Below are 72,089 nucleotides of genomic sequence, written 5' to 3'. Positions count from 1 at the left end.
AGCCAAATTCCCGCCGATGGAGGATGAATCCTCATTTATTGAGTAACCCCTTATTTATTGAATATATCACTAAAGAGTGGAATGTTTTTATGGCCACTAATAAAACGGAAGATGTAAGCCCATCTTTATTGTGGGAAACTGCTAAAGCCTATCTTAGGGGTAGTATTATCTCATACACTATAGCGCAGAAAAAGGCGTCAATGAAAGAACAACTCGATTTAGAGCACATAATACAAAAACTAGAAGTGCAGTTTAAAATCTCCAGGTCCAAAACTATACTTAAGAAGTTAGAAGCAGCCCGCTTAGCTTTAAATCAATTACTGACTGAAAGAGCAAAGGCAGCAATTTTCTTTGCTAAGCATAAATTATATGAATCTGGGAATAAACCTGGCCGTCTCTTAGCAAAAATAGCAAAAGTAAGTAAGTAAAGTAAACTTTATTTATTAAGCGCTTTTCGCAGACAGGCAATCACAAAGCGCTGTACAAAAATATTAAAATATTAAAATAAACAATAAAATCAATAGACATTATATACAATGTAAAAGATCAAATGTAAATAATGTAAAAAAAATAAAATAAAATATGTAGATCAACAAAAGGCTTGTTTGAACAGAAGAGTTTTTAACTGTTTTTTAAAAGAGGACAAGGCAGGACAGATACAAACTTTATACAATCACTGTTTGATAATAAACATGTTAAGCATTATAAAACAATGGATATTAATCGAATTATGAAGCAGTTTTATATACACTTATACTCATCAGAGTGTAGTAATACAGATGGGAAGATGCGGGAATTTCTAGAGAAGGTGCCTGTTGTATCGTTATCAGAAAGTCACAGAAAAGAGTTAAATAACCCTGTGACAGAGGAGGAAGTGCGCCTTGCTATTAACTCCCTTAAAGGAGGAAAAGCACCAGGGCCTGATGGTTTCTGCCCAGAGTTTTATAAAAAAACTAAGTCACCTTCTTGTAGGACCATTGACTGATATGTTTTTAGACTCTTTTAAGAATGAACAATTGCCCCCAACACTCAGACAGGCTAATATTTTGTTAATTCTAAAGAAAAATAAATCTCCAGATAGGTGTGAATCATACAGACCGATCAGTCTCATCAATGTCGATGCTAAATTACTCTCCAAGCTATTAGTAAGGAGGCTTGAGGGCATTCTCCCACTGCTCATAAACCCTGATCAAACAGGCTTTATCCAAAATCGTTTCTCATCTACAAATATTAGACGACTATTAAATATTATACAATACTCGAATCTGACAAATCATAAAGCCTATGTTATATCTTTAGATGCCGAAAAAGCATTTGACAGAATCGAGTGGACATATCTATTTAATGTATTAGAGAGATTTGGCTTAGGCGAGGGTTTTATTGCATGGATTAAAACTATCTACAAATTTCCACTGTTTTACCATTTGCATGGTATAACAGTGGGTGGAACAAATCATAAGATATCATTGTACGCTGACGATATTCTGCTGTTCTTATCAAAACCAGAACAATCAATACCAGCTATTATGTCTACCATACATGAGTTCAGCTCATTCTCTGGTTACAGAATTAATTTTGGGAAATCAGAAGTTATGCCGCTGGGTGATCAGATTAACTCTTTGCCAGATATCTCTAATCCCTTTCAATGGTCCCCCAGCGGCTTTTCATACCTTGGGCTAAACATTCCACCAGTTCTTAAAGATTTATGGAAACTGAATTTATCACCCGTTATAATAAAAATTAAAAAAGATTTAGATAGATGGCAAAAACTGCCGCTTTCTCTTATGGGGCGTGTGAATTTAATCAAAATGAGTATTCTCCCGCGTTTATTATATCCCCTACAAATGCTACCTTTATTGATCACTCAGAAAGTTTCTTGTGATATAGAAAAAGCCTTTTCAAAATTTATCTGGCGTGGCAAGAAACCTAGATTAAGGATTGGAACTCTACAATTGCCTATAGATAGGGGAGGCTTAGGCTTACCAAATTTAATTTTTTATAATTGGGCATGTCATAGCCGTATCTTATGAGAGTGGCTACATGCTTATCTAAATTCTCACTCTCACCTAGACTCTTGGTCCACTTTACCTTATTCCCTTTGGAGCTTAGCTGTCTGTGACAAAAAAAACAATATTAAAAATGGGGATTAAGAATAACCCAATCATTTATAATACAATAAGGGTCTGGGGGGAAATGCGTAAAAGGTTCGGTAGAGAAGATTGCACTTCATTCTTGACTCCTTTACTGAGAAACAAAGATTTTGTTCCAGGAATGTCTTGTAGCATGTTCGATAAGTGGCACAAAAAGGGATTAAGGGTAATTGGCGATTTGTATCAAAACAACACACTGATGAACTTTGAGCAATTGCAGTCAAATTTTAATATTCCTAGAGACCACTTTTTTGGCTTTCTCCAGGTTTGTAACTTCGTTCATTCTAGAATTCCACAGTCTTCAGAAATAGTTATATATGATGATATTGAGACATTTCTTATTAAGCGAAAAGACAGAACTCATTTTATCTCAGCTTTTTACTCTCTCCTATATACTCTTAGTAGCAACACACTGAGCGCTATTTATAAATGGGAGAGAGATCTTAATAATCAATATACCGAAGAGGAGTGGAAAGGAGCCATTAACATGAGTAGTTCCACTTTTACTTGTAACCGCTTGTGAGAAACCCAATACAAAATCATACATCGCCTTTATATAGCTCCTAATGTCTTGCATAAGATTACACCTCATATTTCCTATCTTTGTAGTAAATGTCAAAAAGAAACTGGCACTTTTTTTCATTACTTTTGGGAATGTAAATTAATCAAAAGATTTTGGAGCTTCATATCTCAAGAACTAAGTAATATTTTTAACAACCTGATTCAAAGGGACCCCGGGTACTTTCTTCTTGGCCTACCCTCAAAAGAATTAACATTGAATCACTTGCAGCGCAAATTATGTCACAAACTATTGCTGGTAGCTAGGAAATGTATTCCCATTAATTGGGTTAAGGATAAACCTCCCTCTGTGACGTTGTGGTACAGAGAATTATTTAAAGTTATTCCTCACGAAAGAACTGCTGCTATTTTAGGAGGAAATGAGGGTCTCTTTCTCAATGTTTGGTCCCCTTTGCTTTCTTATTTGCCAAATGATTTGTCCCAACTGTTGAGGGGGGGTGGTTGCGATTAAGATGTTCTCAGTTAAATAGGAAGCAAGTGTAAAGGACAATTCATTCTTGGAGTTTATCTTTTTCTCTTTCTATATCTGTGGGTAATTGAGTGAAAATATGTTTTTTTGTTTGTCTGTGTGGATGTGGGTTTTTTTTGGGGTGTTTTTTTCTTCTTCTTCTTCTCTGTTTGGTTGTGTTGTTTTATGCTATTCTTGATAAACGAATAAAAATTATATATCAGACCTGGAAAAAAAAAAAAAAAAAAAAGATGGCGCCAGTGTGTACGGCTTGCCGTCTGATTCTGTTTGTACTAGTGTTTTATTTTCACTACTGACCTACTGATCTCCAAAGGCCTGAGCATTTCAAAGGTTACTGTGTCTGATGTGGGCCTGTCTGATCATTACTGTGTTTTCTTTGAAAGTAAAATCTCAGCCCACACAAATATATCAACAACAGTGATCACAAAACGGTGTATAACTGAACACAGTAGTGCAATTTTTAACCAGGTCTTCCCATTAACACCTGACCTGCCCAGAGGGTCAGTCAATGAGCTCGTCAATAGCTTCAATGCTAACATGTTAAATGTAATGGACACTATTGCTCCCATTAAGGTGAAGGTTATCTCTGGAAGGAAAAAGTCTCCATGGAGAAACTCCACACTGGTGAAAAATGAAAAAAGAGAGTGTAGGAAAGCTGAGCGCAGATGGAGAAAAACAAACCTCCAGGTTCATTATGACATTTATAAAGAGAAACTTCACAATTATAATTTACAACTGAGGAATGCAAGGAGGTCCTACTTCTCTGACATCATCACTAAAAACAGCCATAATGCTCGGGTCTTATTTTCTACAGTTGACAGGCTAACAAACCCCCCTGTGTCAGTGGCAGCTGAACTTCATTCGACCATGGCCTGCAATGACTTTGCCAAATTCTTCACTGAAAAAATCCAAAAAATTAGACAAGCAATTGGTACATCAACAGCAGATCCAGGATATGTACTGTGTCCACCAAAAAACTGTTTAAACACCATGAAACAGTTTCAACCTATTAACAGCAAAGACCTGGAGGACATCTTAGGTCAACTGAACTCCTCCTCCTGCTGTTTAGATGTCCTGCCAACAAGTTTTTTCAAAAAGGTCTCAAAGACTTTAGAGTCAGACCTGTTACAGATCGTCAACTTTTCTTTATTATCAGGTGTGTTTCCAGAATCACTAAAAACTGCTGTAATCAAACCTATACTGAAAAAGGACAATCTTGACAAGACACAAATGAACAACTACAGGCCGATCTCAAATCTCCCATTTTTAAGTAAGATCATTGAAAAAGCAGTTTCTCAACAGCTCAGTTACTTCTTAAAACAGAATAATTGCTACGATGCCTTCCAGTCAGGTTTTAGACAGAATCACAGCACTGAAACCGCTCTGACCAAAGTGTTCAATGACATATGTCTGAATACAGACAGTGGAAAAATGTCAGTCTTAGTTTTACTGGATCTCAGTGCAGCATTTGATACAGTTGACCACAACATATTACTCAAACGACTGGAAAACTGGACAGGTCTTTCAGGAACTGTACTAAACTGGTTCAAAACATACGTAGAAAACAGGAAATACTTTGTATCAATAGGTAACTTCACATCCGAGCAGACAAGTATCACATGTGGAGTTCCCCAAGGTTCCATCTTGGGACCCCTTCTGTTTAACATCTACATGCTCCCACTGGCACAGATTATAAACAACAACAAAATAAACTATCACAGCTATGCAGATGACACACAAATATATATCACAATGTCACCAGGAGACCGAGGCCCTGTACAGGCTCTTGGTAAATGCATTGAGGAAATGAATGACTGGTTGTGCCACAATTTTCTCCAGCTAAACAAAAACAAAACTGAGGTAATAGTCTTTGGCGCCAAAGAAAAACGATTACAGGTCACCAGAGAACTTCAATCTATACATCTAAAAACCACAAACCAGGCGAGAAATTTGGGTGTAGTGATGGATGCAGACCTAAACTTAGAAAAACACATTAAGACAATAACAAAGTCAGCTTACTATCACCTCAAGAATATATCAAGGATAAAAGATCTGATGTCTCAACAGGACCTGGAAAAACTAGTCCATGCATTCATCTTTAGTAGGCTTGATTACTGTAACAGCATCTTTACAGGTCTACCTAAAAAATCAGTCAGACAACTACAGCTCATTCAGAACTCTGCTGCTCGAGTCCTCACTAAGACCAAAAAAGTGGACCACATCAGTCCAGCTCTGAGGTCCTTACACTGGCTGCCTGTCCGTCAGAGGATAGACTTTAAAGTTCTGATGCTGGCCTATAAAGCTCTGAATGGTTTAGGACCAAAATACATCAATGACCTCCTGACCCAGTATGAACCATCCAGATCCCTCAGGTCATCTGGATCCGGTCTTTTATCAGTTCCCAGAGTCAGAACCAGACACGGAGAAGCTGCATTCAGCTTTTATGCTCCTTATATCTGGAACAAACTCCCAGAAAGCCTCAGATCAGCTGAAACACTCAGTTTATTTAAATCCAGGTTGAAGACACCTGTTCTCAGCTGCATTTGAATAAAGCACCAAATCCACACTTTAAGCTTAAATTTCAAAACTTACATTTAACTACTGATTTTATCTACTGTTCTGATTTTATCTGTTTTGATTTTATATACTGTTGTTTGTTTGTTTGTTTGTTTGTTAATTAGTTAGTTAGTTAGTTTATTTGCTTGTTTTAATCAATTTTAAATCATGCTTTTTATTTGTTCTTGTTTCTAATGTCTCTGTAAAGCACTTTGAATCACCTTTTTGTTGAATTGTGCTATACAAATAAACTTGCCTTGCCTTGCCTTGCCTTGTTTTAAAACATGCTAACTCTCTGCTTGTATATGATCGTCAAATGCTGCTGGCTATAAGATCCTCTCAGTTTAAAACTCTTTATTGCAATCGTGGATATCAGGGAACCTTCTCCCCACCACTCCTGTCAGGAGTTCCAGCTTGTCTCCGTTGCGTTCCGGCGCTACCTCAACTGAGAGGGCGCCGTAGACGCCGTGGGAAATGCAGTGGCTTATTGGTGAGAATGAAGGCTACCTGGACACGATTTCGAAAAATACCTCACCCTATCCCGACTGGATTTGACCGCGTCAACTACTGGCACTCTCTGGACACGGCTTACACCTGCCTGACACCTGTTGTCGGGCTTACGACAATAACCCCGCGCCAGCATCCCCCCCGTCTTCGCTCAGGTGGAGTAAACCCTCAGAATCTACGGCCGATAGGTCGGGCACCCACATCGGCCGCTGAGCCACCTGTACCACTGAGATTAAGTCTTGTTAATGCACGATCGCTAGCAAATAAAACTTTTATTCTTAAGGAAACTTGGCAGAGAGTCGGTGAGTCCAGTTGTTTTACTGAACTTTTACCGCATGACTGTGAGTATCTTAATGTACCGAGGATGACTGGGTGTGGTGGTGGAGTGGCAGCTGTTTTTAGGAAGAAGCTCTCTTGCAAACAACTCTTAACTGACTCATATTCTAGTTTTGAACTTCTGGCGTTTGAATTGGGGCATCCCCGCCCGACACTCGTTGCAGCTGTATACAGACCTCCAAAATACCACAAGGATTTTATCCAAGACTTTTCAAACTTCTTAGCTGGAACTGTGCCAAACTATGATCAAATCTTAATCGTTGGAGATTTTAATATTCATGTGTGTTGTCCCTCCAATTCGCTGGCCAGAGACTTTTTAAGCTTGATAGACTCCTTCAGTCTTGCTCAACTTGTGTCTGGGCCAACCCAGAAACAGGGTCATACATTGGATCTTGTGCTGTCTCTAGGGTTACCGGTCCTAAACATGGAAATATGTGATGCTTTTTTTTCTGATCACTGCCCTATTGTGTTTGACATACTTTTATCTCTCCGCCATTTTACACCTCTTATTTCAACACGTCGTTGTCGTGTTTTTAACCCATCTACAACAGAACAATTTTCTATTGCTTTTAAAAACGTTTTAAGATCTCCCCTTGGCTTTGGTACCGAGGAAATGACAGTTAATTTCTATGATAAATGCAAAACTGTCCTTGATGAGGTCACTCCTTTTAAAACTATAAACTCGAAACCACGACCAGACCCATGGATAAATAAGGCCACTCGTTCAGCCAGACGAGAGTGCAGGAAGGCTGAACGTAAGTGGAAAAAAGATGGGCTGCAGGTGTCCTTTCTCATGTTGAGAGACGGTCTGTACAGGTATCAGGACATTGTTAAAGCAGAAAAGTCAAGGTTTCTTTCTAATGTTATTGAGAATAGCTCCAATAATTCTCGGGTTCTTTTTTCAATTATTGACTCTGCCCTGAATATTTCCCCAGCTTCTTGTATTAATAGTTCCTCAGACACCTGTGAAAGGTTCTTGCAGTTTTTTATCAATAAGATAAAACAGCTTCGATCTATGATCACCCTGCCTTCACATGACGTGTCTAAAATATTCACCTGCTCTGCTGTTTTTGATCAGTTTGAGCCTGTGTGTCTTGATCAGGTGGAGGAAGTATGTAGTGGCACAAAGACATCATCGTGTCCAAATGACATTATTCCAACACATCTTCTAAAAAAGATTTTTAAGGTTGTCAGTTCTGACATTTTAGCTATTTTTAATAGCAGCCTTAGCTCAGGTGTTGTGCCAGCCTGTCTTAAACATGCTGTTGTACAGCCTGTACTTAAAAAACCTAATCTTGACTCCTCTGTCCTCACTAACTTCAGGCCTATTTCAAAGCTACCCTTCCTGTCGAAAATTTTGGAAAAGATTGTGTTTGTTCAGCTGCAATCTTTTCTAAATGGACACAATATTCTTGAGAGGTTTCAGTCTGGTTTTAAAACTCTTCATAGCACAGAAACTGCACAAGTTCTTAATGATCTTTTATTAGCCACTGACTCAGGTGACTCAGCTGTGCTTCTGCTTTTAGATCTGACCGCTGCCTTCGATACTGTTGACCACAGCATTTTAATCTCACGGTTGGAGCATTGTGGCGTAAAGGGCACCCCATTAGAGTGGTTCAGGTCATACCTGTCTGACAGGACCTTCTCTGTGAGCTTTGGCGATTTTATCTCTTCCTCAGCTCCCCTTACTTGTGGTGTTCCCCAGGGATCTATACTGGGGCCAATATTGTTCTCCATTTATATGCTGCCTTTAGGTCTAATTTTTAGAAAATATCACATTTGTTTTCATTCATATGCCGATGATACTCAGATCTATCTTCAATTGAAGGGAAACAGTCCTGCCTCACTAGAACCCTTACTTGAGTGTCTCGGTGAAGTTAAATCCTGGATGGCCTCTAATTTCCTTAACTTCAATGAGAACAAAACCAAAGTGATAATTTTAGGACCAAGCGGCAATCCCAACACTTCTAATTTTAACCTGCACAGTCTTGAGCCTTTTGTCAAATCACATGCCAAAAATTTGGGGGTTATATTTGACAGCAATTTCACCTTTAAAAAACAAATTAGCTCAGTCTACAGCGGTCTTTCTTCAAACTGAGGCTTTTATCTAAGGTTGATCTGATATCCTCGTGTTGGTGTTGTTCCCAGATCATCATACTAAATGTTGTTCCAGGATCAACATTGCAAGTGACCAATCAGAATGTTGTGACGTCATACTTTTGCGACTTCGGGAAAAACCGGCGTAAAACACAAAACTGTACTTAAGCTGCGTGAAACCGCCTCTGTCCGCCGATCAACGGACCCTGACCCTAACCCTAACCGTAACCCTTTAATAAACAGTAAGCAGAATTGATATTGTCCTTGCAACATTGGAATTTCATAAATGCACGAATGGCTTGGCGCGCAAAGGAATAACGTCACAACAATGTGATTGGTCACTTGCAATGTTGAACTTGACCCAGCGTTTTAAGTTTGAGTTTATTTTGTTCATTAGGTTGTCTAAGTTCATTTGTTTATTAAATTCCCCTTGTGTATCCAAACCCTGTTAAGTCTCCCTTGTCATCTTGTGTTTCATGTCTGTGTTTCTTATGTTGTCATGTTTGCGTTTCATTATATTTCCCATTTTATTTTGAAAGAGGTCCTGTGTTCCTGCATTTTGTTTTACTCTTCCCCTGTGGCGTTGTTATGTTCATGTTGTGTCTACTGTGCCTTCCCCCTCGTTATCCCTCTGTGTATTTAAGCCCTTTGTTTCTCTTTGTCAGTGTTGCGTCCTCCATCATAGCTGTGTTAGTCTCCCTGTGTTTCCATGTATGATTTAGTATTGGTTTTCCCAGTTTAGTTTCATTCTTTGTTTCCCTTCCACTCCAGCAATAAAGCTGTGTTTTTTTAATTTACTTTTTGTCTCTGCGAGTTTGCATTTGAGTCCTACTCTTGCCTGCACACAGCCGTATTGTGACATAGGGAAACCCTGCAGTGACAGCTGGAAGTGTTTGGCTGTCCTTTCAAAGAACTGTGTATCTAGCTGCCAAACTGGACATCAATGTACACGGAGGACAGAATAGCAAACAAAAAAAAAAGCATAATTCTCGTAAAAGCAGAAGCTGCCCGTACCCAGGTCTAATTTACCAAGCAGGAAGCTAACATCCTAAAACAACAGGCAAAACAGCTTAAAAAGAAAGCAGATCTGGATGCAGAGCTACATATACTCAAATCACAGAAAGCAGCTGCAGCAGCACTAGCTGACGCTCAAGCTTGGGAAGCATCTAAGCAAGAAAGTGAGCATCCACAACAGCCCCAGCAAGACAACATGCAGCAATACAGCCCCATAGAACGAGTGCAAGAGTATGCGGCAACAATTAGAATTCAGAGACGATCTGCAGACTCCACGAGTTAATTGTCCAGTTCTCCCATCGTCTCTGGTGCCACAGTCAGCCACGACCATCAATGCAACACCAAAAGCTTGCAAAGAACCAAGTATCTGTCAGGCCAGTATAAACAACAACCAAGAGTTCATACCTTTGCCAGTTTCCTATGCTTTGAGCTCAAAGAGAGAGTTTTGCAACTGGAGCTATGGAGGACAGCCAGAAAATATTGTTCCATTTCACCATCCTCAGTCCAAGGTATGGACACCCACACCAGTAAGGGGTAGTCATCCTGACACTTCTGATCTAACAAAATATCTGAAATGAAAGGAGATGATCAGCTCTGGCATTTGATGATTGACCAGAAAACTACTGGGCTTGGAAGGCTTCCTTTCTAAGTGCAATTCAAGATTTTGAAGTAATGCCTCAAGAAGAGCTAGACTTGCTTTCCAAATGGCTAGGGCCACAATCAGCTGTACAGGCCAAGAGATTCAGGGCTGCATACGTAAACAATAATACTCCAGGGCTTCAGATGGTGTAGCAGAAACCCGAGGAGTATTTTGGTGTACCAGGAGTCATTGAACATGGTCTTTTAGAGAAAATAAAGGACTTTCCTAAATTGGCAAAGAGAGACAACTAGCATTTGAGAGAATTGGGGGAGCTCCTGCTTGAACTCCATGCTGCAAGGACAAGCGGTCATCTCCCAGGCCCTTCACACGCTGATACAGCCCACGGGGTAAATCTATGAGCAAGCACTTTGGTGACAGTGGGAAGGAAAAACATCATTTTAACAGTAGAGATAGTGTCTGTTTCCCAAAACCAAACTGGAAGCTGGTTCCATAGAAGAGGGGCCTGGAAACTGAAGGCTCTACCTCCCATTCTACTTTTAAATACTCTAGAACAACAAGTAAGCCTGCAGTGCCAGAGTGAAGTGCTCTAATGGGGTGATATGGTACTATATAAGGTCATCAAGATAAGATGGGGACTGATTATTTAATACCTTGTATGTGAGGAATAGGATTAGAAGAGGATTAGAATAGAAGTTAAATTCTGGATTTAATAGGGAGTCCGTGAAAGGAAGCCAATATAGGAGAAATATGCACACCGAACAAGCAGGGACACCACTGCATCCTGTAGTCACATGCAATGTTCCCTCTAAGCTGCGCACGTGAGCAATTGCGCACTGCTGGCACGGTCTCTGCGCACAGAAAATCTGCGTTGCGCACAATAAAAAAAAAAAATCTAACCTGAATTGAAATTAAAATTAAAACTTTAAAAATTCTGTTTTGCAGTGTTAGTAAGTGTCTGGCTGCCCCTGTATGGGATTAGAACGATGCCACCTTATCCCATAGTCCATCCAATGATGCAATTCACATTCACAGCTAACCAACGTGGTTGACAGGCTATGACAGCGTCCTTATGTGCCGACATCGGTGTTTCAGCTAGCAAAGCGGCGTGGCTGATGTGGAGTGAAGCCACGTTAATGACAACGTGTTTAACCATTGGAGATGTGAGCAGGACAGACAGAACAATTGATGGAAAAAGTGTGGACTTTATACCAGTTTTTAAATTGGGTTGATAGGCCACGTAAAACCAGAGTTATGATAAAAATATATGCAATGTTTGGTTTTCTTCCTGAATACTATCATTGTTTATATTTACTGCGGGAAGAAATGGTAAAAAGGCCATTTTATAAAGAAAACGCTTGAAAGCACTCTCCGCCTGTGAGCAAAACCAAAACCAAAAAAACCCTGCCCGTTCCTATTGGTTGAAAAATGTACCATGTCGACCAATCAAAAACTGATATGGCAACATGGCATTTGGTTGTTTAGGAAGGGGGAAATTTTAGGAGTGACGGTAGTGTTTTGAGATATGAGAGATTTGCGACGTTTAGCGCAAATCTTGGGTAGTTAGTGTGTATTGTAGTCAATAGTTTTGTTGTGTGTATCAGAACAATGAGGCGACTGCTGAATGTTACAGGTGTTACAGGAGTGATACATCTCCTGTTGTCAGGCCTGTAGGTATCAGGCTGTTGTTCTCCTTTATCTCATAGTGGACAGAAATTTTTTTTTGGAGTGGCACAAATAATTTGTGTGGCATCAAATCTGATTCAGAACACCTGATTGTTCTGCAAATAGTTTGAAATGTTTATTTAAAAAAAAAATGCCTTGGCTGCATTTTTTAGGTAAACAGCTGCAAAAAAACATTGTTGTTTGCACAACTCAGTTACTTTTTGAAGAAGTAACTATATAATTAATTGCCCAATCTTTATGAGCTTTATGTAAAAAAAATTTAAAAAAAGAAAGAAAGAAAGTTTTGTTTTCAAAATTTGAGTTCAAGTTATTTTTACTTCCAATAGTGTTAACATACTACACAGGTCATGAACAAGATTTTTTTTTTAAATTTTCATTGTAAGTGGGCTAAAGCAGTTAATTAATAATAATAATAATAATAATAATAATAATAATAATAATAATGCATTTTATTTGAGGGCGCCTTTCAGAAACCCAAGGTCACCTTACAAAAAACAAAATTAATAAAAGGAACAGTAGTCATAAAATACATAAAATAAATTATAAGTAGTCTAACATAAATGTAAATGCTGTAATTTGATTATTTTAATAAACCATATAACTTGGATGGATTCGATGCTGGCGTGACCACAGTGCACACGTCTGCTGTTGCTCACAGTGGTCCAAGGGACCGCTCAGGGAGTTTGTGTGTTCGCTCAGACATATGAGAAATTAGAGGGAACATTGGTCACATGCCTTCCTATCTGGTTTGCATTTAGTTGGACCATCATTTATTTTTCAACAGGACAGTGACCCCAAACACACCTCCAGGCTGTATAAGGACTATTTGAGCAATAAGGAGAGTGATGGAACTCTGCACCAGATGGCCTGGACTCCCCAAAAAAAATACTAACTGCATATGGCTGGAGGTGAATAATAAAAAAAAGATTTCTTAAGTTTTTCTATTATCATCATCATCTTTTTTTATTGAATGTCCTATAGTATGACATGCATAAAAAAACCAAAAAATATGCTTCAAATTGTAAAATATCTTTGAAAAAGAAATATCAGGTCAGGGGAGATGCATTTATCACTCTTCTTGTGTTAGTAATAATTATAATGATAATGTCATGGAAAGCATTTGCCCTGCAAAACATTTCTTGTCACAGCGTAGGACACATTCAGGTTGCAGCTTAATGAGAATGTTTCAAAGTGTTAACTGGCAAATACAGTCAGCACTAATATTTCATATAATATATCCATTTGTGAGTTAGCAGCACACTTCAGTATGTGGGTTGTAGCCCAAAAAACTTCTCATATATAAGATGAAAATGTTTTTAGTTTATAGAAAAAAATCAAATTTTTAGATTTAGACATCTTTCTTTTCACGGTCCGTTCCTTTCCCATCTGAAGTTTGCTATTTTAGTAGTTGATTCAACAAAAAGATCCTCTTACTCTCTTGACGTGACCTTTGACTTCTTAGCAGTTACTTAATTTTTTAATGACAAGCTTAACTGTTTTCACAAAGGAAATAAATATTCTTAGGGTCATAAAAGTCTGCTCAGACAACATTAAAACATTAATTTTGTTATTTTGTTTCAAAATAAAGCAATTACTTAATTGTTATTGTTACACAGTGTTGCTCACAAAAACTATAAATAATCACTAAAAACTGTCAAAGAATCAATGAGAGAAGATGTTAGTAGTAGTTACTTAATTGTAAACTTGTGGTCTCTGGATTTTAATAAAAACTCAGAAAGTCCCAGAGTGAATTGGAACATTTTGTGTTTCAGAATTTAACTGTGTAAGAAAATTATCTTCAACATTTTTGCATTAAATGTGACTTCTCACCTAAATAGGGTTCAAAAGTTCACAAATCACCAAACAAGATTTAGAAAGTCCATATATGAATATTTTAATATTTCAATGCAATTCAGTTTTGTAAGGTATTTGTGCCCATTATTTTACAAGTAAGTGTATTCACAGTTCACAAGGCTCTAACCAGCTGTGATAACCTTCCTGAATATCTTAATAATCTTACTTTTAATTTCCTTTGTCCTGAGACAATACACAAAAGGATTTACAAGAGATGGGCCGAGGATGGTGCCAATTAACGAACCCTGGCGTTCTTCAAGAGTTAACACCACACCAAATCTGGTCAAGATAACAAGGATAAACTGGGGACAGTATAAACATATTACACAAATCAGGTGACTCACAAGAGTGCTTCCCATTTTCTTTTTGTCATTATTTGATATTTTTTTCACAAAAAACAAGATCCCACAATATGAAAGACAAATGAAAGTGAATGTGAAAAATGACACAAAAAATGATATAATGGCAGTTTGGTTGAAGTATTTCTCTGGGTTAACACAAGTGGTTCGCATAACTGCAGCATAGTCACAGAAAGTGTACCTAAGCCTTGAATTGCAGTGAGGGAGCGGTGTAGCTGTTACAGGTGTAAAAAGCACCAAACTACAGGCAACAATCCACAGAATGTTTGTAAATACTAGTGTACGTGTAATTGTTAAATAACTATGATACTGAAGAGGATAGATTATAGCAATTAACCGATCAAATGCCATAATTGTTAAAGACAACATCTCCATTGTTGCTCCCACCTGGTAAACATACATTTGAATTATACACTCCACATATGATATGGTATTAACACCAGCAAGTAGAACCCCGATCATTGTTGGAGTGGCACTAGAGGTATAAAGTAGGTCAACAACAGCAAGATTGCAAATCAGAAGATACATTGGTTTATGTAACTGCTTGTCAGAAACAATGAAGATGATATTGACCGAACTTGCAAAAACAGCTAATAAATAGGTTATCAGCATAACCACACCAACTGCTACAGGCCTTTTGACTGTGTCAAAACCACCTATAATAAAATGTGTTAGTTTGATTGAAGCATTCTGTAAAGACATATTTAAGAAATATTAAATTACAAAACGTTTCAAGATGTAGTTTAAGAAGTAAAAATATGCTGAAAATGTTAACCGTGTTTAACAGTTGTAAAAAAAAGAAACTGGTATAACCCTTCTAAACCCAAAAAGGTTTGGGTTAACTACACAACAGTGCTTTCTCATTTTAAGTCTCACAACAACAGGAAGTTTTAACTTGGCTGCTCCCTTATCCAATCACACTGGATATCAAGTCTCTGTGTTTACATATCACCAGAGACTGCAGATTACATGATGTATGATGTCACCCCCACCCTCCAAAACCAATGATAGATGAGGATAGATTGGAAATCATCAATTTTAAATTCCACTAATTCTATTTCCATACTTCAGCACAAAATGCCACAGGGCTTTATCAGTACCAGTGAAGCCCAATTTACCTCTGATGCTTCAAATGCTTGAACACCTATATAAAAAAAGAACCCCAACAACAACCAAATGAAAAAAGGAAATAAAAACAAACAACCATTTAGTGAATTCCAACATTATATTATAATTTAGACAGACTTTATGAAGAAAAGAACAATTTTTGGAGCATTTTTTAAGCACAAAATTCATATTGATAAAAAAAACATATGCAGGCCTTTTTACTGAGGAGATGCAGCCTATTATGCGTAAATTCAGCAGATAAATGCATCGGTATAGAACTCTTCTACTCTGAGCATGTTCATATTTACTAACACACTTTCATACAGCACTTAAAGACTTTTTGACAATTGTAAATAAACTGGTCTATCTCTTGAAGTGGTTCTGAGCCACAATTTAACATTTGAACTGGTATTTGTGTAAAAATGCATAAATGTGTTGTGGATGCATCACATACTAACATTATTTCTAAAAAATAAAATATTATTTTTAATTTAAGTAAATAAAAAGATAATTTCATTTCATTTAAAATATATATAAAATATACCAAGAAATAGAGTTAATCTTTTGTCCAAGTAAACTTTCTTACAAAACAAGACACAACTTTCACTGTATTACTTCTTACGTTTGCTCATTAGGTTAATGACTTCATTGTTTACAAAGGGCTGATAGGAAAGATGTGTCATACTCACCCCTCTTGAGTGAATTATAATCAGTACCTAGCTCCACTAATGAACTTCACAGGGTTTGGTGAAACAATACTTGTGTCTTTTATTTCTGTATTTGATAAATAGATATATCAAGATTTGGGCTTGATAAAGTTGAGCCCACATCATTACCAGTGTTGGGCAAATTACTTTGAAAAAGTAATTAATTATTAGGGGTGCAACAATACTCATATCAATATTGAACCCTTCGATACAGTGCTTTCGGTTCGGTACGAATATGTATTGAACAATACAAATTTTTTATTTATTTTATCAACTTTTCTTCTGACGATGCTGTTTGTGTTGAGCGCTCGGTGGATCTGCGTTCGACTACTCCGCCTAGGCTGCACTGTTGAGTGCAGATTCACTGAGCACAGCACAAGCTGGCAAGACAGAAGCTAAGCTCGTTGCTACATGGCAACTGCCTCAACGCTACCCGAAATGGAACCTCCCCCAACCTCATTCAGATCTGGCGTTTGGAAATATCTTGGTTTTCATGTGACGCATGACCCTGATGGTAAGCGCGTGATGGACAAAAGTAAAACAGTGTGTCGGATGTGCCACGCAATGCTCAATTGATGGGAACTAGTGCGTTAGCGCAGTTAGCTTGTTAAGGTGTTGATGCCGTCCAGCCCCACGCATGGGGCGATCCGCGGTAACTTGCTAACGGAGATTTGTCGCGTTATGGTGTTAACGTCATTTTAACGAGATTAATGCTGACAGCACTAGTGTGAACACAACGAATATGACTGCACATTTACACCGACATCATCCTAGTGCAAAGATAAATGGAAGCAGACAAAAACAACAAGCACACATGCTACACCCTTCACCGGAGTCATCTGATTTCTCGATTTATTTTTATTACTATTATTTTGTTGTTTCAGCAACATTAAATTTAAAAAATGTACTTTTGAGTTAAAATCTATATTTATAATTTTAATAAATTAAAAAGGCATGAACATTTTTTTGTATCGAAAAAATATCGAACCGTGACACCAAAGTATCAAACCGAACAAAACCGTGAATTTTGTGTATCGTTGCACCTCTATTAATTATAGTTACAAGTTGCTTCTTCAAAAAAGTAACTGAGTTAATAACTGAGTTACAATATTCTAAAAGTAATTAATTACTTGAAAAGTAACTATTGTGTTTGGTGACACAATACTTTTGTCTTTTATTTCTGTATGGGATATATAGATATGTCAAGATTTTGGCACGATAAAGTTGGGCTCACATCATTACACATCTGAAGTAAAAATCACTAATTTGTTTGTGTTGTGAAGAACAAGATGAGGAGACCAGGATTGCCACCAGGAGATTTACACCCCAGAAAATATTCTATATGTGAACCATTTTGTTGTCCTTTGTGCTATTTGTTAAAGAAGCATAATCTAATGACTGCGCAGTTTATTTTTCTCTTTTTGCTCTCAGTGACTATCAAGACGGACTCAATTTACTGTGAACTTTTCTTTTGAATTTTTATACTGAACTGTTTTGGCCATTTCCTCGCTCACCTGACTGCCTCCCCGCCCAGCTGCTCCACTGCCATCTGGACCACCCCTCTATGGCTTAGCCTCCATTCCTGCTTAAGAAAGATTTTGGCATTACCCTGTGAGTCTTTAGTTATTATTTTGGACAAGCCGTTAATCAGTATTGTTCCCCTACTCTTCACAGTGATGCTCCCTCAACTATATTTCTCATCCCCAGAGTTCCTACACTGGAAAATGCCCAGTGTTGTGTTCTCTTCCCCGTCCATGACAGGCCCAAGCCTCATGGACACCTTGCAGTATTCAATAAATTCGGTTGTTTCTCCTGTTTCAGACTGTTTAGTTTTAGTGTGTTTTGGCTCGCAACACGCAGGGCATCATTCTCTTAGTGTTGCTCAGACAATTAGTGTTCATAACGTTAACCGTGGTGAGAGATGTTAGTGTTTATTGTGCTTAGGAAATTCTGCATTTTGAGTCAAGGGTTCATGTGCTAGGTTATGCCTGAATATTTAGATAATCATTTAAGTTTCTGAGTGAATCCTTGGTTTTGTAATTTCCTCAAAAGAGCTCTAAACTGAGACAGTTGTTTAGCGTGTGTGGAAGGCACGCTCACTTTAAGTTCCCGATTATTCATCGTGTTAGTCTTTCATCTTGTGTACATTAAGTAACTTTCACTTCATACCTGCTTCTCCACATGCTTTCTGCATTAGAATCCTCCCTTATCTTTTTGCCAGTAAACACTTTTACAGCGTTGCTATGTGCTGGAAATGTTACAGATGCAGAAGTTGGAGAGACAATTTTATGAAGGAAAATAACTTGTGCCACATTGACATGGCTATCAAAAAATGTACTGAGGGCCACTGTGCCTGTGTCCCAATTCAGCGGTACCATTGGTAGGCTGGGTAATTTGAAAGCAGCAAGAACATAAAGGTCAAAAGTGAATGGCTGTTAAATGCAACCTGACCTCCATCATCCAATCATGTCTCCCTTTTTATGGATTTCTTGAGAGTGGAAAGAGTGCTGTGACGACAGGAATGCTGCTCATACTGAGTGTGTAAAAGCCTGTATCAATAAAAATGCATAGCAAGGTGCAATGCCGTGTGTGTGCGGGTCCTCATTCATGTCATACTCAAGAAGTACCAAAGCCTGAGAGAAGCGCTTGAGAAGATGTGGAGGGTGAAGGCAACAGTGGTCCTAGTGGTAAAGGGAGCAATTGTGCAATGACCTCCAAGCTAGGTGAGTGGCTCCAGCAGATCCCAGGAACAACATCCAAGACTCCTATCCAGAAGAATTGTAGGAATAGCAAAGATATTGTGCAGGACTCTCAAGCATTTGATGTGTGATTGTGTCATAAAGTTGCTTGTGTAACCGATCATATGCAACTTCATGAAACAATCATTATTGCACAATTTGTTAAAGAGCAGCTACCTAAAACTGCAAAGAAGTCTATGATCTTTTTAATATTGTTACATCCTCACTTTGTATGACTCTGGATTCTCTGAAAAACAAAGTCTTAAACCAGAAGGACTCCCCTCACCACACTCCCTGCCGGTGGCTGATGCCCTCAGACGTTGGTGTGTTGGTGGTCCTTGTCGTCTGGGGCTGGCATGGTTCCCCCACCCCCCCTTTGGTGGTCCTCCTCGGGTCCTTGTACTCTGGGGCCTCTGGATATCTGGGGCCTGGATCTCCTCCATACCTGCTTCATACCCTGGTGGACGGGGCTATGGCTCCCCACACTCCCTAGCTGTCACGGGTAATGGGAAAGTACGGACTCAGTCGCGGAGCTCAGGATGCAAAGTACACAGTGCATTTATTTACAGTGCCCAAAAACAGTTTCAAAACATAAAGTGAAGTGCAAAGTCCAACAGTGATCTTCTCCAAACTCCCAGTGGTGCGCAGGTGAGGTTCCAAAGTGATTCTCAGAGTGTGTGTTCTCCTCCAATAGCTTAATCCACGGGCTCCTTCTTTCCAACCTCCAGCTCTGTATCTCTTCCTCCTTTTTTTTTTTTTTTTTTTTTGCGCCTGTTCCGTTTGGCTCTTTTGCCATCAGAATTGTTGTCTAAAGGCAAAGAAAGATGCCCAACGGATTTACTTTACCAAATTGACCATCCCAGCCTTGCCGTAATGGTCCATTTGATTCACCTTTTATTGTTTATTTTATTTTCACTTACTGAATACGGGACAGACTTAACTGGGGGAAAGAAGGGGAGAAAGAAAGAGGGAAAGAGAAACAGCTATCTCTGTATCTCTTCCTCCTATAAACGAGCAAAAACAACAAGTGAGGAAACTAGCCGGCTAAACCTAAGCTGCAAGTCACAAAATACTCTTTACTACCGAGCTTCAAGTACAATCCAGCGTTGACTGCCATCTGGACACAGTTAAATACCTCAGCCCACAACGAAGGATGATCAGTGACAGCTGGGTGGCAAATTAGGTGCAGGTGTGTCAGCCACTGGGTGGAGGAGGAGAGAGAGAGAAGCACACACATACACACACAGGCAGGTCGCCCCGGGAAGGACCGTCCGACCATGACACTAGCAGATCGTTACATGGAGAAACCTTTGGAATACAAGCATGCTGATCCACACAGGTGTGCACACGGGTGTACACACGGGTGTTCACAGACGCGGACTACACCTTTCTTGGCTGCTGCCTCAAAGCACATTGTGCGCTGTTTATCTTGCGTGCTGCACAATATCGTTTATTATTTAGTATCTACTGTTATCTACTGCTAGCTAGTTGATTGTGATGGTGCCGTTTTTTTTAATTATGTTGCTCTTTGTTGTTTGCTTTCTCTTCTGTTTTTTGTTCTCAATACAGGTGATCCAGGTGTTTTGTTTGTTTTTTTGTTTTTCTTTCTTCCCCCCTTTCTCACCGTCTCTTCTCCCCTTTGGTTTTCTTTCTCTCCCTCTCTTTCTTTCATTCTTTCTCCCTGTCCTATCCCCCAGTCATGTCTGTCCCGTTTGTAGCAACCGAAAATAAAATAAATTCATAATTATAATAAAGGTCAATCAAATGGACCAATATGGCAAGGCCATGATGATCCACTTTGTAAAATAAATCCGCTTGGCATCTTTCTTGGCCTTAAGACAACAATTCTGATGGCTAAAGATCCAAACAGGACACAAAAACCCCCCCCCAAAAAAACCCAGAAGGACTTGATTCTCTCATATAACTCTGAAATGCATACCTTAGCAGATAACCCTAAAACTTGAAATGTAATATCATCTCACTACTTAAGAACTGTATTTAGCTAGTAAATAGCTTGTTGTTCTATAACAAAGCCCAATGTAAAGCTAAGGCATCAGAACCACCCTTGTGCGGCTACTGTTGGGGTGCAGTAGCTCCACCACCCTACTATGGGGAGGAAGTGGGTTTGTGTACTCAAGTTTATATAGTGAGAATTATAAAAGTTAATGGACTCTGACTAAACTGATACCAGCACACAAATTGCTAGGCCCAAAGCTGTTATACTGGAGCATGAAAAAATATATTGTGGCGTGTTGGGAGTGGATAGTTATTTCCCATCATGCCTTGGGAACATGTGTTGCTGTTGAAGATGAGGAAACTGTTATTTACATCTGCTATTGTTACGTGACTCTTAATTGTTCCTGTTAATGCTACAGTGTAAATTCACTGGGAGAAGTTGTTTGATGAAAAGAGATGTGATACCATTAGTGAGTTCATGTGCTGTGTTATTGACCATCTGAAGCACAGTGTAGCAAACTGTCCAATAAAAAGAAAAACCTCCATGTTGAGTCTGTGTTTCCACATGCCCCGCTAGTTTAGAGACTTATTCCTCATGAAGAATGAAATCAAGAAAGAATATCTTCAACTGGTCTTTAACTCGCCAATGAGGGAAGTCTTGGTCAGAATCAGCTCTTGGAGCTCACGCTCCTCACCTGTCTCCAAACCAACTCTTTCAAAGAGTAGCTCCACTCATAACTATTTATTCAAGCTGTTACAGTTCACACAATACAACACAACACAAGCACCTCCTACTGTAAACCCCCCGGTTACAAAGACAAGGCACTGTGTGTGTGTATGTGTGTGCACCTGTATGCATGTGCAAGAATGTGTGTGAGTGTGGGAATGTGTGTGTGTGTCACGGGGGTTCGTTTGTGTGACCTCCTGCTCACCAAAAGGATCATAAAAGCAGGAAGCTTACCAAACATCAAACAGAATCTTCACAAGGGATGTTCCTCCCAGAACCTCGAGAGGCTGGGGAGGGGAACAAAGGAATGTCTTCATCCTATAGTTTGAATTAAAACGTTACAGATTTAACAAACACAATGACAAAATTGGCTCAACCTTTTTGGTTGTCCCTTGTTGGAAAGATTCCTCAGCTCACCACAATATACTTGTAATTATGAGTATATTCTGAGTTTATGTTAAGCAAGTGATGTGAAAGGGTTCTGTATTCTGTAATTTGAGTTACTAAGGCTTCCGTCTGTACCATGTAATATGAGAAATATATTATGTTTTAAATGTATGTTGCCATTTGTTTTGTTTTTAATGTTTGTAGTTTAAAGTGCTTTCATTAGGGTGTCATGATCCTGGGTCTTTTGACCCAGCGTTTTAATTTTGAGTTTATTTTGTTCATTAGGTTATCTAAGTTCATTTGTTTATTAAATTCCCCCTTGTGTAGCCAACCCCTGTTAAGTCTCCCTTGTCCTCTTGTGTTTCATGTCTGTGTTTCTTATGTTGTCATGTTTGCGTTTCATTATATTTCCCATTTTATTTTGAAAGAGGTCCTGTGTTCCTGCATTTTGTTTTACTCTTCCCCTGTGGCGTTGTTATGTTCATATTGTGTCTACTGTGCCTTCCCCCTCATTATCCCTCTGTGTATTTAAGCCCTTTGTTTCTCTTTGTCAGTGTTGCGTCCTCCATCTTAGCTGTGTTAGTCTCCCTGTGTTTCCATGTATGATTTAGTATTGGTTTTCTCAGTTTAGTTTCATTCTTTGTTTCTCTTCCACTCCAGCAATAAAGCTGTGTTTTTTTAGTTTACTTTTTGTCTCTGCGAGTTTGCATTTGGGTCCTACTCTTGCCTGCACACAGCCGTATTGTGACATAGGGAAACCCTGCAGTGACGTGTTAGGCTGTCCTTTCGAAGAACTGTGTATCTAGCTGCCAAACTGGACATCAATGTACACGGAGGACAGAATAGCAAACAAAAAAAAAAAAGCATAATTCTCGTAAAAGCAGAAGCTGCCCGTACCCAGGTCTAATTTACCAAGCATGAAGCTAACATCCTAAAACAACAGGCAAAACAGCTTAAAAAGAAAGCAGATCTGGATGCAGAGCTACATATACTCAAATCACAGAAAGCAGCTGCAGCAGCACTAGCTGATGCTCAAGCTTGGGAAGCATCTAAGCAAGAAAGTGAGCATCCACAACAGCCCCAGCAAGACAACATGCAGCAAACAACCTAATAGAACGAGTGCAAGAGTATGTGCGGCAACAATTAGAATTCAGAGACGATCTGCAGACTCCACGAGTTAATTGTCCAGTTCTCCCATCGTCTCTGGTGCCACAGTCAGCCACGACCATCAATGCAACACCAAAAGCTTGCAAAGAACCAAGTATCTGTCAGGCCAGTATAAACAACAACCAAGAGTTCATACCTTTGCCAGTTTCCTATGCTTTGAGCTCAAAGAGAGAGTTTTGCAACTGGAGCTATGGAGGACAGCCAGCAAATATTGATCCATTTCACCATCCTCAGTCCAAGGTATGGACACCCACACCTGTAAGGGGTAGTCATCCTGACACTTCTGATCTAACAAAATATCTGAAATGAAAGGAGATGATCAGCTCTGGCATTCTGAGATTTGATGATTGACCAGAAAACTACTGGGCTTGGAAGGCTTCCTTTCTAAGTGCAATTCAAGATTTTGAAGTAATGCCTCAAGAAGAGCTAGACTTGCTTTCCAAATGGCTAGGGCCACAATCAGCTGCACAGGCCAAGAGATTCAGGGCTGCATACGTAAACAATAATACTCCAGGCTTCAGATGGTGTAGCAGAAACCCGAGGAGTATTTTGGTGTACCAGGAGTCATTGAACATGGTCTTTTAAAGAAAATAAAGGACTTTCCTAAATTGGCAAAGAGAGACAACTAGCATTTGAGAGAATTGGGGGAGCTCCTGCTTGAACTCCATGCTGCAAGGACAAGCGGTCATCTCCCAGGCCCTTCACACGCTGATACAGCCCACGGGGTAAATCTATGAGTAAGCACTTTGGTGACAGTGGGAAGGAAAAACATCATTTTAACAGTAGAGATAGTGTCTGTTTCCCAAAACCAAACTGGAAGCTGGTTCCATAGAAGAGGGGCCTGGAAACTGAAGGCTCTACCTCCCATTCTACTTTTAAATACTCTAGAACAACAAGTAAGCCTGCAGTGCCAGAGTGAAGTGCTCTAATGGGGTGATATGGTACTATATAAGGTCATCAAGATAAGATGGGGACTGATTATTTAATACCTTGTATGTGAGGAATAGGATTAGAAGAGGATTAGAATAGAAGTTAAATTCTGGATTTAATAGGGAGTCCGTGAAAGGAAGCCAATATAGGAGAAATATGCACACCGAACAAGCAGGGACACCACTGCATCCTGTAGTCACATGCAATGTTCCCTCTAAGCTGCGCACGTGAGCAATTGCGTACTGCTGGCACGGTCTCTGCGCACAGAAAATCTGCGTTGTGCACAAAAAAAAAAAAAAAAATCAAACCTGAATTGAAATTAAAATTAAAACTTTAAAAATTCTGTTTTGCAGTGTTAGTAAGTGTCTGGCTGCTCCTGTATGGGATTAGAACAATGCCACCTTATCCCGTAGTCCATCCAATGATGCAATTCACATTCGTATATGCAGCTAACCAACGTGGTTGACAGGCTATGACAGCGTCCTTATGTGCCGACATCGGTATTTTAGCTAGCAAAGCGGCGTGGCTGATGTGGAGTGAAGCCACGTTAATGACAACGTGTTTAACCATTGGAGATGTGAGGAGGACAGACGGAACAATTGATGGAAAAAGTGTGGACTTTATACCAGTTTTTAAATTGGGTTGATAGGCCACGTAACACCAGAGTTACATGTGTTGTTTGTCTCTCTCTCTGCCTGGGCGGAGCTCACTGTGGGCTCCTGCCCTTGGCCCACACACCTGTCAACAATCAGCTGTCATCACCCATGAGCACTATTTGAGGCTGGAACACAGATCCTCTCGTCGCTGGATGATTGTGCTACAGACGTTAGTGTTTCTCTCAGCTCTTGTGAACATGTGACTCGTGATTTGTGTGTGACTTCCCTCTCTTCTGCGACAGACTTTCCTCCCCGGACCTGTGACCTCCCAGTTGTGTGAACGTGTGTGAGTTTGGGCAAGAAGACGTGAGCGGGTGTGATTCCCTGGAGTTTGGGTTTCCCCTCACTGAATATATCGTGCAATGGTGCTGTAAATAAACTGTTTTGGAGACATCTAACCACTCTGCGCTTGAGTTCCTACTACCAGATTTTGACAGTTATGATAAAAATATATGCAATGTTTGGTTTTCTTCCTGAATAATATCGTGGGAAGAAACGGTAAAAACACCGTTTTATAAGGAAAACGCTTGAAAGAAATCTCCGCCTGTGAGCAAAACCAAAACTAAAAAAAACTCCGCCCGTTCCTATTGGTCGAAAAATGTACCATGTCGACCAATCAAAAGATGATATGGCAACATGTTACAGGAGTGATACATCTCCTGCTGTCAGGCCTGCAGGTATCAGGCTGTTGTTCTCCTTTACCTCATAGTGGACAGAAATGATTTTTTTGGAGTGGCACAAATAATTTGTGTGGCATCAAATCTGATGCAGAACACCTGATTGTTCTGCAAATAGTTTGAAATGTTTATTTAAAAAAACGCCTTGGCTGCACGTTTAGGTAAAGAGCTGCAAAAAACATTGTTGTTTGCATAATTCAGTTACTTTTTTGAAGAAGTAACTATATAATTAATGGCCCAACATTGGTCATTATACACTGAACAAAAATATAAACGCAACACTTTTGTTTTTGCTCCCATTCCCCATGGGATGGACGTAGAGACCTAAAATTCATTCCAGATACACAATATAACCATCCCTCCCAAACAGTGGTCACAAATCAGTCCAAATGTGTGGTAGTGGGCACATCTGCTATATTGAGATAATCCATCCCACCTCACAGGTGTGCCACATCAGGATGCTGATCTGACATCATGAGTAGTGCACAGGTGTACCTCAGACTGCCCACAACAAAAGGCCACCCTGGAATGTGCAGTTTTTTGCGCTATTGGGGGTCTGGGGACCCAGAACCGGTCAGTATCTGGTGTGACCACCATTTGCCTCATGCAGTGCAACACATCGTCGCATGGAGTCTATCAGATTGTCAATTGTGGCCTGTGGAATGTTGGTCCACTCCACTTCAATGGCTGTGCGAGGTTGTTGGATATTCGTGGGAACTGGTACACGCTGTCGTATACGCCGGTCAAGCACATCCCGAACATGCTCAATGGGTGACATGTCCGGTGAGTATGCTGGCCATGCAAGAACTGGGACATTCTCAGCTGCCATCTGCCCTGAACAATGTGAACCATGATTCATCCGTGAAGCGCACACCTCTCCAACGTGCCAGACGCCATCGAATGTGAGCATTTGCCCACACAAGTCTGTTACGGCGACGAGCTGGAGTCAGGTCAAGACCCCAATGAGGACGACGGGCATGCAGTTGAGCGTCCCTGAGACGGTTTCTGACAGTTTGTGCAGAAATTGTTTGGTTGTGCAAACCAATTGTTCCAGCAGCTGTCTGGGTGGCTGGTCTCAGACGATCTTGGAGGTGAACCTGCTGGATGTGGAGGTCCTGGGCTGGTGTGGTTACACGAGGTCTGCGGTTGTGAGGCCGGTTGGATGTGCTGCCACATTCTCTGAAACGCCTGTGGAGACGGCTTATGGTTGAGAAATGAACATTCAATGCACGGGCGACAGATCTGGTTGACATTCCTGCTGTCAGCATGCCAATTGCACGCTCCCTCATTGCTTGTGGCATCTGTGGCATTTTGCTGTGAGACAAAACTGCACATTCCAGGGTGGCCTTTTGTTGTGGGCAGTCTGAGGTACACCTGTGCACTACTCATGATGTCAGAAGAGCATCCTGATGTGGCACACCTGTGAGGTGGGATGGATTATCTCAATATAGCAGATGTGCCCACTACCACACATTTGGACTGATTTGTGACCACTGTTTGGGAGGGATGGTTATATTGTGTATCTGGAATGAATTTTAGGTCTCTACGTCCATCCCATGGGGAATGGGAGCAAAAACAAAAGTGTTGCGTTTACATTTTTGTTCAGTGTATTCTGTATTTTGCAGACAGAGTTACAGGACTCTCTCCCAGACCACAGACTCATGATACAAGTCAGAGCTTTATATAAAATAATAAAAAAATAAAAAAATAAAAAGAGAGAAAGAAAGAAAGTTTTGTTTTCAAAATTGGAGTTCAAGTTATTTTTACTTCCAATAGTGTTAACATACTACACAGGTCATGAACAAGATTTTTTTAACTTTTCATTGTAAGTGGGCTAAAGCAGTTAATTAAAAGTAGTCTAACATAAATGTAAATGCTGTAATTTGATTATTTTAATAAACCATGTAACTTGGATGGATTCGATGCTGGCGTGACCAGTGCACAAGTCTGCTGTTGCTCACAGTGGTCCAAGGGATCGCTCAGGGAGTTTGTGCGTTCGCTCAGACACATGAGAAATTAGAGGGAACATTGGTCACATGCCTTCCTATCTGGTTTGCATTTAGTTGGACCATCATTTATTTTTCAACAGGACAGTGACCCCAAACACACCTAGGCTGTATAAGGACTATTTGAGCAATAAGGAGAGTGATGGAGCTCTGCACCAGATGGCCTGGACTCCACCGTCACCTGCCCTAAACCCAACTGAGGTGGTTTGGGATGAGACGTATTGCAGAGCAAAGGCAAAAGGGCCAACAAGTGCTCAGCTCCCCTGGGAAGTCCTTGAAGACTATTAGAAAACCATTTCAGGTGGCTGTCTCATGAATCTCATAGAGAGAAGCTTCAGAGGATACAGTTGTCATACAACTGGGCCAAATATCATTAAAAAAGGATTTAAAACCAGTGTATGAAATTAGTTTGAGTGATTTTAGTCCAGTTTTGCCATTTGGAGTTTGCTATCATATATTTTCAATTTAATTTGCAATTTTACCCACCATAGGTGTACTGTTATGCAGCCCTCCCAAAAAATACAAACTGCAAATGGCTGGAGGTGAATAAAAAAACAAACAAAAAAAAAACAAAAACCCAAAGATTTAAGTTTTTCAATTATCATCATCATGTTTTCCATCTTTTTATGAAATAACCAAAAAATATGATTCAAATTGTAAAATATCTTTGAAAAAGAAATATCAGGTCAGGGGAGATGCATTTATCACTCTTCTTGTGTTAGTAATAATTATAATGATAATGTCATGGACAGTATTTGCCCTGCAAAACATTTCTTGTCACAACATAGGATACATTCAGGTTGCAGCTTAATGAGAATGTTTCAAAGTGTTAACTGACAAATACAGTCAGCACTAATATTTCATATAATATATCCATTTGTGAGTTAGCAGCACACTTCAGTATGTGGGTTGTAGCCCAAAAAACTTCTCATATATAAGATGAAAATGTTTTTAGTTTATAGAAAAAAATCTAATTTTTAGATTTAGACATCTTTCTTTTCACGGTCCGTTCCTATCCCATCTGAAGTTTGCTATTTTAGTAGTTGATTCAACAAAAAGATCCTCTTACTCTCTTGATGTGACCTTTGACTTCTTAGCAGTTGCTTAATTTTTTAATGACCTCAACTGTTTTCACAAAGGAAATAAATATTCTTAGGGTCATAAAAGTCTGCTCAGACAACATTAAAACATTAATTTTGTTATTTTGTTTCAAAATAAAGCAATTACTTAATTGTTATTGTTACACAGTGTTGCTCACAAAAACTATAAATAATCACTAAAGAAACTGTCAAAGAATCAATGAGAGAAGATGTTAGTTCAGTAATTAAATTGTAAACTTGTGGTCTCTGAATTTTAATAAAAACTCAGAAAGTCCCAGAGTGAATTGGAACATTTTGTGTTTCAGAATTTAACTGTGTAAGAAAGTTATCTTCAACATTTTTGCATTAAATGTGACTTCTCACCTAAATAGCGTTTAAAAGTTCACAAATCACCAAACAAGATTTAGAAAGTCCATATATGAATATTTTAATATTTCAATGCAATTATGTTTTATTTATATAGCGCCAAATCACAATAACAGTCGCCTCAAGGCACTTCATATTGTAAGGTATTTGTGGCCAGTACGTAAGTGTATTCACAGTTCACAAGGCTCTAACCAGCTCTGTTAATCTTCCTGAATATCTTAATAATCTTACTTTTAATTTCCTTTGTCCTGAGACAATACACAAAAGGATTTACAAGAGATGGGCCGAGGATGGTGCCAATTAACGATCCCTGGCGTTCTTCAAGAGTTAACACCACACCAAATCTGGTCAAGATAACAATGACAAACAGAGGACAGTATAAACATGATACACAAATCAGGTGACTCACAAGAGTGCTTCCCATCTTCTTTTTGTCATTATTTGATATTTTTTTCACAAAAAACAAGATCCCACAATATGAAAGACAAATGAAAGTGAATGTGAAAAATGACACAAAAAATGATATAATGGCAACTTGGTTGAAATATTTCTCTGGGTTAACACAAGTGGTTCGCATAACTGCAGCATAGTCACAGAAAGTGTACCTAAGCCTTGAATTGCAGTGAGGGAGCGGTGTAGCTGTTACAAGTGTAAAAAGCACCAAACTACAGGCAACAATCCACAGAATGTATGTAAATACTAGTGTACGTGTAATTGTTAAATAACTATGATACTGAAGAGGATAGATTATAGCAATTAACCGATCAAATGCCATAATTGTTAAAGACAACATCTCCATTGTTGCTCCCACCTGGTAAACATACATTTGAATTATACACTCCACATATGATATGGTATTAACACCAGCAAGCAGAACCCTGATCATTGTTGGAGTGGCACTAGAGGTATAAAGTAGGTCAACAACAGCAAGATTGCAAATCAGAAGATACATTGGTTTGTGTAACTGCTTGTCAGAAACAATGAAGATGATATTGACCAAACTTGCAAAAACAGCTAGTAAATAGATTATCAGCATAACCACACCAACTGCTACAGGCCTTTTGACTGTGTCAAAACCACCTATAATAAAATGTGTTAGTTTGATTGAAGCATTCTGTGAAGACATATTTAAGAAATATTAAATTACAAAACGTTTCAAGATGTAGCTGAAGATATGCTGAAAAAATGCTGAAAATGTTAACCGTGTTTAACAGTTGTAAAAAAAAGAAACTGGTATAACCCTTCTAATGTCACGGCGAGTGAGATGAGCAGTGTGGAAAATAAAGGAGGATCCAAACGCAGGCACTTGTACAGGTGTGAGGGTGGTTTATTAAACACAAAAAGGAAATGGACAAACGGCGAACGGAGCAATGACTAAACTAAACTGGGAACAAACTAACTACAGAACACGAACCTGGACATGGACATGAATGAGAGCGGGCGGAACCAGATGATGGTTGACTGCAGGGAAACACACAGATGAAGCAGGGTGGAAACACAGACGGTCCAGCAAGTACAAACACAGAAGACACGCCTTAAATACACTCAGAGAATCACAGGGAGATTACACACAGGTGGGAGACACAGCTGGGAGTCATTACCGAGACGCGAGGTAAAACTGAACACACTCACATGAGACGCAGACCTTCACAATAAAACAGGAACAAGAAACCATCACAGTAAGACACAGACTCGACATTGAGAGACAGACAGAAAATGACACATGGAACTAGACATATACTAAGCAGACCCAACCGAAGAACAAATCCTAAACACAAACAGAAACATGAAACTCTAATAATAAACATCATAATCATCACACAACAAGAGAACAAGAAAGCAATCCCTGATGCAAAAGTTAACCAAAACATAATAACATCAAAATACTGGGTGGAAACTGACCCAGAACCGTGACATCTAAACCCAAACAGGTTTGGGTTAACTACACAACAGTGCTTTCTCATTTTAAGTCTCACAACAACAGGAAGTTTTAACTTGGCAGCTCCCTTATCCAATCACACTGGATGTCATCAATGATATGTTATCAATTCTGTGATAACATATCACCAGATCCTGCAGATTACATGATGTATGATGTCACCCCCACCCTCCAAAACCAATGATAGATGAGGATAGATTGGAAATCATCAATTTTAAATTCCACTAATTCTATTTCCATACTTCAGCACAAAATGCCACAGGGCTTTATCAGTACCAGTGAAGCCCAATTTACCTCTGATGCTTCAAATGCTTGAACACCTATATAAAAAAAGAACCCCAACAATAACCCAATTAAAAAAGGAAATAAAAACAAACAACCATTTAGTGAATTCCAACATTATATTATAATTTGAACAGACTTTATGAAGAAAAGAACAATTTTTGGAGCAGTTTTTAAGCACAAAATTCATATTGATAAAAAAACATATGCAGGCCTTTTTACTGAGGAGAAGCAGCCTATTATGCGTAAATTCAGCAGATAAATGCATCGGTATAGAACTCTTCTACTCTGAGCATGTTCATATTTACTAACACACTTTCATACAGCACTTAAAGACTTTTTGACAATTGTAAATAAACTGGTCTATCTCTTGAAGTGGTTCTGAGCCACAATTTAACATTTGAACTGGTATTTGTGTAAAAATGCATAAATGTGTTGTGGATGTGTAACATGGTAGACTAATGTGCCTGTGTTAATTCAGCTCCATATTATTGTGTGAAGTTGCACTGGGTTGGGAGTGGTTTTGTGTGTGTGTGTGTGTGTCACATTTTTGGTGAGCCAATGGCTGGAATGGGGTTGGACTAATTAGAGGCAGGTGTACTTGATTTCACTGATACACTGGTCTACTTATAGCCCACACTACAAACACTGCTGTGTCGTTTTGGCTCTCTGTGCAGGTATGTAATGTGATGAAATCAGATATGTTTGGGATGGCTGGATTTTGTGCTATGAATTCTATATTGAAAGTGTCGTTTTGTCTCTCTGTGCAGGCCAGGGCCTATTATATGCCACAGCCTAAAGGTAGCAGAGTTGCAGAGGCTGGAGTGACCACTGGCTATATGCTTGCAGGGTGGTGGGTCTCCAAGGACAACTTCTAACCCTGTTACAGGCAACACGTGGAGTGCAACTGGCCATGTGGCATAGCTGGCTCTGGCCTTGGGATTGTGTGTTTTTTATATAATTCATAAATGGGACACTGGACTGTTTTATCTTTTATCTCTTGATATATTTTTTTGTCAAATTATCTTTTAGAATTTTATTGACTGTCATCTTTTTGCCCACGACAGAGACGGTTGGCCGTCAGACCTACAATCTTTCTTTGGGTGTGTTACAGATGCATCGCATAATATTTTATTTTTTTAGAAATAATGTTAGTATTTTTAATTTAAGTAAATAAAAAGTTCATTTCATTTAAAATATATATAAAATATACCAAGAAATTGTCACGGTTTGGCATGGCAGACCATGGAGGTTGTAGGGAAGGAGGACTCGGGCGTGGTGCTCTGTGTGCGAACAGTGCGTTTATTTACAGTGTGTGGTACAAAACAACAATAAGTCCCCATGTTTTCCCCAGACTCCCGTGTCGTGTCCTCCTAGTGCTCTCTGCTCCCGTGTCTGCACTCCCGGTGCTCGCTGCTCTTCAGGCCTTCCACGCTCCTCCTGCGGGAAACAATAGCGGCAGCTGTCAGGACACTAAACAATGGCAGGCATGCACTTAACGACGAAACCTAAACTGGGTGACTAACGTAGAGTCTCAAGCAATGATCCCGCACCGGTGGGAGCTCCAAGACTCTTAAGTAGCTCTCCCGACGAGGCCTGATCAGCAGCAGGTGTGTGGCTTCGGGTGTGGCCAGTCCCCTAGCAGGGCCACACCCACCAGGCCTGACGGCGCCTATAAACGAGTGCTCCGACACACAGCCACCCAAACACATGTACAAGCATAGAGAAGAAGGGGGAGCAACACCAAAAATACATAATAATATAACAGGTTCATGACTGCCCAGGGGTCCTGGGTCGCCCAGTCCCAGGACCCTGACAGTACCACCCCCCCCCCCCCCCCCCCCCCCTAAGGGTCGGCTCCTGACGACCCTAAAACATAAACACAAACCAAAAAGTACAGTACAACCAACCCAGGGCGGGCGGCGGGCCAGAACCGAAACAAGCAAAAACCACAAAAGAACAACCCCCCCCAAGGTCACAGTCCCAAAGTCCGACTGCGCATCCCGCAGCGGAGCAAAAAAGAAAAATGCCACAAAACAGTCTCAGGCGGCCCATCATTACAACAAAAGAGTTCAGGAGGCCTACCTCGAGTCCAATGGCGGCGCTGCTGCTCCTCCGGCGGCGGGCCCCGGGTCCAGTGGCGGCGGCGACGCTGCTGCTCCGATGGCCTGCCACAGGTCCGGTGGCGGCGGCGCTGCTCCTCCGGCGGATTGCCCCGGGTCCGACGGCAACAGCGCGGCTCCGGTGAGCAATATCGAGGAGTGGCACATGGCCTATGAAGCGCCGGTCGCTGACGTGGACGCGCTAGACGTGGGCGGCGTGGAGGGCGCGCTAGACGTGGGGGTCCTTCTGACTCGCTGACCTCCAGTTCTGGCTGAGCGGGTCCCTTCAAAAGTTCACAGTAAATTGAGTCAGTCTTGATAGTCACTGAGAGCAAAAAGAGAAAAATAAACTGTGCAATCATTAGATTATGCCTCTTTAACAAATAGGCAAGGCAAGGCAAGTTTATTTGTATAGCACAATTCTACAACAATGTGATTCAAATAGCACAAAGGACAACAAAATGGTTCTCATACAGAATATTTTCTGGGGTGTAAATCTCCTGGTGGCAATCCTGGTCTCCTCATCTTGTTCTTCACAACACAAACAAATGATTGATTTTTACTTCAGATGTGTAATGATGTGAGCCCAACTTTATCGTGCCAAAATCTTGACATATCTATATATCCCATACAGAAATAAAAGACAAAAGTATTGTGTCACCAAACACAATAGTTACTTTTCAAGTAATTAATTACTTTTAGAATATTGTAACTCAGTTATTAACTCAGTTACTTTTTTGAAGAAGTAACTTGTAACTATAATTAATAGGGGTGCAACGATACAAAAAATTCTCGGTATGGTTCGATTCGATACTTTGGTGTCACGGTTTGATATTTTTTCGATACAAAAAAATGTTCATGCCTTTTTAGTTTGTCATTTATTAAAATTATAAATATAGATTTTAACTCAATAAATTTTTTTAAATTTAGAGAAATAGAGAGTTTATTACACACAGCAAATCACTGGAGTTAAATATTCTGGAGTTAGGCATAAAAGTGCGCAAGAGTTACATTCCGGGAGTTTATTTTTCACCTTATACTACAGTCAGTGTTGGGGAGTACTCTAAAGCGGTGTAATATTTAGGTGTTCATTCACTGGGTGCTAAGGAGTCTAATTCAACACATTGCTGGTGTTGTTTGTCTGTCGACCGTTACAGCGCCTATCTGTGTTTCTTTCTTGGACTCCGACATGTAGGAGGTAAAAATACTTTATTTACTTTGGAATTTTCTGTGAGTGTAGTGATGTTATTTATATATATATATTCAGTTACATGGATGCACAAGTAAAATATAAAGTTAACTAACTAGCACTACATGTGTTTTCTGTATGTTATGCTGATTTGGAGATAGCAGCTAGGCTAATGCTAGTCAAAAGTTAGCTAACTTACTTATCTTACTGTATTTTAAGATACACATTTCACGTTGTCAATGAAAACGTTTATTTCTATTTCTTAATTTTAACACCAACGTTTAATTTAACGTTAGCTAACTACAGTAATATTCTGTTTAGACTCATGGTAATGCCCGTATTTAACCAAAGAGAGGTGCAGCCTGCACTGATGAGATGTTGAGGTACCATTAACATCAGTTAGTTAGTCCTGCTGCACACTGAGACATGCACACAACCCTGTCTCCAGAACTGTAAAGACAAGGACACAGCAAACATCCAGTCACATTGTCTGCTAAACCAGCCTAGCTAAATAGATTTTAAGCAATATTTAGTGTGGACAGGCTAACTCAATGTAAGACAGTGTTCGTTGATTAAGTTATACACAGTTTACATAGAGTTACCATAAACAACCTCTTCTTCTTGTGTTGTGTTTCATAGTAGTAAAGGTATTTTTTTCCGTAGGTGGCCAAGATGTTGATAAAAGTAAAACACAGAGAGACAAAGAAATATGCAAAATTGGAAGAAGTCAGCTTCACAGATTTTGTGAGAGCAGGTAAGTTATGGTTTGTACTAAGTCATTAAAGAAGAAATGATAATGTTGTTATTAACTAAGTGATGATTTTACTTCAGTGCAGCAGAAGTTTCTCATACCAGAAAATGCAGCACTGAAAGTCACGGATGAGCAGGGTATAGAGGTGGATGAGGATATCTTTCCTGAACTTGCAGCAGTCAAAGAGGTGTGTTTTGTCATCTATACAGCTGAAGGTAAGTAAATATATGCTCTGATAGATTTTGAAGGATTTGATTTGTACAGTTACTCTTAAATAAACATTTTTAATTTGTCTAATATCCTGTGGTAACAATCACAAAATGCTGTTTTCATGGCTCAACAGTAAGTTGGATTTATCACATGCATTTCAGACATCCTGGAAACACAATCATCCAAGAAGCTGCGTGACTGCTCAGACCTGACACACTATGTGACACTCACACCTTGTGGTATGTAAATTGTATATTACCATAATAAAATACAAAATAACCATCTGTTCTCCTGGGAGAAAGTATAATTTAATCAAACCGTGCAATTTACTGGCCCTGTGTGCATAAATGGTATCTTTGTTGTGTTGTGTTTTTGATTGTATATACCTTGTATTCTAATATTTTTATTTGTCACCCTCAGATTTGACTGTCCTGAAGCAACATGTGGAAGAGCCCTCCTCTCCAAGTCTAACAGATACATTGTCTGTCTCAACCACCAGCAGTCAGAGCAGTGACAAATGGTTCAGCCTCTATTGGACAGCATACATGAAAGAAATGTAGATACAGTACTTAATTGACTTATACTTGACTCTTTAGTTGCCATTACTTGAAAAAGCTTAAACACGAAGATAAAACAGATTAGAGAAAAATAATTTAATATAGTATTTCATGTAGTTTGCTCTGCAACTGTAGTGTGTAATAAGACTTGCTCTCTCTCTCTCGCTCTCTCTCTGTTTTTGTTATGCATGTTAACCATGAAACGTGTTTCCATGATCAGTGTCCTGCTTTTCAGGTAAATGAAACCATTTTTAAGAAGATACTGGTCCTAGAAAGGGAGAAAGTAAGACATTTCAAATGTTTTGATGCCCAAATGTCATATGGGTGTGATTCACAATTTTATGTTCTGTGAGAGAGTTGCATTACTTAATTTGTTGGCTTGATGGAGACTTTACAGAGTCTTCCTCACGTTAACACTGCATTACAAGAAGTGCTTATTCTGTAGTCATTTTTTTCCTTTAATTCTGGTTTTTTTTTTTCTTTTCGCCCAATGTTAGGCCTTTCTGACCTCAACTGTTTAGCTGCCAATAATGGTGGATATTATGCTATTACAGTACTGTTACACAGAATGTATGTTAATCCATGCAGCATTCATATTTGAATATGTTATTTTTGATAAATAAAATCCATACATTCATAATAATCACTGTGTTTTTGTAGTAATTTGCACCAAAAACCTAAAACTTTTTTCAATTGATGAGTAACACTACAAAAGAGTTAATATCAAACTTAACTCTAGTTATGAGTTAAATTTTACTCTATATGGTAGTAGAAATTTCACTCCGTGAGAGTTTAGTTTTAACTCCTATAAAGAGTTGAAAAATCAACTCCCGGAAAAGAGTTACTCTAACTCTGCACTAGAGTTCATTCGATGGTCACGCATGTACACTCAAATGTAGTTAATCTGAACTCCCTGAGAGTTTATTCCAAAGTCCAGAATTTGCTGTGCAGAGAAATGGCTCTTTCCAAAATAAAAACTATACTATACGCTTCTTCTGGGCTATATTCTCAGCAGCATATTAAACATATCAGGTCCCCATAAGGAGACTCATGTGCTAACGGCTGTCTAAATGACTCGGGTGAAGGGTGTAGCATGCGTGGTTGTTGTTTTTGTCTGCTTCCATTTATCTTTGCACTAGGATGATGTCGGCGTAAATGTGCAGTCATATTCGTTGTGTTCACACTAGTGCTGTCAGCGTTAATCTCGTTAAAATGACGTTAACGCCATAACGCGACAAATCTCCGTTAACAAGTTACCACGGATCGCCCCCATGCGTTGGGCTGGACGGCATCAACACCTTAACAAGCTAACTGCGCTAACGCATTGGTTCCCATCAATTGAGCATTGCGTGGCACATCCGACACACTGTTTTACTTTTGTCCATGACGCGCTTACCATCAGGGTCATGCTTCACATGAAAACCAAGATAGTTCCAAACGCCAGATCTGAATGAGGTTGGGGGAGGTTCCATTTCGGGTAGCGTTGAGGCAGTTGCCATGTTGCAACGAGCTTAGCTTCTATATTCTGTATTTTGCAGACAGAGTTACAGGACTCTCTCCCAGACCACAGACTCATGGTACAAGTCAGATCTTTATATAAAATAATAAAGAAATTTAAAAAAAAAGAAAGAAAGAAAGAAAGTTTTGTTTTCAAAATTGGAGTTCAAGTTATTTTTACTTCCAGTAGTGTTAACATACTACACAGGTCATGAACAAGATTTTTTTAACTTTTCATTGTAAGTGGGCTAAAACAGTTAATTAAAAGTAGTCTAACATAAATGTAAATGCTGTAATTTGATTATTTTAATAAACCATGTAACTTGGATGGATTCGATGCTGGCGTGACCACAGTGCACAAGTCTGCTGTTGCTCACAGTGGTCCAAGGGATTGCTCAGGGAGTTTGTGCGTTCGCTCAGACACATGAGACTCGTATGTTCGAATGCTGTTCATAGATTTCAGTTCAGCATTCAACACTATAATCCCCTAACAGCTCACTCAAAAACTGGTCCAGCTGGGGCTCAACACCTCACTGTGCAACTGGCTGTTGGATTTCCTCACCGGAAGACCTCAAGCAGTACGGGTCGGCAGTAATACATCCAGCACCATCATTTTAAACACGGGGGCCCCGCAGGGATGTGTGCTGAGCCCCCTCCTCTTCACTCTGCTGACCCATGACTGCACTCCATCATATAGCTCCAACCTCTTCATCAAGTTTGCGGACGACACAACGGTGGTGGGTCTCATTAGCAACAGGGATGAGACCGACTACAGAAGTGAGGTGAGACGCCTGGCCACGTGGTGTGTTGACAACAATCTCTCTCTGAATGTGGAGAAGACGAAGGAGATTGTTGTGGACTTCAGGAGAATGCACACCCAACATGCTCCTCTGACCATTGACGGAGCGTCTGTGGAGAGAGTGAGCAGCACCAAGTTCTTGGGTGTGCACATCACAGAGGATCTCTCCTGGACGTACAACACCACAGCACTGGCCAAGAAATCACAGCAGCGTCTCTTCTTTCTCCGCAAACTAAGAAGAGCAGGAGCACCAGCCCCCATCATGTACACTTTCTACAGAGGCACCATCGAGAGCATCCTGTCGAGCTGCATCACTGTGTGGTTTGGAGCCTGCAATGCGTCCTGTCATAGAACCCTCCAACGCATAGTGAGAGCTGCAGAGAGGATCATTGGTGTCTCTCTCCCCTCCCTCCAGGACATTTACAGCACCCGTCTCACTAAAAAAGCCCTTTGCATAGCGGCTGATCCCACGCACCCAATGCAAAGCTTCTTCAAGCTGCTGCCGTCAGGGAGGAGACTGCGGAGTCTCCAGGCCAGGACCAGCAGACTGAAGGACAGCTTCATCCATCAGGCTGTCAGGAAGCTTAACTCCCTCCCGATTCTGCCCCCTCTCCCCTCTTCTCCTCCATGGTCTCACTGAACTCTGTCACACACACACACACACACACACACACACACACACACACACACACACACACACACACACACATACACTCTGACTCACTCACTGGCCTGCACCAGTTACCAGTCACTTTGTGGAGCATTGGACTGCCACTACCTCATAAGACTTTGTTGTTATACTATCTCTTACTGTACATTACTAAATCTCCATTTGCACTATTTGCCTATTTGCACTACTCTGCCTGGTTTACACTTAATGTCATTTACCCTTACCTGAATATTGTATATTGTATATTGTATAGCTTTCTTGTTAATTTGTATTGTATTTATTTAAATTTTTACTTTTAAATTATTTTATTTGCATTTTTTAATCACTCTCTTATATTTAAATGTTCATTGCTATTTCATCTAGGGTTTGAGAGTAACGAAATTTCTATTCTCTGTATGTCCTGTACATGTGGCAGAATTGACAAATAAAGTTGACTTTGACTTTGATGAGAAATTAGAGGGAACATTGGTCACATGCCTTCCTATCTGGTTTGCATTTAGTTGGACCATCATTTATTTTTCAACAGGACAGTGAAAAACACACCTAGGCTGTATAAGGACTATTTGAGCAATAAGGAGAGTGATGGAGCTCTGCACCAGATAGCCTGGACTCCACCGTCATCTGCCCTAAACCCAACTGAGGTGGTTTGGGATGAGATGGATTGCAGAGCAAAGGCAAAAGGGCCAACAAGTACTCAGCTCCCCTGGGAAGTCCTTGAAGACTATTAGAAAACCATTTCAGGTGGCTGTCTCATGAATCTCATAGAGAGAAGCTTCAGAGGATACAGTTGTCATACAACTGGGCCAAATATCGTTAAAAAAGGTTTTAAAACCAGTGTATGAAATTAGTTTGAGTGATTTTAGTCCAGGTTTGCCATTTGGAGTTTGCCATCATATATTTTCAATTTAATTTGCAATTTTACCCACCATAGGTGTACTGTTATGCAGCCCTCCCAAAAAAATACTAACTGTATATGGCTGGAGGTGAATTAAAAAAAAAACCCCAAAAAAACCCCCCAAAGATTTCTTAAGTTTTTCTATTATCATCATCATTTTTTCTATCTTTTTATAAAATAACCAAAAAATATCAGGTCAGGGGAGATGCATTTATCACTCTTCTTGTGTTAGTAATAATTATAATGATAATGTCATGGACAGTATTTGCCCTGCAAAACATTTCTTGTCACAGCATACATTCAGATTGCAGCTTAATGAGAATGTTTCAAAGTGTTAACTGACAAATACAGTCAGCACTAATATTTCATATAATATATCCATTTGTGAGTTAGCAGCACACTTCAGTATGTGGGTTGTAGCCCAAAAAACTTCTCATATATAAGATGAAAATGTTTTTAGTTTATAGAAAAAAATCTAATTTTTAAATTTAGACATCTTTCTTTTCACGGTCCGTTCCTATCCCATCTGAAGTTTGCTATTTTAGTAGTTGATTCAACAAAAAGATCCTCTTACTCTCTTGATGTGACCCTTGACTTCTTAGCAGTTGCTTAATTGTTTAATGACCTCAACTGTTTTCACAAAGGAAATAAATATTCTTAGGGTCATAAAAGTCTGCTCAGACAACATTAAAACATTAATTTTGTTATTTTGTTTCAAAATAAAGTAATTACTTAATTGTTATTGTTACACAGTGTTGCTCACAAAAACTATAAATAATCACTAAAGAAACTGTCAAAGAATCAATGAGAGAAGATGTTAGTTCAGTAATTAAATTGTAAACTTGTGGTCTCTGAATTTTAATAAAAACTCAGAAAGTCCCAGAGTGAATTGGAACATTTTGTGTTTCAGAACTTAACTGTGTAAGAAAGTTATCTTCAACATTTTTGCATTAAATGTGACTTCTCACCTAAATAGCGTTTAAAAGTTCACAAATCACCTAACAAGATTTAGAAAGTCCATATATGAATATTTTAATATTTCAATGCAATTATGTTTTATTTATATAGCGCCAAATCACAACAACAGTCACCTCAAGGCACTTCATATTGTAAGGTATTTGTGCCCATTATTTTACAAGTAAGTGTATTCACAGTTCACAAGGCTCTAACCAGCTGTGTTAATCTTCCTGAATATCTTAATAATCTTACTTTTAATTTCCTTTGTCCTGAGACAATACACAAAAGGATTTACAAGAGATGGACCGAGGATGGTGCCAATTAACGAACCCTGGCGTTCTTCAAGAGTTAACACCACACCAAATCTGGTCAAGATAACAAGGATAAACTGGGGACAGTATAAACATGATACACAAATCAGGTGACTCACAAGAGTGCTTCCCATTTTCTTTTTGTCATTATTTGATAATATTTTCACAAAAAATAAGATCCCACAATATGAAAGACAAATGAAAGTGAATGTGAAAAATGACACAAAAAAGTATATACTGGCAACTTGGTTGAAATATTTCTCTGGGTTAACACAAGTGGTTCGCATAACTGCAGCATAGTCACAGAAAGTGTACCTAAGCCTTGAATTGCAGTGAGGGAGCGGTGTAGCTGTTACAGGTGGAAAAAGTGCAAAACTACAGGCAACAATCCACACAATGTATGTAAATACTAGTGTACGTGTAATTGTTAAATAACTATGATACTGAAGAGGATAGATTATAGCAATTAACCGATCAAATGCCATAATTGTTAAAGAAAACATCTCCATTGTTGCTCCCACCTGGTAAACATACATTTGAATTATACACTCCACATATGATATGGTATTAACACCAGCAAGCAGAACCCTGATCATTGTTGGAGTGGCACTAGAGGTATAAAGTATGTCAACAACAGCAAGATTGCAAATCAGAAGATACATTGGTTTGTGTAACTGCTTGTCAGAAACAATGAAGATGATATTGACCAAACTTGCAAAAACAGCTAGTAAATAGGTTATTAGCATAACCACACCAACTGCTACAGGCCTTTTGACTGTGTCAAAACCACCTATAATAAAATGTGTTAGTTTGATTGAAGCATTCTGTAAAGACATATTTAACAAATATTAAGTTACAAAACGTTTCAAGATGTAGTTGGAGAAGTAAAAATATGCTGAAAATGTTAACCGTGTTTAACAGTTGTAAAAAAGAAACTGGTATAACCCTTCTAAACTGAAACAGGTTTGGGTTAACTACAAAACAGTGCTTTCTCATTTTAAGTCTCACAACAACAGGAAGTTTTAACTTGGCAGCTCCCTTATCCAATCACACTGGATGTCAATTCTTTGTGTTTACATATCACAAGGGACTGCAGACTACAAGTCTAGTATGATGTCACCCCCACCCTCCAAAACCAATGATAGATGAGGATAGATTGGAAATCATCAATTTTAAATTCCACTAATTCTATTTCCATACTTCAGCACAAAATGCCACAGGGCTTTATCAGTACCAGTGAAGCCCAATTTACCTCTGATGCTTCAAATGCTTGAACACCTATATAAAAAAAGAACCCCAACAACAACCAAATGAAAAAAGGAAATAAAAACAAACAACCATTTAGTGAATTCCAACATTATATTATAATTTGAACAGACTTTATGAAGAAAAGAACATTTTTTGGAGCATTTTTTAAGCACAAAATTCATATTGATAAAAAAAACATATGCAGGCCTTTTTACTGAGGAGATGCAGCCTATTATGCGTAAATTCAGCAGATAAATGCATCGGTATAGAACTCTTCTACTCTGAGCATGTTCATATTTACTAACACACTTTCATACAGCACTTAAAGACTTTTTGACAATTGTAAATAAACTGGTCTATCTCTTGAAGTGGTTCTGAGCCACAATTTAACCTTTGAACTGGTATTTGTGTAGAAACGAATAAATGTGTTGTGGATGCATCACACAATATTTTATTTTTTAGAAATAATGTTAGTATTTTTAATTTAAGTGAATAAAAAAAAAAAACACAATAATTTCATTTCATTTGAAATATATATAAAATATACCAAGCAATAGAGTTAATCTTTTTTCCAACTAAATTTTCTTTGAAAACAAGACACAACTTTCACCGTGTTCCCTCTTAAGTTTGCTCATTAGGTTAATGACTTCTTTGTTTAAAAAGGGCTGATAGGAAAGATGTGTCATACTCACCCCTCTTGAGTGAATTATAATCAGTACCTAGCTCCAGTAATGAACCTCAGGGTTTGGTGACACAATACTTGTGTCTTTTATTTCTGTATGTGATTTATAGATATGTCAATTTTTTTGGCTTGATAAAGTTGGGCTCACATCATTACACATCTGAAATAAAAATCACTCAAAAATAAATAAATAAAATAAAATAATAATAATAATAACAGTTCACGCTGCTCACGGACCCCAAGACCCCAGAGCCGGGTCTGTGACAATGTTAGTGTTTAGTGTTAGTGTTGTACTTAGGAAATTCTGCATTTTGAGTCAAGGCTACGCCTGAATATTTAGATAATCATTTAAGTTTCTGAGTGGTTTTGTAATTTCCTCAGAAGAGCTAGAAACTGAGACAGTTGTTTAGCATGTGTGGAAGGCACGCTCACTTTAAGTTCCCGATTATTCATCGTGTTAGTCTTTCATCTTGTGTACATTAAGTAACTTTCACTTCACACCTGCTTCTCCACATGCTTTCTGCATTAGAGTCCTCCCTTATCTTTTTGCCAATAAACACTTTTACAGCATTGCTATGTGCTGGAAATGTTACAGACGCAGAGGTTGGGGAGCCAGCTTTATGAAGGAAAGCAACTTGTGTCACATTGACATGGCTATCAAAAAATCTACTGAGGGCTACTATGCATGTGTCCTAATTCAGCGGTACCATTGGTAGGCCGGGCCATTTGAAAGCAGCAAGAACATAAACGTCAAAAGTGAATGGCTGTTAAATGTAACCTGACCTCCATCATCAAATCATGTCTCCCCTTTTAAAGATTTTGCTGAGACCAGAGGAAAGAGTGGTGTGACTGGAAAGCTGCTCATACACAGTGTGTAAAAGCCTGTATCAATAAAATGCATAGCAAGGTGCAATGCCGTGTGTGTGGGTCCTCATTCTTGTCATACTCAAGAACACTGTTGGTCAAGTTACTTGAAAAAAGTAATCAGTAACTAATTAATGATTAGTATTTAGTTTTACCAGTTTTCTATGCTTTGAACACAAAGAGAGACTCTTGCAACTGGAGCTATGGAGGACAGCCAGCAAATAATGATCCATTTCAGCATCCTCAGTCCAAGGTATGGACACCCACTGTCACGGCGGGGTGCGCCGATGTGTGCGGAAACAGGACCCAAAAGCAGATGATGACGAGGAATAGTAATGATTAACAGAAAAGTGAACCTTTATTGCGATGACGGCAGGAAATGAACCAAGAGACCAAAGCAAACAGGCAAAACACTAAGAAATAAAACACTAAGCTGGCAAAACACTAAGAAACAAAACACTAAAGGTACTAAGACCAAAAACTATAACTATGACTGAGGTGGAAAATAAACAGGCTAAGACTATGACTATGACTGTAACTCTGGTGAGATAAACAGACGAACTGACAATGGCATGAAGAAAACAAAAGGCTTAAATACAGACATGAGGTGATCAGGGGAAGTGGCGACACATGGGGGAAAACAGCTGACAGACATAAACCTAATGACAGGACCAGGAGAGGAAAGCTAAATACAATGAACAAAGAACACATGACATTGTCAGAATAAAACAGGAAATGACAACACAACTTAACAGACCTAATACGTGATGAAATAAGTAGAAAACACCAAAACATAGAAAACCCAGGAACAATAACTGCCTAAACTAAAGGCAAATAGGAAATAACACAAACTAATAACATATCAAAAAATACAAAGAAAACTCAGAGTGCTGGGTCGGAGACCCAGCCTGTGACACCCACACCTGTAAGGGGTAGTCATCCTGACACTTGAGATCTAACAAAATATCTAAAACGAAAGGAGATGATCAGCTGTGGCCTGCTGAGATTTGATGATTGACCAGAAAACTACTGGGCATACAACCTTCAGACGAGACGGGTAACAGCTACCTCGAGGTTCAAAAGAAAGAATGCAGTGCCTTTTCCTCCATTTTTCAGTTTTTGTCAAACTTGTGAATGAGGAAGCCAAAATTCGTAATGACCCCAATTTTAACTGTGTCACTGCTGCCAACACCAGCAATCCTAAAATTGAAAGGATGATACAACAGAAGTATCGTTCACCTGTTTCTGCTATGAGCACGGAAATATCAAGTGATGTGGGAGCCACCCCTAACAACTTGGACCCCGATAAACAATCTCAACAATAATATATACAGAGAAAACCCAACAATCATATGACCCCCTATGAGCAAGCACTTTGGTGAGTGGGAAGGAAAAACATCCTTTTAACAGTAGAGATAGTGTCCATTTCCCGAAACCTAACTGGAAGCTGATTTCATAGAAGAGGGGCCTGGAAACTAAAGGCTCTCCCTCCCATTCTACTTTTAAATACTCTAGGAACAACAAGTAAGCCTGCAGTGCGACAGTGAAGTGCTCTAATGGGGTGATATGGTAATATAAGGTCATTAAGATAAGACGGGGACTGATTAATTAAGACCTTGTATGTGAGGAATAGGATTTTTAAGTTAAATTCTGGATTTTGTGAGTTAGCAGCACACTTCAGTATGTGGGTTGTATCTCTTTAAGATGGCGGCGCACAGTGTTGCAGTGGCTCACAGCACTCCTTCTCAGTACTCCTTTCTTTTATTTAGTTTGTATGTCCTTCTTATTTCTTTGTATTACGTGCATGGACGCTGGTGCAACAACAGGACAATTATAAACAATCACTGCTCCCCGAACCTAGAGTACATGTCAGTAAGATGCCAGCCTTTTTTTTTTCTACTGAGAGAGCTAATGGTAGTGATCATCACGGCTGTGTATATTCCACCTGATGCCAACGTAAACACAGGGCTCTCTATCCTGCTGAACACCATTAACAAACAGCTGCGGGCCCACCCGGACGGTGTTCACGTAATTGCAGGTGACTTTAATAAGGCCAACATAAAGACTGTACTCCCAAAGTTCTATCGGCATGTCAAATGTCCCACTAGAGGAGAGAACACTCTAGACCAGGGGTAGGCAACGCCAGGCCTTGAGTGCCAGTGTCCTGCAGGTTTTAGATGTGTCCTTGATCCAACACAGCTGATTCAAATGGCTAAATTACCTCCTCAACATGTCTTGAAGTTCTCCAGGGGGCTGGTAATGAACTAATCATTTGATTCAGGTGTGTTGACCCAGGGTGAGATCTAAAACCTGCAGGACACCGGCACTCGAGGCCTGGCGTTGCCTACCCCTGCTCTAGACCATGTTTACTCCAACATCAAGCATGCATATAGAGCCATACCCCTCCTCCACCTCAGTCAGTCCGACCACCTCTCCCTCCTGCTCTCCCCCGCCTACACCCAGTGTTGCCAACTTAGCGACTTTGTCGCTATATTTAGCGAGTTTTCAGACCCCCCCCCTAGCGACTTTTTTTTCCCAAAAAGCAACTAGCGACTAATCTGGCGACTTTTTCTGGTGCTATTGGAGACTTATGATGACTTTTTGACATGAAAGCACGTATCTGTCTTACTCTCATCAAGCAGCGGGTGCTGCCGTGGGCACCTCGCCCATGCCAATGTGCTCACAGGCGGCAGGTAGTCCACGCGCAGCAGTCCCCCCTAGCTGATGTCAGAGCAGGAGATATTCGCCCCTATGCGATTGTGGCAGGATGAATGTTATGTCTCGGTTCAACCCACTTTCGGCCTGGCACATTAGGGGGGCGCTAGCATAAATAGTGGCGATTTGAGCATTACTGGATCGCTAACCTGTGATCTCCTGTTTGGTCACCTGACTTCACTTGGTGTTGCAGAGATCATCTGTGGGTCAGCCTTCTGAAGCCTCCATCGCAGCTGGTAGGTGTTTACTCAGTGTAGTGCATACATTACCTTACTTGGTGGTAAACAGATATTGTTTTTAGGTCGTAGCTGTAGAAGCCTCCTATGAGCCACTCTGCTCATGATTCGTGACGCTGTTTACTCGGTACGTAATTCAGTTTGTTACGATCTCTGCCTTTCATTGTTCTTATAGTAAATACTTATTATGCTTTGCAGGGAGTGTGGGCCTTAGTTTTACACAACGCTACGCTAACTGAAGTGCTGCTGCTTTGCTTTTACCATCTGTTCCTGTTGCGAGGTTTATTTTCCTGCTGCTGCCAGCCTTTTAAAGTGGTGCCAAAAAGTGATTGTCTGCCAAAAACTGATTTCCAATGTTTCTCTGTGTTTTTTATGTGCAATATCTTTACGCATGTTCGTAAATAGACTTCGGTGAACAGGGTTTACAAAGGGGTTATATAGAGAATTAAAAAATTATCAGTTTTTCAAGTATTTTTACAACTCTGTGTTATTGTACTTACATTATAACCAATCCGGTCCTTTATCCCCACTTAAAATATTTTTACAGAACTATTATAATATTTGCTGACATTTCTGCTGTCCTCTTGGCTAACTTACTCTTACAAAACACATTTTTAATGTTAATGAGATTTTTTTAACTGCATAAATAAAGGTTATATAAAAGTCACTGCCAAAAACTGATTGCGGCTTCTACCTTGTTACACGAATGTTGTTTGTGGCTCAAGATGACTTTATGTCATCCATAAGGGATGCATTTGACATATGTTTCACATATTACAGCCCAACAAGTTACTTATAGCAGTTTAAATACGAGCAATAACTTTTTGGGAAATCCCGGAAATCAGTTTTTGGCAGACAATCACTTTTTGGCACAACACCGGCTACGGGAGTCGGCTGGCGTACAGTTGGGTTATCCCCCAGCGCTGCATATTAGTTTTGTTGTAATATATTATAATATTCTTTTTTTTCTTTTATTCAGATGCGGAGGGCTGACGTGGAGGAGACTGGGGGCGCCTTGGTGGTGGGAACTTTTGAGTGTTACACACCTGTCTTCTTTTAGTTTATTAGCGTCAGTGGGTGATAGTTTGCTGCACCGGTGTATTGGTGAGTTTTCTTTTTTTTGAGTTGGTGCGTGGCATCCCGGCCCCTCCACTGGTAAACCTCGGCTCTGAATACCTTTTTTTAAGCACATTTGTACATTGATATTTATGATTGTGCTTTATATGTTGTTTTAAATAATTATTAATAAATTGTCAAACTGTTTTATCATTGAATCTCATCTCTGTACTGAGTATAGCAAACCTAAGTGCCTTCTTGGTGATTAGTGTTACTTCCAGTATTTCCTGGGTGAAATTCCCAGGGTGTCGTTGTCTTATAAAACTGTGAAGAGTATTTACTTTATTCCCACCTCGTGCTGCCACACATACAAACTGCAAAATCAATCGCACATGAGCGAAGCCACTGCTGACTTTGTCTGAAGCTGTCTGATGAGGCTTGCTATGTCCATTTTGATGGTTTATGGTTAAAAATGTTCTTCTTTCTTTACTGTTCTTTTACTCATCTGCTTTAGCCCCGCTCCCATCCGTATCCTCACCTGGTTCCTGCACCGCTCCATTCACTGTAACGGAACACGATGTCAGACGTGTGCTCCTAGCAGTGAACCCCAGGTGCTAAGAGCATATGCCCACCAGCTCACCCTCATCTTCAATCTCTCACTGGACCAGGCAGCCATCCCATCCTGTCTAAAATCATCCACAATCATCCCAGTACCGAAGAGGTCTCCCATCACCAGCCTGATTGATTACCACCCTGTGGCCCTCACGCCGGTAATCATGAAATGCTTTGAGAGACTAGTCCTTCAGCAAATCAAGGATTACCTCCCCCCAGAATTCGACCCCCACCAGTTTGAATACCGTGCAAACAGATCCACAGAAGACGCCATCGCCATAGCCCTCCACTCTATGCTGAGTCACCTAGAAAAGCGGCAAAGCTACGTCCGAATGCTCTTTGTGGACTACAGCTCAGCCTTTAATACAATCATCCCACATATCCTCATCACCAAACTGGTTACTCTTGGCCTCCCCCCTTTCACATGTGCCTGGATAAAGGACTTTCTCACAAACCAGCCCCAGACTGTAAGACTCAGCACTCATCTCTCATCCATTCGCACACTGAGCACCGGCTCCCCACAGGGTTATGTGCTGAGCCCCCTCCTGTATTCTCTCTACACCCACGACTGCAGTTCGACCCACAACAACAATCTCATCATGAAGTTTGCTGATGACACCATGGTAGTCAGACTCATCTCAAAGGGAGACGAGGCAGACTACAGAGAGGAAGTCCTGAAGTTGGCAGTCGGCTGCCCTCTCCCCTCCCTGATGGACATTTATTCCTCCCACTGCCTCAGCAGAGCAGTAAACATCATCAAGGATAGTTCCCACCTCTCCTCCATACCTTCTTCATCTCCTCCATACCTGCTTCATGCCCTGGGGGACGGGGCTATGGCTCCCCACACTCCCTAGCAGATCGTTACATGGAGAAACCTTTGGAATACAAGCATGTTGATCCACACAGGTGTACACACGGGTGTTCACAGACGCGGACTACACCTTTCTTGGCTGCTGCCTCAAAGAACTTTGTGCGCTGTCTATCTTGCATGCTGCACAATAGCGTTTAATATTTAGTATCTACTGTTATCTACTGTTAGCTAGTTGATTGTGATGGTGCTGTATTCATTATGTTGCTCTTTTTTTGTTTGCTTTCTCTTCTGTTTTTTTTCCTCCATACAAGTGATCCAGGTGTTTTGTTTTTTCCTTTCTTTCTTCCCCATTTCTCACCGTCTCTTCTCCCCTCTGTTTTTCTTTCTCTCCCTCTCTTTCTTTCATTCTTTCTCCCCGTCCTATCCCCCAGTCATGTCTGTCCCGTTTGTAGCAACCGAAAATAAAATAAATTCATAATTATAATAAAGGTCAATCAAATGGACCAATATGGCAAGGCCATGATGATCCACTTGGTAAAATAAATCCGCTTGGCATCTTTCTTGGCCTTAAGACAACAATTCTGATGGCTAAAGATCCAAACAGGACAACAAAAAGGATAGTTCCCACCCTGGTTTCAACATGTTCAGCCTGCTTCCCTCAGGGAAGCACTACAGGTGCATCAGCAAAAAAAACCCCACAGACTGAAAAACAGTTTATTCCCAAAGGCCATAACCACCCTGAACTCACACATGCATCGATAACACAGCCCCCAACCCACCCCCCCCCCCAATTTTTCCCATTTCCTCTATGAACAACCACTGTGCAATAACAAATTCTATGTGCAATAACCCAACTGTATATACATAACACTATTTATTACATATTAGTTTTAAAAAGTGGTTTGTATATTTGTACATTTTATATATTTTTCTCTGTTAATACTGTTCATATGTATATAGTGCTGCAGAACTGTGCCCCCTTGCATGTTTGCACTGAGTAGGAGATGCTCTGTATCTCCTTGTACAACTGTATAGTAACAATAAAGACATTCTGTCACAGTCCTGGGTCGGTGACCCAGTGTTTTTGTACTTTTACTTTTGATACTTTTATGCAAGTATGGAACATTTTGTGTTTCAGAATTTAATTGTGTACGAAAGTTATCTTCAAGATTTTTGCATTAAATGTGACTTCTCACCTAAATAGCGTTTAAAAGTTCACAAATCACCTAACAAGATTTAGAAAGTCCATATATGAATATTTTAATATTTCAATGCAATTCAGTTTTATTTATATAGTGCCAAATCACAACAACAGTCACCTCAAGGCACTTCATATTGTAAGGTATTTGTGCCCATTATTTTACAAGTAAGTGTATTCACAGTTCACAAGGCTCTAACCAGCTGTGTTAATCTTCCTGAATATCTTAATAATCTTACTTTTAATTTCCTTTGTCCTGAGACAATACACAAAAGGATTTACAAGAGATGGACCGAGGATGGTGCCAATCAATAAACCCTGGCGTTCTTCAAGAGTTAATACCACACCAAACCTGGTCAAGATAACAATGATAAACTGTGGACAGTATAAACATGATACACAAATCAGGTGACTCACAAGAGTGCTTCCCATTTTCTTTTTGTCATTATTTGATAATATTTTCACAAAAAATAAGATCCCACAATATGAAAGACAAATGAAAGTGAATGTGAAAAATGACACAAAAAATGATAGAATGGCAACTTGGTTGAAATATTTCTCTGGGTTAACACAAGTGGTTCGCATAACTGCACCATAGTCACAGAAAGTGTACCTAAGCCTCAAAAAGCAGTGAGGGAGCGGTGTAGCTGTTACAGGTGGAAAAAGTGCAAAACTACAGGCAACAATCCACACAATGTATGTAAATACTAGTGTACGTGTATTTGTTAAATAACTATGATACTGAAGAGGATAGATTATAGCAATTAATCGATCAAATGCCATAATTGTTAAAGAAAACATCTCCATTGTTGCTCCCACCTGGTAAACATACATTTGAATTATACACTCCACGTATGATATGGTATTAACACCAGCAAGCAGAACCCCGATCATTGTTGGAGTGGAACTAGAGGTATAAAGTATGTCAACAACGGCAAGATTGCAAATCAGAAGATACATTGGTTTGTGTAACTGCTTGTCAGAAACAATGAAGATGATATTGACCGAACTTGCAAAAACAGCTAATAAATAGGTTATCAGCATAACCACACCAACTGCTACAGGCCTTTTGACTGTGTCAAAACCACCTATAATAAAATAAGTTAGTTTGATTGAAGCATTCTGTAAAGACATATTTAACAAAAATAATTAAATTACAAAAAGGTTTCAAGATGTAGTTGAAGAAGTAAAAATATGCCGAAAATCGTTAACAGTGATAAACAGTTGTAAAAAAACAAAACAAAACTGTTATAAGCCTTCTAAACCCAAACCTGTTTGGGTTAACTACACAACAGTGCTTTCTCATTTTAAGTCTCACAACAACAGGAAGTCTTAACTTGGCAGCTCCCTCATCCAATCACGCTGGATATCAAGTCTCTGTGTTTACATATCACCAGAGACTGCAGATTACATGATGTCACCCCCACCCTCCAAAACCAATGATAGATGAGGATAGATTGGAAATCATCAGTTTTAAATTCCACTTCAAATGCTAGAACTCCTATGTAAAAAAAGAACCCCAACAATAAACAAATGAAAAAAGGAAATAAAAACAAACCACCATTTAGTGTATTCCAATATTATATCATAATCTGGACAGACTTTATGAAGAACAGAACAATTTTTGGAGCAATTTTAAGCATAAAATGCATATTGATTAAATAAAACATATGCAGGCCTTTTTACTTAGGAGATGCAGCCTATTATGCGTAAATAAAGCAGATAAAGGCATTGGTATAGCACTCTTCTACTACAGCACTTAAAGACTTTGACAATTGTAAATAAACTGGTCTATCTCTTGAAGTGGTTCTGAGCCACAATTTAACATTTGAACTGGTATTTGTGTAGAAATGTATAAATGTGTTGTGGATAATTTTATGCATCACACAATACTTTTTTTTAGAAATAATGTTAGTATTTTCATCTAATTAAATTTAAAAAATCATTTAAGTTAAAATATACAACTATACAAATAGATAGAGTTAATCTTTTGTCCAAATAAACTTTCTTAGAAAAAAAAGACACAACTTTCACTGTGTTACTTCTTAAGTTTGCTCATTAGTGTCATGAACCGAAGTTCCGTGCGCAAGCTGGACCCAGAAGCAGAACACACACACACACACACACCAGGGTAGGGGAGAATAAAGAAACCAAATTTTATTATAACTAAAGGTGTCCCGTGAGAAGAAACAGATTACTCGGGTGCAGAAAAATGGCAGCATACGAGGGAAGGTGGAGTATGCGTCTTACGGTGATAGCCGGGCTGAGTGAACCAGAGGGGGGGGGGGGCTCCAAAAGGGGTCGAGGCGGCAGGGCTGATCGTGATCCAAATCTCAGGCGGGCAGGTGGACGGGCAGGTGGCTCAAAAACGCCGAGTTGTGATCTGAGCACACAGGGCAAAACAGTGTTAGTTCAGATGGATAATTCTTTCATAAGGGCTTTCCCGCAGGTGTACGTTACCACTGAGAGACGACTACGGACTGGCGAGGAGCAGCAGGTAGGGCAGGATTAAATAGTCCACCTGGTGATCGCCTGGGATGGGATGCAGGTGTGGGGTTGGCAGCCACGCCCGTGGGCGTGGGCATCCCATCAGCACCCCGGACGCCGGGCCGCGGACCATGACAATTAGGTTAATGACTTCTTTGTTTACAAAGGGCTGATAGGAAAGATGTGTCATACTCACCCCTCTTGAGTGAATTATAATCAGCACCTAGCTCCAGTAATGAACAGAGATGGGCAGTAACGCATTACTTGTAACGTGTTACTATAATCCGATTACTTTTTTCAAGTAACGAGGAAAGTAAGGGATTACCATTGCAAAAACGCTAATTAGCTCACCGTTACTTTCCCATAAGAACGCTGCGTTACTGCGTTACTAAAACCGTGATTTTTTTTGCGAGAATGTCTCATGACAATGACATAAGGGAGTGCGACATTCGTTGCAATAGCTGTGTGTAGATCAACAATGGATAATATATCGTATGCGGGAGAGAGTATGACTGTGCAGTGCTTAAAGCGTGGAAGTATTGACGTTACTCTGAGTTTGATTCCATAAAAAGTGACAAAAACATTAGCGTCCGCTGTTCACTGCGTGGGAAGAAAATGTCGTTTTACAGTGAAAAAAAACCCCCTTAACTTCCGAGCAAGGACCAAATGCGCTACCATGGAATGGGAAATTCACAGACAAACTTGCGGATTCTTCCACTGACCGCTGCGGCACATCTGCACCAGGGCAAACATCCGCCTGCTATACAGGTAAAAATAGAGCAACAGGACCGCTGAGTCTTTGATTTTATTTATTTTCTGCTATGTTTCACTTGCATTTATTTGAAAGACTGAGAGTAAACACAAAAAAAAAATTGTTTTATGTGCTGGAATCTGCAGAAAATAGGCTTAAGTGTTAAACAAATTTCTTCCAGTCAGAGAATGTTGCATATAATTTAATTTTTGCTTGATGCATAAAGTTAAAAGATTAAAACTAATAAAACAAGTTTTAAAAAAAAAAGACACTTTTCCATTTGATTACATTTTCTATGATGGATTATGCAGAAAAAAATAGAACTGGGCTGAAAGATGTATTGCTTTATTACCTATTCGGGTTGTAAATCTTGTTTTTAAAAAGTAACTAAGTAACTACATAGTTACTTTTGAAAAGTAGTAATCAGTAAAGTAACGGGATTACTTTTTTGGTGAAGTAATCAATTAGTTACTGATTAGCTGTATTTTAAATACGTAACGGCGGTACATGTATTCCGTTACGTATTTAAAATACAAAATATGAGTAACTGTATTCCGTTACAGTTACCGTTTAAAAAGGTGGTATTCAGAATACAGTTACTTTGTTGAAATAAATGGATTACACTGCGGTACTTTCCTGTTTCATATCGTCGCGGGTCAGGACTGTTTGGGTTTTGTTTGACAGCTATATTCTTTTGTTCCAGGCGGCAGCGTATGGTTGCCATGGTTACAGGGCGACGCTCTCTCTCTCTCTCTGCGACTGTGTGTTTCCTGGGTGAGAGAGCGCCTTTTCGTTGTTGTTGTTGTGCTAAGCTAACAGGCAGAATGCTACAAGCATAGCTCTAAAGAATGTAGCATCATGGGCAGTGTAGTCTGTTGCAGGGAGAATGGACTGCCATACACGTTATGGTTCTGTGAGCGCGAGGAGGGAGAAAAAGGGGAGTGGAAAGGTACGAGTTGTCATCGAGGAAAAACGGGAGCTGGAAGAACCAAATTACACCTTTCTTGGCTGCTACTTCGAAGCACATCTGTCCTGCATGCTGCACAACAACATTGAATATTTAGTATTTACTGCTGTTTACACTTAGCTAGATTAATGCGATGGTGTTGTGTTTAGTATGTTGCTTTGTTTTTTGTTTTTTTTGTCTTTTTTTGCTTGTTTTCTATTCTTCTCTCAACAGGTGATCCAGGACATTTTTATTTTTTTTCTCCCCCCCTTTCTCACTGTCCCTCTCCCCTTCTGTTTTTCCTTTCCTTCCTCAGACTCATGTCTGTCCCATCTGTAACATCTGAAAATAAAATATAATAAATAATAAAAACAAAGATCGACCAAATGGACCAATACGGCAATGCCACGATGATCCATTTGGCAAAGTAAATCCATTGGGTATCCTTGTTGGTCTTCAGACAACAATTCTGATGGCTAAAGAGCCAAATGGGACAGGCAGAAAAAAAAAAAAAAAAAAAAAAAAAAAAAAAGTGTAACGTAATGGAATACGTTACAGAATACATTTTGGGGCATGTATTCTGTAATGGAATACATTTTAAAAGTAACCTTCCCAACACTGCTGATTAGTTTTTTCAAGTAAATTGACCAACACTGCTCAGGACTGACTTAGCCCCTCCCTCCTGGCTCACAGCTTCTTGGTTGGTGTGATGGCATGCCCAGATAGAGAATGTCATTTTGCAAGATGTACTCACTGTTAACCTGCTCCACTCCAGGTTCCTCTTCTTTGGCCTTCCGGAAAAGAGATATTAAAGATTGATCAGATTTTTGGAGTTCAGCAATTTCAGTTGGAATATTAAACCCTAGGGGTGACGGTGTTGGCTCAGCGTCTGTTAGTGTATCCACAGGTGAAAATTTGAATTTCTCCTGCCTTCTTTGTCTGCGGGTCTTCCGTGGCTTCACCACAGTTGTCTCAAACTCCTCATTAAAAAAAAGGCAGGGCACTCAGGGTCTCAGAGTGGGTACTGACTTGCTTAGCCTGAGCTCTGGTAACAGCTACATTGCACTCCTCAGTCTGCTCAGACTCCAACAAATCAAAAAGCACAGGAAGGTCACGCCCTAACACGGCAGAGTAAGGCAAACTGTTCACAACACCCACATTCGAAAGATACATCTGTTCCTGAACTTTAATGTAGATGTCAGCTGTCGGATATCTTTTCTCATCTCCATGGACACAACAGATTGAAATTGTATCACTGGTGCGAACAATATTAGGTGGGGCAAAATCTGAGTGAATAAGAGACCGAGAACTGCCAGAGTCAAGAAGGGCATTGAGTAGAACCCCATTCACTTCAATCTGGCTCATTTTGATGGATTTGTCACTCTCCTGCTCAGGATCAGCATTAGAACGAGGAGCAAAACACATTTGCACCATTTTAGCAGAATTTCTTGGGCACATAGGTTTTGTATGGCCCTATAATCCACAAAGATAACAAATGAGCTTCTTACCAGAGGCCTTTGGTGGTCTAGTGGTAGACTGAGAGCTCTTACTGGTGCTTGTATTTGCTGAATCCAGATGGTTTTGCTGAGGTATCTTCCGGGTGTCCCTCGATACCTTCCATGCATTATGGCTCCATGCTTGCCCCTTCTTTCTGGCAGCAACAAAAACATCAGCTAACCGAGCCGCTTCCATTGCTGAACCAGGGTTGTGTTCTCTGATCCAAACCTGAAGCTCAGGAGATAACATTCTGAGAAACTGCTCCAAGATTATAGTTTCACCAATGTCATGAATAGTTTTACCCTTTGGCTGGCTCCATTTCCCATAAAGCTCCTTCAGTCTCGCATATAGCTCACGAGGGCTTTCATCTGGTTGAACGTCCAGGGATCTGAATCTTTGCCTATATGTTTCAGGGTTAATGTCATATTTTGACAGAATAGCTGATTTCACTTTATCATAGTCTAATGAATGTCCATGTGAACATAGGCACCTCTAGCTTTACCAGTAAGCAAGGGTATCAAATGAAAAACCCAATCTGACTTCTGCCATCGATAAGCTGTAGCCATACGTTCAAATGTGATCAGGAAATGTTCAATATCATCAGCTTCAGTTAATCTTTCCAATCTGCCCTCTATTTGTAGGGGAAACTGAAATGCTGGTGAAATGGCTGGATTGGAATTAGTCATAACTGGTTCAGCCTGGGCCTGCTGAACAGAGGAAGAAGGATGAATATCAAACTCTAATGATTCAGAGCGAGCTTCTGCAGAATCTGATGGTGATGTTCTGACTTGGATTTCTGACTGCAAAAGTCTAAACTGATGTTGAAAGGCTTTAAATCGCTGTTCTTGTCGTGCATTTAACTCACTCTGTTTTGCATCCCGGATGTCCTGTTGTTCCATGTGAGCATGTAGCATATTGACTAGATCAGACAAAGTAGGCTCCTTTTCAACTCTCTCCACAACTTCAGTGACTCCTGAGGCTCCATTTTCCTCCTCTTTGCAGGTTTGCTGAGCAGATCCCTTTTTCTTTTCATTCTTGCCACCACGATGCATTCTTCCTCCTCATGGGGAAAAACAGAAGAAAGAAAAAAAGAAAAAGAAAAAAGACCTGTGTCCAATACTGGATGATCCCACCGCTGCCACCAATTGTCAGGGACCAAGCAGTAAAGCATAAAGGACACCGGTGGTTTTAATTCAAAAAACGGGTTTTATTGACCCAAAAATATGAAAATATATTTAACAAAGCCAAAACTTAAACAGGCAGACCAATAAAAGAGGTCAACTCAGACTAAACTCAAGATAATAATTAACAAAACCTCAAACAAACATATGGTAAACTGACCTGCTGAAATGACACACACACAGGGGGACTTAAATACTGGTTTAGCTAAACCAAATGACACACACGGGGGAAAACAAGATGGCTGCCATATAACCAACTAATACAAAACATTTAAACAAACATGAAACACCCCCCAGGCAATGAAGCATGTGGTGCAATCCAATTAGGCTGTCAGCAGTACTTCAGGTCTCCCAGCCCTTTGCCACACCTTTTGCCAGACAGGAGGAGACACCAACCCCCAGGTAACTCAAACAAAGAAAGATGTATTAATATAACAAAACAGAACTTTGACCTTGCAAGGTTAATATGTGTGCACGCCATATAAACATTGGAAGGTGTGATGGAAAAATGAATACATTTAATAAAGAAACGATATTGAACAATAAATAGAATATTTTAAAGTAGTGACTGTAAATTAAACTAAAGTGAATCAACGGGTGATGAGGTGTGGAGCTTACCATGTGTGGCATGCCATCACAGTTGGCAACCAATGTCAAGGCGCATTACTGCCCCCTGGCTCACAGCTCAGTTGACATTTAGATGAGAAAACATATATTTGACACATTTAAGGAAAATAAATAAATAAAATAAAAATGAAAAGAAATAAATGTTCTCTTTAGAATTTTTTTTGCTCTTTTTTGCTCTATAAAATAGTTATTTTCTTTTACAATCACTCATCTTAGCAGTAAGATATACATGACAAGAGAAACAAATTAAGTTTGAGTGAAAATGTACATTTTTGCACTCTCTGGTCAACTGACTCAATGACTCAAACAACCTGATTCACTCTGGTGAGTGACTCATTAAAACTCGATTCAGTAAAAAGAATCGAATTTGCCATCACTACCTGCCTGGTTAGTTTCATGTACATTCCAAGTTTAGTTAGTTTTGTATTTCCTGATGTTCAGCAATAAAGCTGCCTTTTGAATTTATATTCACCTCTGTGAGTCTGTGTTTGGGTCCTCTCCTGCCTACTTCACATGGCTAGCACATGACAGAAAGGGCGTTAAGAATAGTGATGTTGCGAACGAAATGGCTCTTAGGCTACGTTCACACTGCAGGCGAAAGCGCATCAAATCGGATTTTTTTGACCCTATGCAACCCATATCTGATCATGGTATGACAGTGTGAATGGCACAAATCCAATATTTTCAAATCCGATCTGGGTCACTTTCGTATGTGGTACTGAATCCAATACATATCCATTGTTTTAGAAAGCGACTGCTGTTTGAATGGTCAGGTCGCATTAAATCCATCTTTTACGTCACTGACAAAAGTCAGACACCAATTATCAGCTCCGGAGAAGAACCCGAGAAGACATCGCGAAGGCTTACTGGCCATCGAGTGTAGATGTTAGTGAAACTGTTGGGAAGACAACGTTGGAGAAACGTGAACATTTTATTTATACTGTATAATCTGCAGATTCTGACAGAAATCTGCAACTATCCTTTGAAGCACCGCTCCTCTCTAAAACAGCAATAAGGATAATTATTAGGTTATTTACATTGTTATGTAAATAACAAAATAACTTAAAGCAAAAATTGGGAACCGTAAAGTCCGAAGTCTTAATATTAAGGGCCACCAGTCAAACAATATTGTTTGGTCTGGGTCTAAACAGAGTGCATTGTGTGTGACGTCTTCTTTTGCGCATCCGGGCCGCTTTGAGGGTTCACACTAGAGCGTGTTTGCAGTCGCATTTTATTTGTAGTGTGAACAAGCAGATGAAAAAAATCAGATTTGATCAAAGAATCTGAATTGAGCATTAAGACCTGCAGTATGAATGTAGCCTTAGAGCCGGATCTTCGAAGTGAAAGACGCGAACTGGCTCCTTATTGGGAGCCGTGTTTTTTTTTCTTCTTTCTCTCACCCTCCCTCTCGCACTTTTTTTCAGCTTCACTCCGCACGCAAGCCTTGTGCGCTGGGGGGAGGGATGGTAGTTACACTCGCAGTAGCACAGGAACAGAGCTGGAGGGAGAGACAGAGAAAGAGAGCCAGGGACAACAACGTCAGAAAGGTATGGTAAGCATCCACAACTATTTTCAGTTGCAGATGATAAAGGATTCAGAAAGTTTATTCATGCAGGCTCATATGACAGAGAATATGCATGTTCTTTTAGTTTTCACATTTTAATTTATATGTATTGTGTTTTGGTTCTCAGTGTTTTGTGTTGTTTCACTTTAAATTAGTTTACTATGTGAATAGTTGGTTTTTGTATTATATGATTTATTTATTACATTTTATGTGGAGTGAATAAATAAAAGTATGTTTGTGTATAAATACACAAACAATACACTTATGCTTTCAATTGTGTAATTTAAGCGATCTAGGTAGCTCTATTTTGGAAGTTCAGTTAACGCTTGAAATGTGTTTTGGAGTTTGTATGTGCTTTGTCTGTAGGGGCCACTGCATATATTTATATAAAAACATATATAAATAAAACCACTTTTATTAAATTCCTTTTGTGCATAATTTTATATTATTGTTAATAATAAATTAATTAAAGCAACAAAACAACCTAAAGAGCCGGTTGGGAGCCAAAAGAGCCGGTTCTCTAAAAAGAGCCGGAAATCCCATCACTACTTAAGAATGACATTACATGCAAAATACCTCTGTACTCTGTACTGTTGTGTGACTACTACAAAGGTAAACAAAACTCACAAAGACAGCTTGATTATGTGCACCTTAATTTACATCAGAATATCCCCATCCATCCATCCATCCATCCATCCATCTATTTCCATCCATAAAAGAGGCTGTGCTCTAAAACTCTGTCACAAAGGTGACTTTGAGTCTGACCATATTGCATATCTATGTGTAGACGTTTCCTTTTCAAAGTGCAAAATTATAGGTGGAGACTGTATAGAAACATGATTTCTATATGTAGTAGGCAATTTACTGCACATTAGGCTGAATTTAGAACTGTAGCTGTAAGAGTTGCAGCTAGCAATGCTCAGATATTTGGAATGAGAGGGGGATGATACCAATACAAGCAAGCATTTTCTTTTTCAAGGCGCCAAGTTAGTTGTGTCACTTTTTCCAGGTTTGCCCACACAGCAACTTTTTTTGTTTGTTTTATGTCTCTCTGATATAGGATATCTTAACAAACCAAACTGAAAAGTCAAAATATAGCAGTCCACTTTCTTAGCTGAACCTTGTTAGGCTGGTGTTGGAGCCATTTATTCATTTTTATCACTTTTTAAATTGAATGAAAACCTCTTGCTGCTTTCAGGTATTGAATACTATCCTTGGTTTCCAAACACCTGATCAGACACAACTGAAGGTCTGGAAGAAATCAAAACAGTTATTGAGACAGTTCAAATGAATAATTGTTAAAGTTGATTTTTTTGTTTTTGTTGATTAAATTATGATTATTTACAGCATAGCAGGAAATCACATTCTGTTACTCACAAACACAGTTTCACTAAATAAAAAAACAAAAACTTTTGTTTTACATTTTCTTACAAATTGAATTGAATAGTTAAGGTGCAAATATCTTGTGGAAGTCCACAAAGTGGACTTCTGTGCCAGTCAAAGTGAATGGTTAGTGTTTCAAACATTTTGTGACAAAACATTCAGAAAACTTGCACTGACATCAATTAAGGCTATTTCAATATTTTTCTAAAAAAATAAAAAGCACACTCAGTTCACAAGATTTTAGTCATATGTGTTAACCATTTTCAAAATCTTATAGAACTTTTTTTGTGACTATCTTAAAGATCGTATTTTTAATTTCTTTTGTCCTAAGAGAGTACACAAAAGGATTTACAAGACATGGACCGAGGACTGCACCAATTAATAAACCTTGGCGTTCCTCAAGAGTTAATACAACGCCAAACCTGGTGAAGATAATGCGCACAAACGCAGGACAGTAATGAACAGTTACACAAATTAAGTGACTCACAAGAGTGCTCCCTATTTTCTTTTTTTCATTATTTGAAGATAATTTTACAAAAAGTAAGATTCCACAATATGAAAGACAAATGAAAATGAAAGTGAAAAATAAAACAAAAAATGCTACAATGGCAACTTCATTGAAATATTTGTCTGGGTTAACAGAGGTTGTTCTTAATACAGCAGCAAAGTCACAGAAAGTGTACCTGAGCCTGGAGCTGCAGTGTGGGAGGGGGACAACTGTTGCAGGTATGTAACACATGAAAAACCAGTTAACGAACCACACGATAAATGTAAGAACAAGAACACGTGTGTTCGTTAAATAACTGTGATACTGGAAAGGATAAATTATTGCAATGAATCTATCCAATGCCATAACTGCTAAAACAAATGACTCCATTGATGTTCCCAAATGGAAAACAGGATATAGTATTAACACCTGCGAGTAGAACCCCAATCATTGTTGGACTGCAACTGGAGGTGTACATTATATCAACAACAGCAAGGTTGCAAATCAGAAGATACATTGGTTTATGTAATCTCTTGTCAGAAATAATAAACATGATATTTGCCATATTGGCAAGAACAGCAAGAAGATAGGTTATTAGGATAACCACACCAACAGCAATAGGTCTACTGAGTGTGTCAAAACCACCTATAATAAAGTGTGTTACATTGATTGAAGTATTCTGTGAAGACATATTCTGTTTGGAAGTTGAAGAGGAGAAGAAAAAAGGCAAAGCAAATATTGATAAAATACGTAGTAAATCTTCTTTATCAGACTTCACAAAATCCTCTGAGCTCAGTCAAACAACTTTGCTTTTACTGGGAAGTATCTGAACCTCTCATTTTAAGGCTTATAAGAACAGTACGTTTTGATTGGACAGCTCCCTGTTCCAATCAAATTAGACGTAAGAACGTGAAATGTCTATATTGGATCAGATATTGCAAAAAGATGATGTCATTCCCTTAATGACAGGATAAAGGTTGATTGGAAGCTACAATAACCTGTATTTGTTTTCAATGGATTTTGTCACACCATTTGCATCAAATAACAAAACAAAAGCTCAAAATGAAAGAAAGCTTGATCTATGTTACATTTTTCTCGCTACATCTCTTTAACACTACACCCTATTAATGGCTAGGAAGGGACTAATATTAGCAGGAGGTTCAAATATTGTATTCCATTTTCTTGAGAAGAAAAATCTTAGAAAACTTTTAGATAGCTTTTATAGTGAAACTTGGGTCTGGAAATGTTACAAATGGAGAAGATGGTGAGCCAACTTTATGAAGGAAAGTAACTTTGTGTCATGTTAACATGGCTGTCAAAACAATGTACTGAGGGCTACTGTGCCTTTGTGCCAGTTCAGCGGTAGCATACATAGGCCAGGTAATTTGAAAGCAGTAAGAACATAAGGTCTAAAAGTCAGTGGCTGTTAAATGGAACCTGACCTCCATCATCAAATCATGTCTCCCTTTTTAAATATTTTGCTGAGACCAGAAGAAAGAGTGCTGTGACGACTGGAACGCTGCTCATACAGAGTGTGTAAAAGCCTGTATCAATAAAACGCATGGCAAGGTGCAATGCCGTGTGTGTGCGGGTCCTCATTCTTGTCATACTCAAGAAGTACCAAAGGCTGAGAGAAACGCTTGAGAAGATGTGGAGGGTGAAGGCAACAGTGGTCCTAGTGGTAATGGGAGCAATTGAGCAATGACCTCCAAGTGGCTGGAGTGGCTCCAGCAGATCCCAAGAACAACATCCAAGACTCCTATCCTGAAGAATTGTTGGAATAGCAATACTATGCAGGACTCTCAAGCATTTGATGTGTGATTGTGTCATAAAGTTGCTTGTGTAACTGATCATATGCAACTTCATGAAACAATCATTATTGCACAATTTGTTTAAAGAGCAACTACCTAATTCATTCCTCATTCTTGTCATACTTAAAAAGTACCCAAGACTGAGAGAAGTGCTTGAAAGTGATGGGATTTCCGGCTTTTTTTAGAGATCCGAGTCTTTTACGGCTCCCAACCGGCTCTTCAGGTTGTTTTGTTGCGTTAATTAATGTATTATTAATAACAATATAAAATTATACACAAAAGGAATTACTAATGTAAAAAAACGTGGTTTTATTATATGTGTCTATGTATAAATATACACGGGGCCCCTAGAGACAAAGCACATACAAACTCCAAAGCACATTTCTAATGTTAACTGAACTTCTAAAACAGAGCTACCTAGATCACGTAGATTACACAGTTGAAGGCATATAGATATTGTTTATTTATACAGAAGAACTCATATATATTCAAATAATTTAAAAAAAAAAGTTCATTTACCTGTTACTACCACACACCAAATCCGGTCGTTAGTACTTCCTGGCTTGTGTAGACACTAGGTAACAAAAGCTCAACACTGCACCTAGCATCCTGGAGCACTTCTGTTGTGTTTTGTACGTGTTTTGGAGTTTGTACATGCTTCGGAGTTTGTACGTTCTTCTTCTGAGTTTTTACGTGTGTTGGAGTTTTTTATGTGCTTTGGGTTTGTACGTGCGTCGGAGTTTGTATGTGCTTTGTCTCTAGCAGCCATAAATATAAATATACTTTTATTTATTCACTCCACATAAAATGTAACAAATAATTCATATTATACAAAAACCAACTATTTACATTTCAACTTTTTTTTGTTTTGAAGTCCATTAAGTCTCTCTCTCTCTTTTGAGGTCAACTTCCTGAAGGCCTGAGTCATGGAGTGCCCGCATGATTATGGCCTAATGATGTTCACCTGAAAGGAGTAATCCAATTATCTACTGATAGTGGGTCAAACCATCAGATGAAAGCTGGGGCATGGGCTGAATTTTCAGTTTGATTTGATTTAGTTAATTTGTATATTATTTAGCTGGGGTGTGTTTGTAATCACATATATGTGAGGTGTGTTAGAATAACTGCATACAATAACTGTATAGGTTTTTTGTATCTGGGCTGTGTTGGGGGGGAAATCTTTTATAATAATAAAGTAATGTATACTTTATTGATCCCCGTGGGTAAATTACTCTCTCTGTGTTTAACCCATTCACTCAGTGAAGCAGTGGACAGCCACTCATCAGGTGCCCGGGGAGCAGTGTGTAGGGACGGTACTTGGTCAGGGGTACCTCAGGGTAGCTGTTTGGTGGATGCGAACCCCCGGGCGAACATGCTACCTACTGAGCTATCCCTGCCCTCCTTTAATATTTTATTGGTGGTATGACCGGCATTCATTTAAGGAGGGTTTTTGTGAGAGGCTGGGTGGCTCATTTTTAGATGTGTTGCTGGTGAGCATGTTAAACCTCTGTATGTGGAAAAAAGAATATTGTAACGTTCTCAAGAACCAGACGTTTTGATCTCAGTTTGTCCGTTTATTCGGTTACACAGGCAAACGGGCCGTTAACTCCAGGGAGAGTGCTCACGTGCAACCCCTCACTTCAGCCCCGTACAGTCACACAACAACAAGGACCCCCCTCCCCTTCATGCACACATTAACTCCCTTTTTTATGGTGGCTGGGAAGTGAAAAGCGCAACAAATTAAAAAACGGCAACAAATTAAAAAACTGCAACAAATTAAAAATCCACAACAAATTAAAAATCCACAACAAATTTAAAAAACGCAACAAATTAAAAAACGGCAACAAATTAAAAAACGGTAACAAATTAAAAATCTACAACAAATTTAAAAAACGCAACAAATTAAAAATCCACAACAAATTAAAAAACTGCAACAAATTAAAAATTCACAACAAATTAAAAAACCGCAACAAATTAAAAATCACTCCTTGGTGGCCGCTTATCGGGGCCTGGAGCCTGGGGCTCGCTCGGGCCACTTCGGAGGTGGGGTGCCCCCAGCCTCTCGGCCTGGGGCTCGGTCACTCAGGCACAGCTGGCTGCCGGCGGAGCTCACGGGCACATCACTGCAACCCCCCTGGCTTCTGCTCTGCGGCTGCTGAGTGAACCCTCATCTGGGACTCTCCTCAGCTCTTTCTGGGACAGTGGTGCGGTTGCCCCTCTGTTAGTCTTCCTTGGTCTCTTGTGTTCTGGGGGCCTCTGGATGTCTGGAGTTTTGATCTCCTCCATACCTGCTTCATATTGTAACAGCCACTATGGTGTGGTGTCCCTTTAAGACACCCAAGTCGAGGGTTGGTGTCATCAGTGTGTGCCACTGGTCTCTCTGCTCTCTCTCTCTGTGATGGTGTGGACATGTGCTTGCACGCTAGTACATGAGGAGGGACGGATTTTATGTTTTACCTCTCCAGACACCTTTGTTTGCAACGTTATGGGTTGTACGAACACTGTGCGCTATGTTTGTTAAGCTGCAGCCGTTCAACCGGGCTTATATGGTTGATGAAGAGAAGGTATATTAAAGAACACACTGTGGAATCCCCAACGCCAGCGTGAGTGTGTATTCTTTTGGCTACCCTGCTAGGTGTTTTGCCGCCTCCTCTCAACCACTAAACGCAACCCGACGTTACAATATCCTGGAGGACGGGGCTGTGGCCCCCCCACACCCTCTAGCAGATCATTACATGAAGGAACCTTTTAAAAAAACAAGCGCGTCCATGCTCACAGGTATACACACGGGTGATCACACCCACAAACTACACCCTTTTTGGCTCCTACCTCAAATCACACTGTGTTCTGTTGATCTTATGTGCTGCACAATAATGTTTAATATGTAGTATTTACTGTCATATTCCCATATATCATTGTGATGTTGTTTATTCTATTACTCTTGTTCTCTTCTGCTTGTTTTCTTTTTTCTTTCTCAACAGGTGATCCAGGTGATCGATATATGCATTTTTTTTTTCTTTTTCTTTTTTTTTTTCCTACCCATTCTGTTGGTTTTTGTTTTTTTGCCCTTCTCCCCCATCCCTCTCCTCAGCTGTTTCTCTTTCCCTCTTTCTTTCTCCCCTTCTTTCCTCCAGTCAAGTCTGTTCCGTATTCAGCAAATGAAAATAAAATAAACAATGAAAGGTGAATCAAATGGACCATTATGGCAAGGCTGGGATGGTCAATTTGGTAAAGTAAATCCGTTGGGCAGCATTCTTTGCCTTTAGACAATAATTCTGATGGCAAAAGAGCCAAACGGGACAGGCAAAAAAAAAAAAAAAAAAAAAAAAAAAACCGCAACAAATTAAAAATCCACAACAAATTAAAAATCCACAACAAATTAAAAATCCACAACAAATTAAAAATCCACAACAAATTAAAAAACCACAACAGTGATGTCACGAGAGGGGGCGTGGTCAGGATTTTTGGTTGAGGCGCCATGTTTCTGGGCCGAACAAAGTGCTAGCAAAAGAGGAGCGAAAGTACACGGATAACACCAGCTATGGTTCGTACTTGCTGTGCGGTCGGTTGTAAAGTTAGATCGCACGACCGGCAAGGGAATAAGGTTGAAAATGGTTTATTTTTTCATTCTTTCCCCACCTGGAAGCAACATGAGGCAGCTCATGTATCGGATGTTACCAAAAGAAGGCGTCTAGTCTGGATAGCAGCTGTGAGACCAGCTGATATCCAGTTCTCTTCCATCTCCAAATATCTGTTGGTGTGCTCCAGACATTTTCATTCCGGTAAGTTATAGATATGTTCATATCACTCTTTATCGGTCTTTTAAGTCTGACATCACTAGCCGTGTCTTGGCTCAAACTCCCAAGAGCACCTGCAGGTCCATAAATCACACGATCACTGTGGCATCACTGAGTGTTGAAAAACTATCTAAAGTCTTTCATCTGTAATAAAATGATCAGCGTTCTGCTCTACCATGTGTAACAATTGAGTTTATCATCCAGGCATCCATGAAAACGAAATTAGCAGGAAGTTAGCTCGCTAGATTCCATCTAAATACAATATAGCATGTCCTAACTGAGGGATTTTGGAAACAAATTCAAACGTACAGCTCTGCTATCACTTCCAACATAAATGAAGACAGAAAACTAAACAGCAGTGACGTTTGTAGGGTACTGTGAGTAAAATGCGTTTGATTTCCCCCCAAACATTCATATTAGTGCAATCATAAATTCCTGAGCAAATTACAGTGAGAGCATGTGGAGGCTCTGGCTATGTTCACACTGCACGCGAAAGCGCATCAAATCGGACTTTTTTGACCGTATGCGACCCATATCCAATCATGGTACGACAGTGTAAAAACAGCACAAATCCAATATTTTCAAATCCGATCTGGGTCACTTTCGTATGTGGTACTGAATCCGATACATATCTGATGTTTTAGAAAGCAACTGCTGTTTGAATGGTCCGTCTTTTATGTCACTGACACGAAACATATGCCAATTATCAGCGCTGGAGAAGCGTCCGAGAAGACATTGAGAACACATGAGCGCTTCGTGTCCATCCCGTGTAGATGTTAGTGAAACTGTTGGGAAGACAACATGAACATTTTATTTATACTGTATAATCTGCAGATTCTGACAGAAATCTGCATATCCTTTGAAGCACCGCTCCTCTCTAAAATGGCAATAAGGATAATTATTAGGCCATATGTAAATAACAAAATAACTTAAAGCAAAGTCTGAAACAAGTCTTTATATTTAAGGGCCATCAGTCAAACAATACTGTTTGGTCTGGGTCTAAACAGAGCGTGTTGTGTGTGACATCTGTTTTTGCATATGTGGGACACTTTGAGGGTTCACAAAGGAGCGCGTTTGCTGTCACATTTTATTTGTAGTGTGAACAAGCAGACAAAAAAATCGGAATTGAGCATTAAGACCTGCAGTGTGGACGTAGCCATAGTGAGTTCAGTGCATTGATGTGACATTGTCCTGAAGGATTTAGTTATTCTCAGTGGTTAAAGAAATTGCAATTATTTATTCATATTTATTAGAAATAATCCTAATTACATATCTTGCTTCCGTGTTTGTGTCCTGTGTCACAAAAATACATTTTTTACTATAATACATTGATTAATGACCTGCAGGATCTCCTTATCATATTACGTGTCCATAATTGTCACCTAAAGTCAAACTTTATGCTTTCTCCATAAAGTGATTACATACTTTAGTTTCATTTTCTGAAGTCAGGTTTCTGAAAGAGAACAGGCAGATTTGAAATATAACATGCAGCGTTCTATAGATGGATACATAAAAAAATGGAAAATTACATGTATGTGCTAACTTTCTAAACACTTTGTTACATTTGTGATAAATGGATTTGAAAGTAGATAAAACACATTTATGTTGGCCTTGGCTCATTAGAGTCTTTGTCTTTAAATTAACTTGTAACTTGTATGTTTCAGGTCCTGCACTCTCAAAGACTGAATTATTATTATTAACCTTTATTTTACCAGGAAAAGTCCCATTGAGATTAAAAACCTCTTTTTCAAGGGAGTCCTGGCCAAGAGGCGACAACATGTTAAAATTACAAATTTACATACATGTTATAAGTAACAATTACATTTTAAAAAACATTTTTCTCTGGCTCTCTCAATTTGGACTTAAAAGCATTTAATGAAATAAGATCTGCTATCTTCCAGTCTTTTTGCATCATGTTCCATGTAAAAGGGGCAGCATAAGTAAAAGCCCTCTTTCCCAGTTCAGTTCTGGCAAATGGAACATTGAGCAGAAGAAGATCGCTTGAACGAACCAGCATTGCAGCCATGGGTCATTGTGAGCATCACAGGGAAGGTTGAAGCCACCCACTGCACCTGTATGGCCAGAGTCGTGGAGACCTGCAGCCATGTCACTGCTCTTCTTTTTAAAGTAGAAGCAACAATGTGGATCTGTGGCACAAGGGCTGTTACAGATGAACCTGCATACTGGGTTTTGCTGGGTAATATGACCAAGATACAGCCAGAGGTTGGCCATAAGATAGACTTCTCCTCTTCAGCTGCCCAAAAACGGCTCTGGATCAAAACATAAACAGACCATCCGTATTGACAGGTAAAAGGAGCCGTCCTCAAAAACGAAAAATCCCACCTGCTAATGTGGAGGAGTTGTCACTGCTATTGGATACTTTGCTGGAGCACAGTAAAGCTGTGGGTTGTGGGAATGACCCATAATGTTTTATATAAGGGTCTAGATTTATGCCTGAAGTGCACTGCCATGTAAATAATTTGCATTTACTGAATATGTACTGACTGAGTACCACTGTTCAAAAGTTCAATAAAGAAACAAACTAATTTTTGCCTCTTTTTTATTATAGAACATCACATCAGTTACAATGTAGAATCCATGTCATTTATAGTTTATAAAAGACAAAATGTTTACACAAAATCATGACAGCATTTACACGATATCACCCACTACTAACATTACTTAATTTACTATCAATTACTTCAATTTATCTTCTGAAAAATTACTGTTATTTATACAGCACAAGACTTAAGAATATTTAACAGTTTCATTTTCCCCTGGTTTTACTACCACACTGTTCACCAAACGCAGCAAACCTTCACCATCTTATCCAGAAGGGTCACCTCATCACCCTCACATGGAAGAAGTAACCTGATTGGCATGGTGGTATGTTTGAAGCAGGTCGCTTGTGTAGCGCTGGAACCTAGTCACGATGTTTCATCCATTTCATTGGCTGGTCTGCTGCAATAATGCCAAATAATTAGCAAGTCTATAAATAGCACGTAGTTCTGCAAAATCACTCATTAGGATGTTTTTTTTTTTTCTAATTTGCTATGACCTCAGAGTGCATTGAAAAGAAAACTAATAGGCTATCTGGTCTTTAAGTGATGGCGTGACAAATCCTGCTTCCAGGCCTAAAGTAGTCTGCGTTTAATATGGGTTTTGTGTTGTTAACATGTTTAATGTTTTTTATTGTCTTCTATTTAATCTCAAAAAACTCCTAAAAACAGTAAGTGATCACTGTTGACCTCCCACTGCTTCTATCACCACTAATCATTTGAAAGCTCAGTTTTTAAAACCTTACAGTTTTTTACAGACGCTAGGACACATTTCTCAATACTTAGGTCACTTTTGCAAAACTCTTCACACAATCCTTCTAACTGACCGTCAGCTTGGCAAAGCAGTTCATTTCACATTCAAAATGCACTACAACTACCAAAACACTTTATTCAGGTCTCAAATAAACTCATTCTTCCAGAACACTAGCAAAGGTTGACAGCCGACAAACACACTTTGTCACCCACAAAACAATGACCTAAAAAACACTAACAACATGTAGCATTACACAGTGTTTTCTTGTGTAAAACAAGGACACATCTCTGTTTATAATTTCAATATATGTTACTGGAATGAATCAGACATCATGCAGAATTCGTTAATATTTGTTTATGTATTTTTATTTTTTGCACTAAGAAATCCCAAAATACAAGTATTTATATACACACCATCCACTGATGCACATACAATAGCAATGCTAATCAACCCGGTCTTCTCCATTTGGCCACAGGTTCTCATCCACATCACATCTAATGTCATCTAGGGCAATACACCTAGGAAAGAATCTCCTGGCATGCCTGATCCATCCCTGGCAATCTTCTGCTGATATCTGCAGGCATCCAGCATTCATTGCATCCAGGAGGGACATTTGATCATGTGGATGATGGTCGTAAACCTTCCACCGCCATGAGGAAAAGAATTCCTCTATGAGGTTGAGGAATGGAGAGTAAGGTGGGAGGAAAAGAGACTCCATTCTGGGATGGGCTGCAAACCACTCGGTGACTGCACGGGAGTGATGAAATGCCACATTGTCCCATACAATTATAAATGTTGGCTGATTCCTTCTCTCCGCATCCCTTTCCTCACCTAGCACAACCCTTCCATAGAGATCATGCAGGAACGCAAGGAGCCGTTCAGTGTTGTATGGCCCAATCAGTGGTCTGTGTAACAGCAGTCCATCAGTGGATATTGCTGCGCACATTGTGATGTTGGCACCCCTCTGGCCCGTGACATTCACTGTGGCTCTCTTCCCAATCACATTCCTCCCTCGTTGACGTGCTTTGGCCAAGTTGAAACCTGCCTCATCCACAAAGATGAAAATGTGGTGCGTTTGCCTGCCTTCAATCTCCATGACTCTCTAACATAAATCCACAAGGCAACATAAGCTGTTACAGTAGTAAATTTGTATAATTGTCTTTGTGTGTGTTTGGTTTTGTTCAAAAACAGATCTGTATTTTATTCTGATCTTACCTGGACATACTGGTTCCTGAGTTGCTTGACATGTTCAGAGTTCCTCTCAAAAGGCACAGTGTACAACTGCTTCATCCTGACCTGATGTTTTTTCAGGACTCTAGAAATTGTTGTTACGCTTACACTGTGAATATTTGCGAAGGTAACGTTGTCTGCCAAGACTCTTTGTCTAATTTCAGTGAGTTTTATCCCATTGTTTCTGATGACCATATCAACAATGGCAGTTTCCTGCACATCAGTGAACATCCGTCCTCTCCCTCCTGTGTGAGGTAACCGTTGAGTCCTAAGTAGGAATGCAACAACAATTACACAAAAGCTTATTTACTTCTGAAATGTGCAAATGCCCCTGCAGAATACAAGTTACCTGTTGGTTTGCCGGAAAACTCTAACAATAGATGCCACTGTAGAGCGTTGCAGATTTGGCTGCACTCTCTGACCAGCCTCTCTCATTGAGTGACCATGATTTACTACATGATCAATTACAGTAGCTCTGATCTCATCTGAGACTACAGCTCTTGATCTTCCTCTTATTCTTCTTCCACCACGCATACATATTCCTCGCCCCCTCCCAGCCACTCTGCAGCCACTTCTCCATTTCTGGCTGGGTCCATGTTTACGTCACAAAACAAACCTATTCAGCAAATGTCTCCTTTTGTAATGGAATTGAAGGAGTAAGATAAGATAAGATAAGATAAGATAAGATAAGATAAGATAGAACTTT

General features: G+C 39.6%; 4 protein-coding genes and 1 pseudogene across 4 annotated transcripts; all 5 read right to left on the bottom strand.

Annotated features, from left to right (window-relative positions):
• Nucleotides 1–13,968: 13,968 nt before the first annotated feature.
• On the bottom strand, nucleotides 13,969–14,907 carry LOC113036539 (olfactory receptor 6M1-like). Its single transcript, XM_026192946.1, has one exon. The coding sequence runs from the start codon at nucleotides 14,905–14,907 to the stop codon at nucleotides 13,969–13,971; it is 939 nt and encodes a 312-aa protein (XP_026048731.1).
• Nucleotides 14,908–28,916: 14,009 nt separating this feature from the next.
• Nucleotides 28,917–29,855, bottom strand: LOC113036538 (olfactory receptor 2AT4-like). Its single transcript, XM_026192945.1, has one exon. It carries the CDS (start codon nucleotides 29,853–29,855, stop codon nucleotides 28,917–28,919), a length of 939 nt encoding a protein of 312 aa, XP_026048730.1.
• Nucleotides 29,856–40,785: 10,930 nt separating this feature from the next.
• LOC113036535 (olfactory receptor 6M1-like) lies at nucleotides 40,786–41,724 on the bottom strand. The gene has a single exon (XM_026192943.1). It carries the CDS (start codon nucleotides 41,722–41,724, stop codon nucleotides 40,786–40,788), a length of 939 nt encoding a protein of 312 aa, XP_026048728.1.
• An 8,781-nt stretch (nucleotides 41,725–50,505) lies between these two features.
• LOC113036534 (olfactory receptor 6M1-like) lies at nucleotides 50,506–51,444 on the bottom strand. Its single transcript, XM_026192942.1, has one exon. The coding sequence runs from the start codon at nucleotides 51,442–51,444 to the stop codon at nucleotides 50,506–50,508; it is 939 nt and encodes a 312-aa protein (XP_026048727.1).
• Nucleotides 51,445–61,017: 9,573 nt separating this feature from the next.
• Nucleotides 61,018–61,924, bottom strand: LOC113036533 (olfactory receptor 1019-like; annotated as a pseudogene).
• Between the last annotated feature and the right edge of the window lie 10,165 nt (nucleotides 61,925–72,089).

Source organism: Astatotilapia calliptera, chromosome 14 (assembly GCF_900246225.1).
Source record: "Astatotilapia calliptera chromosome 14, fAstCal1.2, whole genome shotgun sequence".
NCBI lineage: Eukaryota > Metazoa > Chordata > Actinopteri > Cichliformes > Cichlidae > Astatotilapia > Astatotilapia calliptera.
This window is presented reverse-complemented; position numbering and strand designations above follow the sequence as displayed.

What these genes read in the sequence shown, in the direction of transcription:
- LOC113036534 (XM_026192942.1), bottom strand. Translation starts at nt 51,444, where the DNA reads ATGTCTTTACAGAATGCTTCAATCAAACTAACTTATTTTATTATAGGT.
- LOC113036538 (XM_026192945.1), bottom strand. Translation starts at nt 29,855, where the DNA reads ATGTCTTCACAGAATGCTTCAATCAAACTAACACATTTTATTATAGGT.
- LOC113036539 (XM_026192946.1), bottom strand. Translation starts at nt 14,907, where the DNA reads ATGTCTTTACAGAATGCTTCAATCAAACTAACACATTTTATTATAGGT.
- LOC113036535 (XM_026192943.1), bottom strand. Translation starts at nt 41,724, where the DNA reads ATGTCTTTACAGAATGCTTCAATCAAACTAACACATTTTATTATAGGT.